The following is a 71009-nucleotide window of genomic DNA, read 5'->3' as shown; positions in this document are numbered from 1 at the left end:
GAAGGCTGAGTTGACCTGAGCCGGCTGCCTGAGAACCAGCTTCCGCTGGGATCGAACTCAGGTCGTGGGGAGAGTTTCAGCTGCAGTAACTGACGCTTACCCCTGTGCGCCACACGAGGACTACTAGCTGTATCTAAGGAGATGCAATTAACAGTTTGGAAGGAGACCTAGAATGGCAGAAGCCTGGAAACCACCGAAGGAGGGAAAGGGGGGGGGAGGGAAAAGGGCGTGGCCAGCTGGGGGGCGGGGCAGAATGCCAGGTTGAAACCTCAGCTGGACCCTTGGGTTCCACTCAGGTTCACCATCCCACACTTAGGCACTGCTGTTTTGGTGTACCTGTAAGTGTGTGTGTGTGTGTGTGTGTGTATGTATGTATAAAGTATTTAACAGATTTATATACCACAGACCATATTTAAAAATATTTTAAGCAGTTTACAAGAAAATTAAATAATAAATGGATAAGTTCCTGGAGGCGAAGGCTATCAAGGGCTACTAGCCCTGATGGTTGTGTGCTGTCTCCAGTATTTGAGGCAGTAAGCCTGTGTGCACCAGTTGCTGGGGAACATGGGTGGGAGGGTGCTGTTGCACCATGTCCTGCTTTGTGGGTCCCTGGCCGATGGGTGGTTGGCCACTGTGTGAACAGAGTGCTGGACTAGATGGACCCTGGGCCAGCATCAGGGCTCTTCTTAAGTTCTTAAATACATTAAAATACATTCTGGTAGACAGTTAAAACGGAATTAAAATGCAATAAAATGCAATAAAATGCTAAGACGTTTATATAAAATCATTTTTTAAAAAATTGATTTTTTTTTAATGTTTACTGTTTTTAACTGTTGTAAACCGCCCAGAGAGCTTCAGCTGTGGGGCAGTATATAAATGTAAATAAATAATTTTTAAACCAATAATTACACATTGTGTGTGCGCGGGCACGCTTTAAACAGCTCTATAGCACCCTCGGGACTTATTCTGAAGGGTGCTGCCCCCGGGTCTGGGCGGCAGCCCCCAGGAGAGAGGCAGGACTCCTGGGAGCAGGAAGGGAACCGGTCCTCCCCTCCCCCTCCCCTCCCCTCCCCTCCCGGACGCCTGGCACCCCTGCCTGCCCCTCCGGGGGCTTTGCTCGCCTCTCTCGCGCCGGCGAGGATGGGCCCTCATTGGGCTGCGCCTAATCACCGCGCCGGCTCAGCCCATCGCTGCTTCTGGGCGGCGGGGTGTGTGTGTGTGGCGGGGAGGGCGCTCTTCCACCGCCTTCCTTCTGCGCTGGGGGGGGGGGAAGGCGCTGGGGGGGAGTGGCGGAGGCGACCCCGCCTTTGCCTGCAGCTTGGAGCAACCACCACCCTGGTAGAGGTAAGCAGGTGTGCCCCCCCCTCCGCTCCCCTCCCAGCTGGCTCCACGGGAGGCTGCGAGCTGGGGACTCCTCAACAGGCAGTTCCGCCCCCTCCTCCTCCTCCCCCCCCCCGCGTGGCTCCTGCAAGGGGGGGCGGCGGGAGGGGCTCCTCGCGGAGCAGCAGCAGGTGCATTAGCCGCTCGGGCCCGCGGGTGAGCTTGGCCTGCCTCCCCGCCTCCCCTTTCCTTGGGGAGGGGTCCTAGGGGGAGAAAGAGATAGAGACGCCCCCCCTCCCCTCCCCTCCTTTCGGGGAGGTTGCATTGCAAAGGGGCGGGCTGGAAAGATCTGTTGGTTGGGAAGGGGGGAGCGAGAGGAGAGGGGACGGGGGGGAGTTGTCCTGCCCCCCCGCGCTCACGCCCCCACCCCCACCCCCACCCCCACCCCGACCTCCTCGGTGCTGGCAAGGACGAGCCCCGAAGGGCGGCGCGCCCGTGGTGCTGAAAGGACAGCGCCCGCCGTGCCCGCAGCTGTCGCCAGGGGGCGCCGCGGCGGGGAGTTTAGCGCCGGGTCTCCCCCCCTTTAAAGCGCTCCAGCCAGCCAGCGGCCTCGCTCTCTCCCCCACCCCACCCCACCCCCGGCCCCCCACCCTCCCTCCACTCCAGGCTGGCCGAGCTGCGACCCTCGCAGGAGGAGGAGCCCCGCGAGCGAGCAGCATCCAGCAACAGCAGCAGCAGCCACGACCTGGAGCTACTAGGACCAGCTACATGTCTCCAGCCGGGCAGGATGCGCCCCGAGGCCGCCAGGCAGGCAGGCGGGCCGGGCAAGGACAGGTAGGGGGACGGGGGTGGGGAGCAGGGAGGCAAGGAGGGAGAACGCCCGTCGGCTCGGCCTCTGGGCTCCCGTGGTGGGAGAAGAGAGGGCATCCCCGAATTAGAAGCAGTTCTTCCCCCGGGGGCGGGGGCGGGGGGGAGAGAAAAGCAGCTATGAGGTCATCCTGCGATGCATGGAGGCACCATGGGTGCGTGGAAGGCAGGCGACAATCCAGCATGGCACAGAACAGCTAGGCGGGGTGGTGGATGGTGGAGGAAAACAGGTTTCTGCATCAGAGAGCCGCCTCCTCCAACCTGGCTCCCTCCAGATGTGTTGGAATGCAACCCCCATCATCCCCAGCCAAGCAGGTTGGGGACGATGAGAGTTGCAGTCCATCACATCTGGAGGGAGCCAGGTTGGAGGCGGCGGCAATATTCCTTCATTGCCTACCTGGAAGGTGGGTAAGACAGCCGTACCACCCGCCGGTCACATGGGTGGGTGGGCGTGAAAGCGCCACTCCTGCCGTTTGATGTATTTGAAAACGGGGAGGTCCTGCTTTCCCTTCGGCGAGCTCTTCTGGGGCTCAGTGGCCTCTCAGCCCGGCACAGCTGAGCGCCAAACACAGGGCCACAGCGCCAGGGGTTCCCAGACCATTTCCTGCACTGTTGGGCAAGGGAGTGGATCGTGGTGGTGAAGGTGGACGGAAGAAAAGGAGTCTTTGCATGATGCGTAGCCATGGCGTTGTCACGCTGAGTAGCTGGACAGCCATCTGTCAGGGATGCTTTAGGGCGGATTCCTGCAATGAGCAGGGGGTTGGACTCGATGGCCTTGTAGGCCCCTTCCAACTCTGCTATTCTATGGTTCTATGATAGTAAGGGGTGTGTTTGTATGTGTGAACGAGAGAGAAGGGTGGAATGGAGGGAGGAATCAATGACATGCACAGTAGTCCCAGTCCAGCAAAAGGTAGTCGAAACTCAGTTCCTTTCCATTTCTTTCAGTGAGACTGACCGCTCAGTCCGAGGCTTATTTATTCAGAAGTAAGTCCAACTGTGTGTGCCTGTGTGTGTACTCCTAAGTAAGGGTGTGTAGGGTTACAGCTTTAGAAGTTGTTGATCTTTGCAGGATTGTGCCCCGTAAGGATTGGTGCAGTTGGGTGAACAAGGGGCAGCAATTATTTCTCTTCTCCCACCCCTCCGCCCATCTTCTTTTGTGAGTAGCTGTGTATCGATTCTACCGCACCCCCAGCCATGATGTTTGCTTGCCTATAACTTCTATGGACTATGATTTCTTATGATGGTGTGTGTGTGTGTGTGTGTGTGTGTGTGTGTGTATAAGAGAGTGAATGACTGACTCCAGCCCCTCCCTTTCTGGTGACCTTTACATTGCAGATCGATTTGCAAGAGGTGTTTACTCAGCTGCTTTCTTCATAACATTTTACTTTAACCTTTCCTCCATCACCCCCCCCCCCTTTGCAGGAGGTGATATTTCAGGCAGATGCTCTGTCCTCCTAACATCCCAGAGCGATGGCAGGATAACAACAATGGCAGGGCAACCAAAGCTAGGGTGACCATATGGAAAGGAGGACAAGGCTCCTGCAGCTTTAACTGTTGTGATGGAGCGGGGATTTCATCAGGTGCTGCATGCATGCAAATGACACCTGCTGAAATTCCCTTTTCTATACAACTGTTAAAGATACAGGAGCCCTGTCCTCCTTTCCGTATGGTCACCCTACCAAAGCATGAGTGCATAGGATAGAGTGACCATATGAAAAGGCGGACTGGGATCCTGTGTCTTTTAACAGCTGTATAGAAAAGGGAATTTCAGCAGGTGTCATTTGGGGCACCTTTGGGTAAATCCTACAAGAATCCTACATTTTTCTCCCTCTCTTCCATAATACTAGAACCCGGAGTCATCCGTGAATCTGATTGGTAGGAGATCCAGGTCAAATCATAGGAAGTACTTCTTCAAACAGCGCATAGTTAAATTATGGAACTCACTACCACAAGATGTAGTGATGGCCACCAATCTGGATGGCTTCAAAAGGGGGTTGGATAAATTCCTGGAGGCAAAGGCTATCAATGGCTCCTAGCCCTGATGGTTGTGTGCCATCTCCAGTATCAGAGGCAGTAAGCCTGTGTGCACCAGTTGCTGGGGAACATGGGTGGGAGGGTGCTGTTGCTTGGGGATTTCCCATGGGCAGCTCTTTGGCCACTGATTGAACGGAGCGCTGGACTAGATGGACCTCTGGACTGATCCATCAGGGCTCTTCTTATGTTCTCCAATCAAACAAGTCATTTTTGTGTAGTACACATTAATGTGTGATGACCCCAAATTCCCGTGACAAATTAGGAACTGGTGCTCCGCAGTGCACTATAGGCTTTGGGCCATCCAAAATGATACATGCTATTTTTATTTATTTATTTATTACATTTATATACCGTCCCATAGCCGAAGCTCTCTGGGTGGTTTACAAACGTTTAAAACAGTGAACATTAAAAAGAAATATACAAAACTAAAAACCATAAAAAGCATAAAATACAAATCAAAACAGACAATATCCATTTTTTTAAAAAAAAACTATTCTGGGGTCAGTTTAAAAACTCAGCATATGCTGTTAAATGCCTGGGAGAAGAGAAAAGTCTTGACCTGGTGCCAAAAAGATAACAATCTTGGTGCCAGGCAAGCCCTGTCAGGGAGATCATTCCACAATTGAGGGGCCACCACTGAAAAGGCCCTCTTGGAACTGTGGAAGTTTAGACTGGAGAAGAGAAGACTGGAAGGGGAGGGAGACATGAAAACACTCTTGAAATACCTGAATGACCATCACCTGGCAGGGGGCAGAGACTATGACTTAATGGGATTCAGTTATAGGAGGGTACATGTTGATTGGACATTAGGAGAAATGTTTTGATGGTTAGAGGAGAAGGACAATGCAACCACTTCCCAATAGGGGTGGTGGGTTTTCCCTTGATGGACATCCCCAACTGTGCAATTCCAAGAAACCAACATGCCCCGTGATGTTCAACAGGCAACACCAAACTTTCAATGAGCAAAGCACTGAAAAAGTGGTTTCTGGAGGGTTGTTGGTCTTCATCTGAGAATGGGTTGGTTGGGGATTTAAAGGAGTTGAGAATGTGCAGGATTTGAGAGGTGATGGAACTTGAGTGATGACATCCCTCTCTGCTGTAGGTCTGATGGGCACGGGAACAGTCTGAAAACTGGAGACGCCTCGGTGGAGGAACAGAAGCACCTCTTGAAGAACTGGGTTCATCGCAGGGATGCCTCTCGCCAATGAACAGGGAGGCTTGCGAGGTGTGGTAGGTCAGGCCAGGATCCAGGGGATGAAGGCCAGGGTGTGCAGTTCGATTCCGGTCTTGTTTGTTGTTCTGTCCCAGCAGATGAAGTGCTGACAGGGATGACCCAGGGGACTGCACCCCAATGGCGTCCTCGCAGCCCCTGGAACTGACAGTCTTGGGGAATGGCACAGGGCCTAGCTGGAGAGCCCCACAAGGGGGATCTTCAGCACCATGGACAGCCCCCAGCTCCGGAATCGAGAACGTCTCTTACCAAGGTGGGGAGGAAGAGGAAGAAGAGGAGGCAGAAACCTCCTTCCGGAGCGCTCAAGGCACAAGAAGCAGCCCCAGGGAGCACACAGCGCCCTCTAGGGGAGACCTTTCCCCAAGGTCAGAGGACGCCCCTCTGTCGGACGCAACTGGAAACTCTGCGGACTACGGCTTCATTTTGGCCTTAGTGTTCTTGGTCAGTGGCATTTTGCTAGTGATTGTGGCCTACAGCATCCCCCGGGAGGCCCGGGTCAACCCCGACACAGTGTCTGCCAGGGAGATGGAAAGGCTGGAGATGTATTACGCCCGCCTGGGTTCCCATTTGGACAAGTGCATCATTGCAGGCTTGGGCCTGTTGACTTTAGGGGGGATGCTGCTCTCCGTTCTCCTGATGGTGTCCATCTACAAAGGAGAGCTCTACAGGAGAAGAACATTCCCGGCTTCCAGAGCTCCCCGGAAGACTTATGGATCTATAAACCTAAGGATGAGGCAGCTGAATGGAGAAGGGGGTCAAACCTTGGTTGAGAACGAGGTCATTCAGATGACAGAAGCTACAGCCAGCAGCCAGAGCTGCTGATATTCCTTCGTAGGTGCAAAATTCACTTGAAAGGACAGGGGTTAAGGAAGGCTTTTTTCCGGGGGTTGAAAAAAACATTCGTATTTAAGGATCACTTTGTACCTCAAAGAACATGAGAGAGAGAGAAAATTGCTGTGATTTCACCTCCTAAAGGGAAGACACACTCAGAAGCCGTTTAATTCTAATCTCAGGCACACCTGGACCAAGCCTCCATTGCTCTCTCACACAAAACAAGTCCGCAGTGATGGCTTCATATTTTACGGGGAACAGGAAAATCTCCCCGAAGCACTGAGACTAGATTTCAAAGAAAACTTACAAGCCCACGTCACACCTGAACATTTTCTGTGCTATGTACAGTACTTGAATATACTGCCTCCCCACCCTTGTAGCTTTGTGACTGTGGAACAATCCAATAGCCTAGGCAGAAGAAACAGAGCCAAAGGAACGACTAAGAGGTCCTCTTTGAACTTGTTTCTCTACGACCAAGCACAGATGAAGGCCCGTACCTTTGAGCTAGGCTACTGTATTTTTTTCTGCAGCAAACCACTAGCAATAGTCCCGCCGAGTAGGCGTGCAGTGCTGAAACTCACTACATGCCTCGCTCCTCCCTGGACAACATCAGAATTCCCTGGGCTGCGCGGCCTCGTTACGTTCTTCATGGCATTTGCACGCCAATTGTGACAGCATCACATTGATGGAAAGCCTGCAGGTTTAAAGCACACCAGCGACACCAGCAAAATCAACTCCCTCGTCTCAACGGCCAAAAACGCTGCTTGCCCTCAACATTTCTGCCCCTGCGGCGGAGAGAGGCGATGCACACAGCCATTTCAAAGGATCCTCCAGTACTCCGGCTTCCTCGTCGATGAGCAGCTCCTTTACCCGCCAGGCTGAAGTTGAAATCGCCCGCTGCAGTTTGGGGATAAAATTACATCTTCGATGCAAAGCATGAAACATTAATGAAGGCCAGCATGTGGCCGACGTAAAGGAAAATGTGTCAGCAGGAAGTTTAAAAATGGAAATCACTCAGCCAAAAGGTGACCTCTAAAAGGTACGGCTGCCAGCTTAAAAAATAAATAAATTTGAAAAATGCTGCGATCAGCCAAATATAAAAATGTGCAGCCCCGTACCAAGGAATATGTATCAGTCAGTATTCAAGGCACTAAGGAAAGATGTCATTTTGAATACTGTGTGCCCATTTGTTTTTCCTTTGCATTTTGCCCCCAGATTTTCCAGTTCCCCCTGGAATCTCTATAATTTTATAATTGGGAGTGGGAGAAGGAAGCATCATTTGTTTAAAAAGAAGAAAAATGTGAGAGCCTAAGAAAAACCCTTTGAGCAACAATTAATCTAACGAAGGGTTGGAATTGCATGTGCAGCAAAACAAGGTGATGAAATGGCTTGCACCATTTCAGACCGCTGGTGTGAGCAGTTCATATCTGAGAAAGGTTTAGCCTTCTCTTCTTCATGCCTCTCTCTTTCTTTTTTTCTTTTTAAAATGAGATTCCCCCCCCCCACTGCAGTGTGAAGTGACCACTCCATTCCATCTTCTCAGGATCCTACCAAACTTTTCTCCTGTATGCATACAGTCCCTGGGGATGCAAATATTTTGTTTTAGAGGATTATTATTTTTAGGAAGAAAATTTGGCTAACTTGCATTTGCTTGGTTCTCCTCATTCATACTCTGACTCTCATCTTATTCTCCTAATAGTCTCCTAATCTGAATTTCTTCACAACACCCCCTGTTAGCTGCTTAAGGGTACGATCCTGTGCAAGTTTAGGCAGAAAAAAAACTGTTCCACAACTCCCAGCCAGCAAAGGGCTGTGTCCTAAATGTCTCTTGGCAAACTGAATTTTAAAATCAAAAATTGAATGTTTAAAATTCAATGATTTCTTATAAATGCAATGACCCCTCAAAACTGGTACAGAATTATGTTTCAGTGACCATTTCTAGATATTTTTGTCTCCATTGTTAACAAGGGGCTCATCTACACCAAGCAGGATATTCCACTATGAAAGCGGTATATAAAAGGCAGGAGCCACACGACTGCTTTATAGCGGTATTGAAATGCACTGCAGGATCTACACTACTGCTTTATGATGGTACTGAAAGGCAAATGCTATTTTGGGCTGCATTAATAGAAGTATAGCTTCCAAATCACATGAGGTACTGGTTCTTCTCTATTCGGCCCTGGTTAGGCCTCATCTAGAGTATTGCGTCCAGTTCTGGGCTCCACAATTCAAGAAGGACGCAGACAAGCTGGAGCGTGTTCAGAGGAGGGCAACCAAGATGATGAGGGGTCTGGAAACAAAGCCCTCTGAAGAGAGACTGAAAGAACTGGGCATGTTTAGCCTGGAGAAGAGAAGAGAAGATTGAGGGGAGACAAGATAGCACTCTTCAAATACTTAAAAGGTTGTCACACAGAGGAGGGCCAGGATCTCTTCTCGATCCTCCCAGAGTGCAGGACACGGAATAACGGGCTCAAGTTAAAGGAAGCCAGATTCCAGCTGGACATCAGGAAAAACCTCCTGACTGTTAGAGCAGTATGACAATGGAATCAGTTACCTAGGGAGGTGGTGGGCTCTCCCACACGAGAGGCCTTCAAGAGGCAGCTGGACAACCACCTGTCAGGGATGCTTTAGGGTGGATTCCTGCATTGAGCAGGGGGTTGGACTCTATGGCCCTGTAGGCCCCTTCCAACTCTGCTATTCTGTGATTCTATGATCTACACCAAGCAGGATATAACATTATGAAAGTGGTATGAAAGCGGTATATAAAAGGCAGGCGCCACACCAAGCAAGATATAGCAGTATGAAAGCGGTCTATGCTATGTGTCAATGGCCCCCAACACTTGTCAGTGCACTTCAATGTTGCTATAAAGCAGTCGTGTGGCTCCTGCCTTTTATATACTGCTTTCATACCGCTTTCATAGTGGAATATCCTGCTTGGTGTAGATGTGCCCAGGTTCTGGATGCTCTGAGGAAGGATAAAGCAGCTTTCGCATAAAAAGAGGGTGGTATCCACAGGGTTACTTTCCTACCCTCTAGATTCTGAAATGCAGGATGTAGAGGTCAAAGCAAGCATCTTGAAAATGAATGGCACAATGCACAGATAGATTCAGACTCCTGCTCTTCAGCTATAGCATAGGATCATAGAATAGTAGAGTTGGAAGGGGCCTACAAGGCCATCGAGTCCAATTGTGGAACCAGCTCTTATGGCATAAGCTGGTTCCACAATGGCTTCCCATCAGTGGCACAGATAGACAAGGACAGGTATGAGGGACACACACTGAAACCACCAATGTGTTTGGATCGGTTGGGGTGAAGGGTGTGTGCAAGCACACTTGAACGTAATAACTCCGTGACTTGGCTCGCACAATCTTACTTAACCATCTTATTTAAATAGGGGGCACATGCTGGTGTGTGCCAGGTGCCATTAGCTTAATTCTCCACTTGGCCATAGCTTGTTGTGTTGTCCGAACCTGGGCGGCATGGCTTGCTTGAGGGGGAAACAACCCTCAAACAACCCATGGCCTCAAATAACCCTACACCACTGTCAGCCACCCACTTTATTTCCCTCGGGCTCAGCACCCATATATAGACATCGGATCTCCTAGTTCTCCCGATATGAAAGCCAGCAGCATGGATTGGTAGGTGTGGCTAATGACACTGACCGGCTGGACCTCAGGAAAAGCTTCCTGACTGTTAGAGCAGTACAGCAATGGAACCAATGAGCTAGGGAGGACGTGGGCTCTCTAATGCTAAAGGCCTTCAAGAGGCAGCTGGACAACCATCTGTCAGGAATGCTTTAGAATCATAGAATCATAGAATAGCAGAGTTGGAAGGGGCCTACAAGGCCGTCGAGTCCAACCCCCTGCTCAATGCAGGAATCCACCCTAAAGCATCCCTGACAGATGGTTGTCCAGCTGCCTCTTGAAGGTCTCTAGTGTGGGAGAGGCCACAACCTCACCAGGCAACTGATTCCATTGTCGTACTGCTCTAACAGTCAGGAAGTTTTTCCTGATGTCCAGCTGGAATCTGGCTTCCTTTAACTTGAGCCCGTTATTCCATGTCCTGCACTCTGGGAGGATCGAGAAGAGATCCTGGCCCTCCTCTGTGTGACAACCTTTTAAGTATTTGAAGAGTGCTATCATGTCTCCCCTCAATCTACTCTTCTATAGGCTCAACATGCCTAGTTCTTTCAGTCTCTCTTCATAGGGCTTTGATTCCAGACCCCTGATCATCCTGGTTGCCCTCCTCTGAACACGCTCCAGCTTGTCTGCATCCTGCTTGTCTGCAGCCCAGAACTGGACGCAATACTCTAGATGAGGCCTAACCAGGGCCGAATAGAGAGGAACCAGTACCTCACGTGATTTGGAAGCTATACTTCTATTAATGCAGCCCAAAATAGCATTTAAGGTGGAGTCCTGCATTGTAGGCCCCTTCTAATGCTACTATTCTATGATTCTATGTTTCTATGATTTTGCTGGCCATGGATGGGGTTGCAAAGTGTGTGCACGGTATTTCAGCTCGGTCTATTCATGGCACAAGCAGAAGTCCAGAAACTCTGGACTGCCAATAGATCACTCTCTGCAGCTCCTGCATCAATGGCTCTTATATGCTCTGGCCGGGCATCATTATTTATTATTATTTATTTATTGCACTTATATGCCGCCCCCATAGCCAGAGCTCTCTGGACGGTTTACAGAAATTCTAAACCAGTATACAAAATTTAAAATGTTAAAACACAGAACATAAAACATTAAAAACCATTAAAAAAACTAAACAAGTGGGTGATTAAGATGTGCTGCCATATGCCTGGGCAAAGAGGAAAGTCTTAACCTGGCACCGGAAAGATAGCAGCGTTGGTGCCAGGCGAGCCTCGTCAGGGAGATCATTCCACAGTCTGGGGGCCACCACCGAAAAGGCCCTGTCCCTCGTTGCCACACTTCGAGCCTCTGTCGGAGTAGGCACCCGGAGGAGGACCTTAGACGTTGAACGTAGCGACCGGGAATATTCACGTCGGGAGAGGCGTTCCATCAGGTATTGTGGTCCCAAGCCATGTAAGGCTTTATAGGTCAAAACCAGCACCTTGAATTGGGCTCGGAAACATACAGGCAGGCTCAGAAACTAATCATGGGATTAGTTGTAAGATGCGATGGCCGAGCCATGCTGTGGCTGTGGGATATGGCATTCCTTGAGCAGAGCAGTGGAGTTTTTGAGCTTCCTGGCTCAACAGATGTGAGGTTAGTGATAAAGTAGAGCGTAGGAGACTCTCTGGCTTCCACTTCAGCACTGGCCTCACATCTGTTGAACCAGAAAGCTCCAGGACACCCAGGCCCGCAAGCTACTGTCCTGCTAAGGACCCCTTTTACTGGGAAATTTCTAGCGGAGAATGAGTAGACTGCACCAGTGCCGTATTGTGAATCTCCCAGGCTCTAGGCCTGGTGGCCTTGTTAACCTGTTTGGTAATCTGAGCCTGGTCAAAACAGCCCCAGTCTCCTTTATCAGAAAATAACATCTATCAAATACAAAGCCGAGAATAGAGATTCTAGACAGTTCTGCAGCCTTTCCATGGACCACCTGAATGGAATGTAGTCCATGGACCACAGTTTGAGCTTCTCTATAATCCAGATCAGCATCCAGTGAAATCCAGTGTTGCGTGTGTGGACGTCTGCATGAGCAAAGGGACTCCTCCCTTTGTACGCCCCCTAAATCTGTTCCTGAGAGTCCCCCAACCCTCCAGAGAAGATTTGGGCTGCAGGGTGGAAGGGAAGTCTACCCCACTGGTGGAAGCCATTCTGTCAGTGGACAGAAAGACTGGATTTCACCTGTAATCACCTGCAAGTGAGTAGGGTGACCGTATGGAAAGGAGGACTGGGCTCCTGTATATTTAACAGTTGTAGAGAAAAGGGAATTTCAGCAGGTGTCCTTTGTATGCATACGAGACCTGGCTGGCCACTGTGTGAACAGAATGCTGGACTGGATGGACCCTTGGTCTGATCCACCATCAGGGCTCTTCTGACGTTCGTATGTTACATGTGGGTTTACCCCAATCACCTGTAAATTTGGCAGTGGGGAATGAGATTAAAAGTGCAAAATGGAGATGCAGGAAAAGCACGAACTCCCTCACCTCCCCAGAACTGCTTTTCACTCCTCCTTCTGTCTGTTAAGGTGATTCACCCCTCATTGCCTTCAGGTGTAAAAACGAAGCTGTGAGTGGGGCCACAGCTAGACCAAAGGTTTATCCTGGGATCATCCGGGGTTCGCCCCTGCCTGAGCACTGGATCCCCTGTGTGTCACCTAGATGAACAGGTTTGACCCCTGGACGATCCAGGGATAAACCTTAGGTCTAGCTATGGCCCGATTGTCACATTTGTAGTGGAAGGGATTGACTCCCTTTCTGATGCATGCCAATACTGCTGGGATGTCCTAGGACAGATTTTCCCAACCTGGTGCCCTCCAGATGTGTTAGACTATGGCCATAGCTAGACCTAAGGTTTACCCCTGGATCGTCCAGGGGTCAAACCTGTTCATCTAGGTGACACACAGGGGATCCAGTGCTCAGGCAGGGGCGAACCCTGGATGATCCCAGGATAAATCTTCGGTCTAGCTGTGGCCTGGGTCAGCCCCATGTGAAAGAAACTGATGTGGTTGGGCGAGTCCGTCCTGATAGGAAAGACAGTGTATAATCTTGTTGCCTTGATGTAATATTCCAGGATAAATTAAAAGACACCCCCTACACACACACACACACACACATGCGCGCACACACGCGGCCCTTGGCCTGTCTGACAGGCAGCCATCTATCAGGTCACTGCAAAACCTGCCGAGTGAACATCAAATGGTTTCACTCTCAGTAAGATTAAATGGCCTTTAAAAGAACTCAGCCTGTTAAAGAGATTAGATCTGCGGAAGGCTCGGCGTTGTTTTATAATGCAAAAGGCTCATTCTCATGAGACTTTAATGGAATCAATTGGGCATTATGTTGACACTGTCTTGTCATATCATTCCTAAGGGAAGGCCTTGACAATTGTACTGGGGTGGGAGGTCTATTCCTAACCTAGGGTGACCATATGAAAAGGAGGACCGGGCTCCTGTATCTTTAACAGTAATATAGAAAAGGGAATGTCAGCAGGTGTCAATTGAAGAGGGTGAAATTCCCTCTTCATCACAACAGTTAAAGCTACAGAAGCCCTGCCCTCTTTTGTATCTGGCCACTCTACTATAGCTAGTGTAGCTTTAGCTGTTGTGATGAAGAGGGAAGTTCACCCTCTTCAATTGACACCTGCTGCAATTCCCTTTTCTACAGTCCTGTTAAAGATACAGGAGCCCTGTCCTCCTTTTCATAGGGTCACCCTACCTAACCCTTCCCCAACCTGGTGCTCCCCAGATGTGTCAGACTACTACTCCCAGCATCCCCAGCCAACATGACCATTGCTGGCTGGGGGATGCTGGGAGTTGTAGTGCAGAACATCTGGAGGGCACTAGATTGGGGAAGCCTGAACTACTCTATAGCCAACATAGTGATGATTAGGTCCAATGCCAGTTGGGCATTCTGTTCAATGTAGATTGGGACCCGATCCATTGGTAAGCTCTCCTGCACAAGTCCCATTGAAACAAAAGGCAGCGCAGGAGAATTTCCCAGTTGATCATGCCCATGATTGCAGGGTGGACAGTTTAGGGTTGGTATAGCACCAGATCTCCCATCCATGGATTGGCTAACGGAAGATGACCCTCGACCCAATGTGTGATCTGCCTCCAGTGGTGCTGGAAAGGTTTTACCTGTGCCAATTAATATAGGGTGACCATATTTGGGAAACCAAAAAAGAGGACACCTAGTGTGTGTGTGGGGAAGCAGCTTTCTGAGTCCTGCAGAAAGTACGTTATTCCCCCGCCACCTTAAAGAACCCGATTGGAGTGGAGGAGGGGAAAGGATTTCATTCTGCACCACCACCATCCACTCCAATTGGGGCCTTTTCTATAATGTCCACGAATGACCCACTTTCCTCTTTAAGACCTCAATTGGAGCTCGGGGTGGGGGAATGCTGTGCCTCAAGAAAGCATGTCATTCCCTCCTGCCATGCTAATGGCAGCCTTAAAGGGGAAGGTGTGTCATTCCAGGACATTATTGAAAATTATAGAAAATCCCCCCCGACACCATGGAAAGAACAAAAACCAGGACAAATCCGGGGAAATCCTGACAGTTGGTCACCCTAAATTAATATGCGATGCGTTGTTGCCACATTGCACTTCATTACAGTCAAAAAGTATGTGTGAACCAGGCCATAGTCCGGGTTAAAACAAGTTGGTAACATTTGTAGGAAGCTGAACTCTCTAGCTCTTAACATTTGCAAAATGTCAAGTCACAAAAGAGCAGCTTGAAAGAGTAGCTTAACCCTTTATTCTTTTTTTTTAATGTCCACTGATGTGCAGGGCCACCTGTGTGCACTGACAAAATCCCCCCTCCCCAATGAAAGCAATCTAAATGCAGGGAATGTGGTCTTTCAATTGGTGACAATGACCGTGGCAATTCTGTTGTTTAACTGGAGGACGGTGTTTTCCCAAATATTCTGGACATATTTTACTTGGTGGGTCTGATCCTAGGGAGGACAGAACTTAAAAGTTTGTAGAGTTAGAAAAAGGTAGTTAAGTAGATAGATGATACGATTTGATAGCATGAAAAAAATAGGGGGAGAATGAATGGCACAATGCAAAAATTGGGAACACCAGACAGTATAGGAATGTGACTACCTAATGGAGAAGAGAAGGCTGAGGGGAGACATGAGAGCACTCTTCAAATACTTAAAAGGTTGTCACACAGAGGAGGGCCAGGATCTCTTCTCGATCCTCCCAGGTCAAGAGAGCAAGATGGATGGATATAGGAGGAGCAAAGCGAACAGCAAAAGCTTTCACGTCAACGGAACATAAACTGCTCCCTAGATTCTGGCTTGCCCTGAGCATTCACTCCTTCCTACTTAAAAGGTTGTCACACAGAGGAGGGCCAGGATCTCTTCTCGATCTTCCCAGAGTGCAGGACACAGAATAACGGGCTCAAGTTAAAGGAAGCTAGATTCCAGCTGGACATCAGGAAAAACTTCCTGACTGTTAGAGCAGTACGACAATGGAACCAGTTCCCTAGGGAGGTTGTGGGCTCTCCCACACTAGAGGCCTTCAAGAGGCAGCTGGACAACCCTCTGTCAGGGATGCTTTAGGGTAGATTCCTGCATTGAGCAGGGGTTGGACTCGGTCGCCTTATAGGCCCCTTCCAACTCTACTATTCTATGATTCTATTACCTCTACAGCTCCCGATGCCCCCTGAACAGTGGGTATTCTGCTGTAGATGGTGGGAGTTGCACTCTTAACAATGTTAGTAGAACCACATGTTCCTCACCCCTGGATTAGATGTTAGCAAAAGAGGTGATAAATCTCGTCTGCCTTACAACCCCCCTAACCCCCTCCCCCCAAAAAGGGAGGGGAGGGAAACCGCTTCTGTAGCCCTATTTCAAGGGTCAGAGGGTCTCACCAGTTCTCCATTCTGTTTGTAAAATATTCACTCTTATCTTACACACCCTCTGGATATGAAAAGAGCCACATGTTCCTGTGGTCTCCCACACCGAGAAACACATCTGCATCCTTCGGACGTACAGTTAGCCGGATAGCAACCAACCAGTTGTGGGGAGGGGTGTTTTTTTTAGCAAATGTTTCCCAAAACTGTGTTATTTGTCAATAATTCCCCCCCTCTCTGTGTTTCCCCATGGAATTAAAAGTTGATCCTGTGATCACATGTCTGTGTGCAATGCACGCTCTGTTGCTTTTGTGAAAAGTTCTTTTGCTTTTCTGCACATGCTGCTCATTCCAGGTTTGGAACTGAGCAAAGCAAAAATGAAACCAGATTATTCAGGGGGGTGGGGGTGGAACGGCTGACCACAGTGAACCAGGATGCTCCACCACACCCGCTGTGCTGCCCGTGGCAAGTTCTACAGCCAACGGCGTCAATGTATAAATGTACGAACAGTAGCTGGGACAAGAAGGGATCAACTTGGCCTTGTCTAGATGCCCTATAGACACCGCCATGGCTGCGCAATTGCACCCTGCTGTTGAAATGACACAGCTGCGAACTCGTGGCCATATTGATCTTTCCCCCGTGAAACTGCGCTTTTTTGAAGTGTCGTTTTTTTCAATTGCATCGACGTCACCATGTTGTTTCTTCGTCTGTCAGCAGTGGCTTCAATTCAGGTTCACAAAGTGGGCAGAGCTAGGTGTGGATCCCAGTGCAGGGTAAGCACTGACAGGGGACAGGCATGACAAGCCTAGGAATGGGCGCTATTGCAATGTGAAACTCCAGGGAGTGGAATTAAGAGCAATTCTGATATATAATGCAGACATTGAATGAACTGCATCTGCGCATCTGCGCCTAGGAATGGGCGCTATTGCAATGTGAAACTCCAGGGTGTGGAATTAAGGGCAATTCTGATATATAATGCAGACATTGAATGAACTGCATCTGCGCATCTGCGCTGCTATAGGATTGCGGAGTTGCCAGGGAAAAAAAAGTGTTTTGTTTTTTTTGCAGTTTTCTGGTCCCTCCATATTTCCTCCCAGTTCCCAACAGCTGTCAACAGTTCTGCAGTTCTTCTTCCTGGCCGGACAGCCCACGCTCCCTCCTGCCATGCAACTCTATTGATTCCACCTTGCCGCAGCGAGGCTGTGAGGTTCGAGGTGAATCAGCCAGCGAAAGGTCATTGTATGGACGCTGCCCTTGCCTGCTCCATCAGGCCAACCAACGTTTCCCCATCTAAACGCGCTGAGCAGAGGCTGCTTGCGTTCGCTTGTGGCCAACCTGGGGCCTGATCTGGCTGGGGACGATGGGAATTGCAGTCCAACACATCTGGAGGGCACCAGGCTGAGCAACCCCTATCTCCACCTTCAATACTAACATAATTCTGATTTAGAAGGGCTGCAGGCTTTTGAACCTAGGGAGAATCCAGTTGGATCAGAGCAATGTCGTGTTTCCCACACCGGCCAACCAGGTGGCTCTGGCTGGCATGCCCGCGAGCAGCAAATAAAAGCAATGATTTCCTCTGTCCTTTGCCAGCCAGCAACTGGCCTCCAGAAGCACACAGCTTCGAAAGCCAGAGGCTCCTGACAGCCCTGTTTCCCCTGGGGTGTCTGATGCCCCCTAAGCCAGTGCCCAGCACTTTTTCTCCTGGCTGCAAAGGCCGTACATTAATTGCACTCTGTGCAAAGAAGCGCTTCTTCTGTCTCTGTGCAATTTTATAAAATGCGACAGCGTCCATTAGGGTATAATCCATCCTATGCATGTTTAGGCAGGAAAAAGTCCTACAAAAACTCCCAGCAGGATTGGGCATACTGGGAGCGGTAGGATCCCCCCCCCTCTAAACATGCCTAGAATTGCACCTTCAGTGATTTCCCCCCTAAATTACCCCCCGTCACTTAGACAAGGTGCAATTTGTCTGGCCTTTTTCCAGATCTGTATCTATTTTGGGATGGGACACACAGGCCCCGTTCAGAAGACACCATAAACCACGGCTTTAACCACGGTGGTTAAGCCAGCAAGCCGGCCCGTGTTCAGAAGACACCTTAAACCATGGCTTTAACCATGGTGGTTAAGCCAGAAAGCCGGCCCGTGTTCAGAAGACACCTTAAACCATGGCTTTAACCATGGTGGTTAAGCCAGAAAGCCAGGTCGTGTTCAGAAGACACCTTAAACCATGGCTTTAACCACGGTGGTTAAGCCAGAAAGCCAGGTCGTGTTCAGAAGACACCTTAAACCATGGCTTTAACCACGGTGGTTAAGCCAGAAAGCCTTATTCACCGTGGTTAAAGTCATGGTTTAAGGTGTTTTCCGAACACGGCCTGGCTTTCTGGCTTAACCACCATGGTTAAAGCCGTGGTGTAAGGTGTCTTCTGAACGGGGCCTTTCTAAGGGAGGTAGCATCATAGATTTGTATAAGGATATTATGCTAGAGGCAGCTTTATTTTCATTCAGACTGGATTCACTATTTTATTCATTATTACATTTATATCCCACCTTCCCCTCTCTTGCAAGGAAGCCATGGTGGGTTGCATGGTCCCCTTCCCCTCCATTTTATCCTCACAACAACCCTGTAAGGTAGGTTAGATTGAGAGTCAGTGACTGGTCCAGACACCCAGGGAGCTTCATGGCTGAATGGGGATTAGAACCCAGATCTCTTGAGACCCAGTACAACACTCTTACCACTACACCTCACAAGAAATCTTGTTGATTTTAATCAATCAGTAACGGGAGGGGCTCTCGCTCATGTTCCCCAGAAACTGGTATTGAGAGTAGGGCTGTGCTCCGCTCCTCCTCGGACTGGAGAAGCAGAAGCGGATCGGGGTGCTTCGCTTCCCCTTAAGGCGGAGGTGAAGAGGATCAGGGGAGCAGCGGAGCGTCGCAGATCGAGGTGAAGGTGGATCCCTTGCCTTGATCCGGAGCTCTGCAAAAAAGGTAAGGGGGGTTTACTTGGCCCTGCTGCTGCCGCCCGTGCAGCGACAGCGGCAGAGCCAAGTAAGGGGGCAAGGGGGGTCTTACCTGCGTCCGTCTGCGGCCGCTTCAACTGAGCCTGAGGACTCAAACAGGAAGTGTAGTCCACAAGCAGGGCCTACAGTTCCTGGTTGAGCCACAGGCTCTAGTGAAGCTGGCGGCGGGCTGGGATGAAAGCAGGTAAGGGGGAGGGGGGCCTTACCTGGCGCTGCCCCCCGCCGCTGCGGAGCTCCGATCTGGAACCGGAGCTCCACAGCAGAGCGGAGCCTAGGCGGATCAAGGCGGGGCGGTCCGTGCACAGCCCTAATTGAGAGACATGCTGTTGCTAATCCTGGTAGCAGCCTGCAGCCCTCATGACTAGTAACCATTGTTTGAGGCTATGTTGGTTCTGGATTGTTACCATAACATGTAGGGGAAGAAATGAGTGAAGGCAAGCTTCCCTTCCATTGAGAACACCTGCTTTATTTTTTAAAAGTAAATTTCACATTTTGTTCCGTTTCTCGTAAGACAACCTGTATTGAGTTTTTGAGTCATCTGTTAATTTATTTTAATTGATTAACCAATTAGACGGCTCAGTTGGCAATTAAAGTTCTGTCAGTTGATAGCCCTAGTTAGTAATAATAAATAGGGCTGTGCTCCGCTCCGCTTCTTAGAACCGATAGCGGAGCGGCCTGATTCACCTCTGACAAAGGCGGAGCCGGATCAGGTTGGGGGAGCTGCGGATCGAGACGAAGCGGATCCTTCGCCTCAATCCGGAGCTCCGAATAAAAGGTGTGGCGGGAGGGGGGCTTACCTGGCACTACCGCGGTCTGTGTGGCAATGATGGCAGAGCCAGGTAAGGGGGCAGGAGGGGAAGGGGGCTTACCTGCCTCTGCCCCGGTCCAGTGGCAGCTTCAACTGAGGCCCAGGCTTCAAACTGGAAGACCAGGCCGCAGCTTGGTCTTCCTGTTTGAGGCCTGGGCCTCAGTTGAAGCCACCGCCAGACCATGATGGAGGCAGGTAAATGGTGAGGGGGGCCTTACCTGGCGCCGCAGTCCATGCAGTGATGGAGCTAGGTAAGGGGGCAGAGGGGCTATGGGGGGGGGAACACGGAGCCCCGCAGCAGATCGGAGCACAGGTGGATCAACGCGGGGCGGAGTGGACACGATCCAGAAGTTGCGGATTGGGATCCAGAGCAGATCGGGGCGGGGTGTGTGTGTCTGTGCACAGCCCTAATAATAAAGATAAGTATTTCACAGGAGGCTTCTTAATTCAGATTCACAGATACTGAATTGGCATACATCTATTGGCAAAATGGTTTGGAAAGACAACTCCAGAGAGGTCCCGATTCTGAATGTATGTGGTTTTTTTTTTGCAACAGCCTGCCTTTGTTTTACACAATCCAGTTGTCAGGTAGCTAAAGGGTCATACATTGTCTTCACTCTTGAGCCAGCTTTTACAGGTTTTTGATTAACTGAACGCCTCCTGCATGGCTCGCTCAAAGTCACAGAAGCACCCTTCAATGTTTATTAGCACACACTCTCCCACACAAGGACCTGTATTAAGCCCGACTTACACTTCTGGCATTTTATTTTTCACAGATCTTTTTAAGAGCTTGATGTGGTTCCGCAGGGCTCCTCCATGCAGTCCTTGTGAGGGAGACATGGAGAACAGCCGCCTCGTATCTCAGAACTATGAGATACTCCGTTTAGTAAAAAATAAGGCAACTAATTCAAGCAGAAAAGGAAGCAGGGAGGGTTAAAGCGGTTTTAATTAACTCGCCTTTTGCGTTCACAGCAAAACAATCAACAGCTACCATTTGAGAATAACTTGACCTTTATTGAAAAAAACCAAACATCACACCCAGGGGATGAACTTGAAATAGGTTGTGCCGATGGCCACACTCCCAATTTACTTCCTTTATTTGTTACCATGGCTTCTGAAAGCCCGGACAGCGGATTCACACAACTTGCTCTCTCTCACCACGTTGGCTGATTTTGTGAACGCCTCCACACAACTCTTGGGACACGTTCGGCCGCAACGGACGTCTGACATTTTCCAGGGACGTGCTGGCGAGTCCCAGCGTTGACATGAGCCTCTGAACCCAAGAAACCTCGGGTCGCACAAAAAATATCTTGGCCATCTTCTGGTGGCTACAAGCCTTGCAGGATTTTAAATAAACAAAATTTGCGAATGTCCCCCCCCCCCCAAAGGCTTTTAACTAGCTCCTTATTTCCCTCCGTGGTGATGGCTGGCTGGAACAGTGGGAACAAACCAACTATGCTGGATGGGAGGATACCTTCTTTGTGTCCGTGATCGTGGCTAACAGGAAGCCAAACTTGCCCAGTGTGTTAGAAATTATTGTGGAAACAGGTCCTGAGGCTGCATACGCAAGCCATGGCTTCCGAAGCAGCTGTAGTCCAACATGCTTGCAGGGCATTAGGCTGGGGTAAGCTGACGCAGTGTGCCACACTGCTCCACCGTGAAGGCCGGCTTGCTCTTAGGAGTCAAGTGGAGCTGTTGTCTCAGCAACCAGCGGCCAAAGGGCCCCCTCCCCTTCTAGCCGCTCTGCCAGCCGTTTCATGGATCCGACAGAGAGAGAAAGCCTTTGCAGCTGGCTAACTACGCATCTTCAGACAGGCCTATTAACGTCCCGATTAACGAGGAAGTGGCTGGCAACTCTTCTTGCCGCTGCCTAGCAACTGTGGTGGAGTGAAGCCTTCCCCAGAGAAGCCCAAAGGGTTGCCAGGAAGGAGGAAGAAAAAAGGCCACCTGCAATTAAGGGGACGGAGGTTGGGGCAGGAAGAGGGAGGGAGGCGTTTCGCTTCAGGAGCGGGAGGCCGCGAAGGGCAAACTGACCTTGCATATGAAACACATGCAGAGTATTTTGTCTGTTCGTTTTCGGCACCTGTTAACAGCAGCCTGGCATGCAGACGTTTAGAAGGCATAAGTGGAGGGGAAAGCTTCACCTGTTGGGTTTCTCCCCCACCCCACCCCCAATGCCAAGCTGTAGTTCAAAAGGCACAGGGGCAGGGCGGCAGGAAGGTGGCAAGCTTGCTAAGAACAAAAGTCAACCCATCTGGATCAGGTTCGCAGGGGATGTAACCACCACACTTGGAAAACAAGAAATCAGGCTGTTTTCCTTTCCAGAACGGATCCATTCAGCCAACATGCGATGCAAACCCTCAAAAGCGAAACACCGCAGCGTCACACGATAGGGGTGCAGAAAACAGTCGGCAACAAGTAGCCCCGGGAGCAAAATTCCATTTCTGAAACAGGGGCTGGGATCTGGGTTAAGTCCAGGGGCCATTTTTGCCCATGTTAATGGACCTCCATGGGCCGTATCGGGTAGTGGAAAATGATTTTTAAAAGCACTGGTCTGGCACTGAAATTAAGCCGAAAATCCACTGCATGGTCAAATTTGGCTTGCAAAGAAGATGAACTTAGATCTTTGTAGCCGCTAAAGAACCTAATGGGCTGACTGTCGTCTTCCATAGCTGCTACAGAACACCATTTTGTTTGTAGTTTTTTTAAAAAATGTGGGACATGGTGGCGGTTGAACTTGGGGGTGATGGGTGGGTAATGGCTTGCCCACCCCCGCTCTAAATGGTCCCCAGCGCCCATATTCCTCCCAATTCTTGTCTGTCTGTCCGTCCCCTGGGTTGCTATCTCAGCTTCCTCACAGCCAGCTCCATGCTTTCATGAGTGTGTCGTCGGGCAAAAGAAGAAACTGAAAGCGGCAGGATGCGAGGTAGCCATGAATTCAAGGGCAGCAGCCATGAAATGGAAAGAGACGAGTCCTCAGAATAATGGGTTGATGGGGCAATGATCTGAGTGACAAACTGGGGAAGGCAGAGGCCTTTTGAGGGCGGGGCTTCTGATGGGGTCCACACCCCCTCCCCATGTTTTGGCTTCCGGATGGATCAAGGAGCCCCCGGCCATTGCTGCTCAAACACAATTCGAGAAAGGGACGCTTCCGTTTTCACGCTGCCACATTGCAAACCACACACCCTCAAACCACGCCAGCGGATCTCAGAGCGCGGCGGCCTCGTTTAACGGGCACGCGCGTGCAGCTTCACAGTGCCTGGGAGGCCAAAATGATGCGTGGCGGACAGACTCGGGGCGCAGGGGGAAGAGAATGACGATGACGACGGAGAAAAACGTGTCTGCACATTGCTTCCTCTTCTGGTTTATATGCTGAGAAATCAAAGCCAGTTGGCAGAGCCTGGAAGGAACCTCGCTGAGCCGAGAAGATTGAAGCCCACCAAAGCCTGGCCCCCAAACGTTTTGGGGTTGAGAGATGAATGCAGGTTACCCAAGAGCAGAGGAGGGGAACTCCAGAAGCTCACATAAACATATCATCGTAGTTGGGTGGGGGAAGATGGTCAGGGTTGGGTCTGAAAAGTGAATGGAGAACATTTAAGTAAAATTCCCTATTTTTTAAGGTTTAACGGATCCTAAAACATATACCACAGAAATAATTTGATTTAAAACAAATCAATCCTGCTGCTGAGAGTTGTAATTTGTCACATCTGGAGGGCACCAGGTTGGGGAAGGCTGTCCTTCGAGCCATAGACCTAAGCACATGCAACTGAAACAGCGAATTCCTTCCTTGCTTAACCCTGCCTCCAATTCTCTCCCCCGTGTTAAACTTTAGGTTGTAAGGTCCTTGGGGCAGGGACTTGTCCTCTTAGCTCCCAAATCGTGTGAGGTCCTGGTTCCTCTCTATTCGGTCCTGGTTAGGCCTCATCTAGAGTATTGCGTCCAGTTCTGGGCTCCACAATTCAAGAAGGACGCAGACAAGCTGGAGCGTGTTCAGAAGAGGGCAACCAGGATGATCAGGGGTCTGGAAACAAAGCCCTATGAAGAGAGACTGAAAGAACTGGGCAGGTTTAGCCTGGAGAAGAGAAGATTGAAGGGAGACATGATAGCACTCTTTAAACACCTAAAAGGTTGTCACACAGAGGAGGGCCAGGATCTCTTCTCGATCCTCCCAGGGTGCAGGACACGGAATAACGGGCTCAAGTTAAAGGAAGCCAGATTCCGTCTGGACATCAGGAAAAACTTCCTGACTGTTAGAGCAGTACGACAATGGAACCAGTGACCTAGGGAGGTTGTGGGCTCTCCCACACTAGAGGCCTTCAAGAGGCAGCTGGACAACCATCTTTCAGGGATGCTTTAGGGTGGATTCCTGCATTGAGTGGGGGGTTGGACCTGATGGCCTTGTAGGCCCCTTCCAACTCTACTATTCTATGATTCTATGATTCTTGAGCTCTGCAAAGCATCAGGCGACACCACTGGTGCTATAGAAATCGATTGCAGCAGCTGCACAGCAGCGCACATGTGCAACTCCCTTTCATTCCGATGACTCATTCCACAGCCTCCCTTCATTCTACTGACACAGAACACTGACCCTTGGTGGATTGTGTCCCTTTGTGCCCCAATCAGTGAAAATGGGTGCGCAGGGGTGTGTTTGTACTTCTTTGATTTTTCATTCCTAGGCGGTAAAATGTTTTGACAACAATTCGAAACCCCAACTACTAACCACGGGTCCCCAATACTCACCCACTGCGGTTGGCCCCAGGGGGTCCAAAAGGGTCAAATCTGGCACCTGGCGGAACAGATCCAGGAGGAAGCCTACTAGGAAGTCCTGAAGAGGGGTCAATGGCGGGGTTCCGAAATCCCGAACGAAGTGGATCCAAGATCATCCCCCCTCTTCGGCCCCTGAGAGCAATAACAAAGCAGTGTGAATGCCAAGCAGATCTGGACCAGTTACTGGGTGCACGTTTGTACTTGACCTTTGCCTCTGTGTTACAGGATTTGGGCGCTCCCCAGCAAAAAAGTCCAATTTAAGGCCAATTTTCATTTTAGCACAACGGGCCTCTTCCAACCCTTAAGATCTGCTGATGAGACGTTGCTGCAGATTCCATCAGGGTCAAGAAGGAGCCATTAGCCTTGACCAAGAGTGAGCTTTTTCCTATAGAAGCCCAAGACCTATGGAATCTCCTCCCGAGGGAAGGTCAAGCAACCTCCTCGCTGCTTTCTGCAGACAAGTAAAAACTTCATTGCTTTCAGTTCGCCTTTGGGAAATCACCAGGGATAAAAACCCTGGCCATCGCTAGACCTAAGGTTTATCCCTGGATCGTCCAGGGGTCACACCTGTTCATCTAGGTGACACACAGGGGATCCAGTGCTCAGGCAAGGGCGAACCCTGGATGATCCCAGGATAAACCTTCGGTCTAGCTGTGGCCCCTGTTCCCCCCCCCCAGCCCAGCTTGCATTATCATTGCAAATCACTAGGGAACTTTGGTGAGCAAAGGCATAGGGACAGTTCAGACAACACGTTTCTTAACAGTGGTTTTAGAAACCTACGGTGGAGTTTTTACACATTGAGAAATGTGTCATCCAGTGGGAAAACTCCACGCAACAGTGGAGGTTTCTTTGGAAAACACTCCACGCAGAACATCCACGCTGTGCAGAGGGGAGTTCCTGCACAACCGTTGTGTTGCGTGTTGTGTGATGGGCTCCGTGGCGTTTTCCGTTCAGCTGACTTTTCCCATTGGCTACAGAGTTCCCTGGCAAGAGCGGCGAAAGGAGCAAGTGCCGCTCTAGGAGAGCCACCGGGATTGGTTTATTTATTTACTTATTACATTTTTATACCGCCCAATAGCCGAAGCTCTCTGGGCAGTTCGCAAAAATTAAAACCATAATAAAACAACCAACAGTCTAGAAACACAAATACAAAATACAGTATAAAAAGCACAACCAGGATAAAACCACGCAGCAGAAATTGATACAATTAAAATACAGAATTAGAACAGTAAAATTTAAATTTAAGTTAAAATTAAGTGTTAAAATACTGAGAGAATAAAAAGGTCTTCAGCTGGCGACGAAAAGAGTACAGTGTAGATGCCAGGCGGACCTCTCTGGGGAGCTCGTTCCACAGCCGGGGTGCCACAGCAGAGAAGGCCCTGCTCCTAGTAGCCACCTGCCTCACTTCCTTTGGCAGGGGCTCACGGAGAAGGGCCGCTGTGGATGATCTTAAGGTCCGGGCAGGTACATATGGGAGGAGGCGTTCCTTCAAATAACCTGGCCCCAAACCGTTTAGGGCTTTGAATGTTAATACCAGCACTTTGAATCGGGCCTGGACCTGGACTGCAATGGCTGATGGGATACCATTAGGAGGACCAGGGAAGGAGAGGGGGTGGAGGAACTGTCAATCAAACGTCGTGATGGGTTTTACTCAACTCCACGGTAGCCTGCAGTGACACAACGGTGGAGTTAGAGCATGCTGTGTGGGGCGCACCCCCTAGGACCTCAACCGCTGAGTGTTTTCACACTGCGTTGAAGTAACGTGTTGTCTGAACTGAGCCATAGGAACAGTTTAAAGAAAGAAAAAAATGTGCCTCCTGTAAACGTTCAACGTTCCGCTTCAGCTCGTCAATGTCAAAGGCTTCACCATCGCAAGCGCAAGGAAACAGAGGTGCCCAACTCTTCTTCTAGAGCAGCCTTCCTCAACCTGGGGCGCTCCAGATGTGTTGGACTACAACTCCCAGAATGCCCCAGCCAGCTGGCTGGGGCATTCTGGGAGTTGTAGTCCAACACATCTGGAGCGCCCCAGGTTGAGGAAGGCTGCTCTAGAGCTTGCTTTGGGCATGTTTACACCGGCACATGCTGCCCTTTCTGAATTAGGGCTTCAGCACACATCTGCATGGGCAGAAGCAGCATGATGGCATGGGAAGAAGCTTCAACTTCCATCTATGACCTTCTGCGTGCAAAGCAGCAATCCTGTTGCACTGCCCCACCAACATCGCAGGAAGCCCTTTCAGGCTCCGCCCTGCTCCTGTTCAGCCTCCCTCCGGCAGCCCCAAAGTAAATCAGAGAGAATAAGGACATAAGGATAACACCAGAAATTGAAGCTGGCCGGCTACTCTGGCATTCCTTGCCAACATAGCTAATACGACCTGCATGTTCAGAAGCAACCTCAGAATGGCCCCGTTCAGAAGACACCTTAAACCAGGGCTTTAACCATGGTGGTTAAGCCAGAAAACCTTATTCACCGTGGTTAAAGCCCTGGTTTAAGGTGTCTTCTGAACGGAGCCTGACTTTCTGGCTTAATCACTGTGGTGAAAGGTGTCTTCTGAACGGGGCCAACATGAGGTTGAAAACAACAGAATGAAATTTAATAGGGATAAATGCCAAGTTCTACATTTAAGAAATAGAAACCAAAGGCACAGTTACAAGATGGGGGATACTTGGCTCAGCAATACTACAAACGAGAAGGATCTTGGAATTGTTGTAGATCACAAGCTGAATAGGAGCCAACAGTACGATATGGCTGCAAGAAAGGCAAATGCTATTTTGGGCTGCATTAACAGAAGTATAGCTTCCAAATCACATGAGGTACTGGTTCCTCTATATTCGGTTCTGGTTAGGCCTAATCTAGAATATTGCGTCCAGTTCTGGGCTCCACAATGCAAGAAGGACGCAGACAAGCTGGAGCGTGTGCAGAGGAGGGCAACCAGGATGATCAGGGGCCTGGAAACAAAACCCTATGAAGAGAGACTGAAAGAACTGGGCATGTTTAGCCTGGAGAAGAGAAGATTGAGGGGAGACAAGATAGCACTCTTCAAATACTTAAAAGTTTGTCACACAGAGGAGGGCCAGGATCTCTTCTCGATTCTCCCAGAGTGCAGGACACGGAATAACGGGCTGAAGTTACAGGAAGCCAGATTCCAGCTGGACATCAGGAAAAACTTCCTGACTATTAGAGCAGTACGACAATGGAATCAGTTGCCTGGTGAGGTTGTGGGCTCTCCCACACTAGAGACCTTCAAGAGGCAGCTGGACAACCCTCTGTCAGGGATGCTTTAGGGTGGATTCCTGCAATGAGCAGGGGGTTGGACTCGATGGCCTTGTAGGCCCCTTCCAACTCTGCTATTCTATGATTCTATGAGGTTTTGGGGACGTGCAGGGAAAGACTGACCCCCTGCCTTTTTTACCTACTTTGCTTCTAGAGGCATCTGGTTGGCTGCCTTTGGAAATGCGAGGCTGGTTCAGAGAAACTTTGGCCTGATCCAGCCGTGCCCTTCTTAAACAGCCTTAAAGCCCCACCGGGCAATGCTCTTATTAGGGCTGTCAAAAGGTTCAAGTTCTCCAGATCTCTTCATCAGGGTATTTCAGCCTTCCGCAACCTGGTGCCCTCCAGATGCACGCCCCCACCAAAATAAAGCCCTTTCAGGACTGGACAAAAGGGCAGGCCCCAGGGGGATGTGAGTAAGTATAGGAACTGTATTTTTTCAGTGCCCTTTGGGAAAGAACCTGCCTTACCCAAAGGGATCCAGATCGTCGCCACCAACTGCAAAGGGCCCCATGGGATCCGGCCTGAAAGAGAAGGCATTTTCATTCGGATGCATTTTTTTTAATTTCAATACTTAAACATACTCATACAATAAAAGAAAACAACATAATACATAAATGTTAGATAACCTTAATAACATATATTCTAGCTTAATCTGTTAACATAATCATACTTAACATAAAAGTACACACCTCCCCCCCCCACGGGATCTTATTCCTCTTTCCAAAATCTCATTGTTTCTTCTGGAGGTGGTTTCTCACTCCCCTTAGATAAAACAAATTCTAGGAACTGTTTCCATATTCCCTCAAAATCATTCGTTTTTATCATTCCTCGTCTCACTTTTATATTACATGTTAATTTATCATTAATAGCAATATCCCAAATCTCTTTATACCAATCTTCTATATGGTAATCCATTTGAACCTTCCAGTTCAGCCTTCCTCAACCTGGGGCGCTCCAGATGTGTTGGACTACAACTCCCAGAATGCCCCAGCCAGCTGGCTGGGGCATTCTGGGAGATGCAGTCCAACACATCTGGAGCGCCCCAGGTTGAGGAAGGCTGTTCCAGTTCCTAGATATCATTAACCTTGCTGCTGTTAGCAAATTCGTTATCAATTCTTTTGTCTCTTTATTACAATTTAATTCTCCATATAATGGTGTCTCTCCAATCTCCATTCCTAAAATTTCTTTTATCTCATTAAACACCATTTCCCACAATTTTTGTACAAATTCACATCCCCACCACACATGTAAATACGTTCCTTTTTTTTTACAACCTCTCCAACAATTTGCTGAGTTCAGCTTATTTATTTTATTTAATCTCACCGGGGTTAAGTACCACCTCCATACAATCTTAAAATAATTTTCTTTTATCCTCACAGACATGTTTCTCAACACTCGTTGTTTCCATATCCCTTCCCAGCTCTGTTGCCCTATTTGTTCCTTCAAGTCAGTTTCCCAAACCACCTTACCCAAGCTTTCTGTCACCCCCTCCTTGACTAATATTCTATATATTTCACTCGTTAACCCTTTTGATTTATTTTCCCTTTTCTCAATTTCTTTTTTTAAGATCAGCTCCTCAAATTTCGTAATCGCTCTACACTCTCCGTTATCTTTTAACCATTTCTTTGTCCATTGTTCTAATTCAGCCTTCCTCAACTTGGGGCGCTCCAGATGTGTTGGACTACAACTCCCAGAATGCCCCAGCCAGCTGGCTGGGGCATTCTGGGAGATGCAGTCCAACACATCTGGAGCGCCCCAGGTTGAGGAAAGCTGTTCTAATTGAAAATAATTTAACCGCGTTAAATTTTTCTCTTGTAATCTCTCCAGTACTTCTTCTCGAGTTCTCATCTTTCCTCGCCAATCTTTTAACTTCATTACATTCCTCTCTATTAAAATTTTCGCCAACTTATCTTCGAAGTTTTCTGGAAAATTCTGATGCATTTTCATGTGCCTTCTGGTGATGCCAGGGCCTGCCCTTGGCCCAGGCGAGGCCATGACAATGCCCAAGGAGAACCTCTGATCGCCTTCGCACCACTCTAGGCCCCATCGAGGACGGCCCCCGAGATTCCGTGCCGCGCGATGCCAGAGTTGGGCCCCAGAACCCTCGGGCTGCGTCGCAAGGGACTCACCAGTTGGGCTGCCGGCTGCCGTGGGGCTGCCGAGGTGGGATCCACAGGGGGTCGTGGTCAGGAGGGTTGGGCGGGGAGGGGTTCCTCTCACGCTTGGGCTCCTCCTTGGCGCTGACCCGCTCTTTGGTTGCCTCGAAGGGAGAGATGATGTGGTGGACCACTTGCGCCTGCAGCTCCTCTGCATTCTGGTACACCCTGTCAGGGGGAAGCCAGAAGAGCCTCCACTGAGAGACAGAAGGGACTCTGGCCCCCCACGGCCATCGCCAACATGAAGGGGCTGTTACGCGGCATCCGGGTCTTCCCGCCAACCGGATGCCCTCCGTGTTTCAAATTACAACTCCCATTGGCCATATTGGCTGGGGCTGATGGGACTTGTCATCTGTAACATCTGGAGGGCACCAGGCTGGGTGAGGCGGATAGAAGCTGCATTTATTTATTATATTTATATACCGCCCCACAGCCGAAGCTCTCTGGGCGGTTTACAACAGTTAAAAAGTATACAAAATTTTAAAAACCATCAGAAATATAAAAACAACAATATCCATTTAAAAACAACAATTCTGGGGGTCCATTAAAAACAAACTTAACGTTGTTAAATGCTGTTAAAATACCGGGGAGAAAAGTCTTGACCTGACGCCGAAAAGATAACAATGTTGGCACCAGGCGAGCCTCATCGGGGAGATCATGCCACAGTCGGGGGGCAACCACTGAGAAGGCCCTCTCCCTTGTGGCCATCCTCCGAGCTTCCCTCGGAGTAGGCACTTGGAGGAGGACCTTAGATGTTGAGCGCAGTGTATGCATAGGTTCATGTCAGGAGAGGCGTTCTGTCAGGTATTGCGGTCCCAAGCCATGTAGGGCTTTATAGGTTAAAACCAGCACCTTGAATTGGGCTCGGAAACATACAGGCAGCCAACGCAAGCGGGCCAGAATCGGTGTTATATGCTCAGACCTCCCTGCACCAGCTATCAATCTGTCCGCCACATTTTGCACAAGCTGCAGCTTCCGAACCATCTTCAAAGGCTGCCCCACGTAGAAGGCATTGCAGTAATCTAATTTGGAGGTTACCAGAGTATGGACAACTGAAGCCAGGTTATCCCTGTCCAGATAGGGGCATAGCTGGGCCACTCCACTCCGCCTAGGGAGGACAATCGTCTCAAATTTTAAATAGGAGCTGGTCCCCCTCTATTATTATCTCCTAAAAAGCCATCAAGGTGGTGTACAACAATTTAAATCGATAAAACCTTAAAAGGATAAAAAGAAGGGCATTAGAAACAATAAAACTACACATGATTTAAAGGCCTTAGCAGCCTTCCTCAACCTGGGGCGCTCCAGATGTGTTGGACTACAACTCCCAGAATGCCCCAGCCAGGTCTCAGCAGTCGCACGGCCCTGCTTCTAGTACCCTGGGGTGGTTTTTGTTAGAAATATTGATGTTTTATGCTTAGTCTGATTCTATATAGAGCAACATTCTACCAGTACGAAGTGGGAGGGGGAATTGCTGCTCTATTCCATTGCGGTTGTAAAAAGGCAGTTAATAGCTCTTCTCTGATCATCTGTATTAAGAAAAGGACAGACTGTTTTTTTGTCGTCTCTCTCGTTATTTGATGATGTATTCTTTACTACTTTCTTCAAGCTCTTCATAAAGAAACAGTTTAATATACAATATCTGGTCAAGTATTGTGTTGCTGCTATCTTTCTCCCTACTAAATAAAAGTGATAAATCTCCCACAAAACGTGAAGAGCTTTGTCACATAGAACTAAAGAAGCAGGTAGAGGCCTTCAGGAGGCAGCTGGACAGCCATCTGCCAGGGATGCTTTAGGGTGGATTCCTGCATTGAGCAGGGGGTTGGACTCATTGGCCTTGTAGGCCCCTTCCAACTCTGCTATTCTATGATTCTATCAGGAAAAACTTCCTGACTGTTAGAGCAGTACGACAATGGAACCAGTTCCCTAGGGAGGTGATGGGCTCTCCCACACTGGAGGCCTTCAAGAGGCAGCTGGACAACCCTCTGTCAGGGATGCTTTAGGGTGGATTCCTGCATTGAGCAGGGGGTTGGACTCGATGGCCTTGTAGGCCCCTTCCAACTCTGCTATTCTTTGATTCTATGATTTAGGCCCTGAAGACTGATGGGCTCTCGCCTGGGAGGCTGGGAAGCTACAATTCTAGGTCCAAAAGAGCCAAGCTCAAAGCCCAAACTATGGGTCCAAATATGCAGTGAAAGCGCACACGCTTTAACCTCAGTGCCACCCATTAAAATGGGTCCCCAGCGATTATTCCTTGCACGTCGTCATGTCTAACCCTACTGCCCCTGTTTTGGGAGAAGATGTTTCAGGCAATCAATCAGAATCAGATTCAGAACTAGAAGATGCAGCGCCAGACACCAGCCAGCCTGTACCCGTGGGGGAGGAAGCTCTCAGGAGCAATTCCCCAGCTGGGAGTCAGCCCTCTCCAGAGCTTATCTCCTCAAGGCCAAATCCTACGCACCCAGTGGGAAGTGAGCCTTCTTCCGGAGGAGAGCGTCCCGACAAGCTAGCTGATGCTAGGGTCTGCCGGAAGCTCAAACGCACAGGGCGGAAGGAAGGTGTGAGAAAGTCGGTGAGATTGCACCAGAACCTGCCTCCGCACCAGGCTCTCTGAAGTTATGGGCGTTTGGGAAGGGGTTTCCTGTTCTTCTTGAGCGGACAATTGTCTTGCTTAGTTTGCATAGTTTTGCCTAGGGGGACGTTTCCAAGAAGTTAGGCTCTCTTCAGGCAGAAGAGACGTTTGTTGCTTAATAAAAGCTTTGTGGATTACTTAGCCTTGTCATTTGCCTCCCATCGAAAGCAGGAGTTTTCTGAGAAACACGACACACACGTCGTCACTTCGGCCTGCACCTTAGCAAGGCCTTCCCACTGTGTTGAGAGGGACCCACATTGCCTTAGGGAGTGTATTTAGGTTGCACCCAAAAACTTTCAATGGTCAACCGACCCACTGGAAGTGCTGAGGGTTAAGGGCATCCTAGGGGGGTTCTGTTCTTGAGGGTGTTATACTATATACTGGGTTACTGAAATAAGGAATGAAGGAGAAACACATGTACAAAAGCTAGAAAGAACGTTGCAAGGCTGTGCATTTCTACAAGGTGAAATCCCCCCCTCCATCCACCTTCAAGGCTGTTCCTCCCACCGCCGTGCCCAGGTATGCCTCAGGTTGACGTGCTGCATGCTCAACACCCACATTATTAATAAATAAAATGGCCACTCTTCCGCCACAAAACCCATGACGGAAAGTCCAGCAACTCTTGAGTTGCAAACATTCTCAGGCAACGGAGACCTTGGTTTTGGTTCTAGTAGATTTATTAGTGGGCCAGCGTGTAAATCACAGCGTTGATTAAAAACCAAAGGAAATGTTTCTAGTCCCTAGGGTTACCACAGATGTTGTGCTTGGCAGTGTGCAATTAATGCGTGGCAAAATCTCCAGAGTTGGAAGAATGGCAGAGCATGCTGTCGACTGGTGGGGTGGGGGTGGGGCCCTCAGCGTAACTCCTTGCTCCTCCCCAAGATAAGCAAAACAGAATAAATAATGCAATATAAATAGTGCAAGTTTGCTTTATCTAACTTATATAGTCAGAAGAACTTTTGATGCATGACTTGGGTTATCTTGATGCAGTTATCCCATAACCACAACCCTGGTTATAGTGCAGAATACAGTGCTCAAAACGAAGAAGCAAAATGTATTGGCTTTCTCCGCTGTGGCACGAGCTCCCCAGAGAGGTCTGCCTGGCGCCTATACTGTATTATTTTCGTCGCTAGCTGAAGACCTTTTTATTTTCTCAGTATTTTAACAACTAAATTTAAACTTTGCTGTTCTAATTCTGTATTTTAATCCTATATCAATTTCTGCTGTGTGGTTTTATTCTGGTTGTGCTTTTTATATTGTATTTTGTATTTGGGTTTTTAGCTTGTTGGGTGTTTTATTATGTTCCTAATGGTTTTAATTTTTGTGAACCGCACAGAGAGCTTCGGCTATTGGGCGGTATAAAAATGTAATAAATAAATATTATGCTCAACACGTTTCCGAGATGTAGCTATTAAGTTTCTTGATTCCAAAACCAGCAAAAATTCCTTCTTTTAGGTGCTTGTAGACGCTGTTTTTTAGAGCATCTAACTCTCATACCAGTGTGTACGAGCACCTAAAAGAAAGTAAGTTTGCTGGTTTTGGAATCAAGAAATTGAACAGCTACGTGCAGCTCCTGAAGACGGAGACATCTCTGAAACGCGTTGAGCACAATAAATTTTTCTCCTTTGTTTTGAACACCGGACTTTGCCTCCTCTTTCGTTGCCAGTTTTCGTTGCCTTTCCCTCTTCGTCCCTGCCCCTAGTCCAGAATAAATAAATGAGCAGGGGGCAAAAGACGGAAGAGTAACTCATCTATGAACCGGGAGGCCAAATTAAGGCAGGTCCGGAGGAGCAGGTAAGGAGAGGTTCTGTTTGAAGGCGAGGCACTCGGATGAGGAAAGGTTGCGGGTTAAGTGTGGGATCAACAGGCTCTTGTTTATACAGAAACTGGGCCCATAGCACAGCCTGGACGCACAGCCTGAAGGCACCAAATCCACAGCCATCTCTGAAGCTACATGGACCTGCCTAGAAAGGAAAGGAACCTCTCGTGCAAGCACTGAGTCATTACTCAGGGGACAGGAGCAGGCAGAAGTAACATCGGGGCCTGCTCCTGTTGGACTCTTCCCCCACCCCCACAGGTCAAACTGCCATCTTGGCCCTGTGGGGAAGAAGAAGGACCAAGGGGACAGGAGCAGGCAGAAGTAACATCGGGGCCTGCTCCTGCTGGACTCTTCCCCCCCCCCCCACAGGGCAAACTGCCATCTTGGCCCTGTGGGGAAGAAGAAGGACCGAGGGGACAGGAGCAGGCAGAAGTAACATCGGGGCCTGCTCCTGCTGGACTCTTCCCCCCCCCCCACAGGGCAAACTGCCATCTTGGCCCTGTGGGGAAGAAGAAGGACCGAGGGGACAGGAGCAGGCAGAAGTAACATCGGGGCCTGCTCCTGCTGGACTCTTCCCCCCCCTCACAGGGCAAACTGCCATCTTGGCCCTGTGGGGAAGAAGAAGGACCGAGGGGACAGGAGCAGGCAGAAGTAACATCGGGGCCTGCTCCTGTTGGACTCTTCCCCCACCCCCACAGGGCAAACTGCCATCTTGGCCCTGTGGGGAAGAAGAAGGACCAAGGGGACAGGAGCAGGCAGAAGTAACATCGGGGCCTGCTCCTGCTGGACTCTTCCCCCCCCCCCCCCACAGGGCAAACTGCCATCTTGGCCCTGTGGGGAAGAAGAAGGACCGAGGGGACAGGAGCAGGCAGAAGTAACATCGGGGCCTGCTCCTGCTGGACTCTTCCCCCCCCCCCCACAGGGCAAACTGCCATCTTGGCCCTGTGGGGAAGAAGAAGGACCGAGGGGACAGGAGCAGGCAGAAGTAACATCGGGGCCTGCTCCTGCTGGACTCTTCCCCCCCCCCCCCACAGGGCAAACTGCCATCTTGGCCCTGTGGGGAAGAAGAAGGACCGAGGGGACAGGAGCAGGCAGAAGTAACATCGGGGCCTGCTCCTGCTGGACTCTTCCCCCCCCCCCCCCACAGGGCAAACTGCCATCTTGGCCCTGTGGGGAAGAAGGACCGAGGAGACAGGAGCAGGCAGAAGTAACATCGGGGCCTGCTCCTGCTGGACTCTCCCCCCCCCCCACAGGGCAAACTGCCATCTTGGCCCTGTGGGAAAGAAGAAGGACCGAGGGGACAGGAGCAGGCAGAAGTAACATCGGGGCCTGCTCCTGCTGGACTCTTCCCCCCCCTCACAGGGCAAACTGCCATCTTGGCCCTGTGGGGAAGAAGAAGGACCGAGGGGACAGGAGCAGGCAGAAGTAACATCGGGGCCTGCTCCTGCTGGACTCTTCCCCCCCCCCCCCACAGGGCAAACTGCCATCTTGGCCCTGTGGGGAAGAAGAAGGACCGAGGGGACAGGAGCAGGCAGAAGTAACATCGGGGCCTGCTCCTGCTGGACTCTTCCCCCCCCCCCCCACAGGGCAAACTGCCATCTTGGCCCTGTGGGGAAGAAGAAGGACCGAGGGGACAGGAGCAGGCAGAAGTAACATCGGGGCCTGCTCCTGCTGGACTCTTCCCCCCCCCCCCCACAGGGCAAACTGCCATCTTGGCCCTGTGGGGAAGAAGAAGGACCGAGGGGACAGGAGCAGGCAGAAGTAACATCGGGGCCTGCTCCTGCTGGACTCTTCCCCCCCCCCCCCCACAGGGCAAACTGCCATCTTGGCCCTGTGGGGAAGAAGGACCGAGGAGACAGGAGCAGGCAGAAGTAACATCGGGGCCTGCTCCTGCTGGACTCTCCCCCCCCCCCCACAGGGCAAACTGCCATCTTGGCCCTGTGGGAAAGAAGAAGGACCGAGGGGACAGGAGCAGGCAGAAGTAACATCGGGGCCTGCTCCTGCTGGACTCTTCCCCCCCCCCCCACAGGGCAAACTGCCATCTTGGCCCTGTGGGGAAGAAGAAGGACCGAGGGGACAGGAGCAGGCAGAAGTAACATCGGGGCCTGCTCCTGCTGGACTCTCTCTCTCTCTCTCTTTCTCTCTCCTCCCTCCCTCCCTCCTTGACTCCTTTTCCTTGTGTGTCATGTCTTTATTAGATTGTAAGCCTGAGGGCAGGGACTGTCTTTTTTGCTAATGTAAGCCGCTCCGAGAGCCTTTTTTGGCTGAGGAGCGGGGTATAAGTATGATAAATAAATAAATAAATAAATTACTGACTCTTGGAGGGACGCCAGCTTTCGCTGATGTTTTCTTGGCAGGCCTTATAGCGGGGTGGTTTGCCATTGCCTTCCCTGGCCGTTATTCCCTTTCCCCCAGCTCGCTGGGTACTCATTTTACTGACCTCGGGAGGATGGAAGGCTCAGTTGACCCGAGCCGGCTGCCTGAAACCAGCTTCTGCTGGGATCGAACTCAGGCCGTAGGGAGTTTCAGCTGCAGAAACTGCTGTTTTACTGCTCTGCACCACACGAGGCCTGACTAGCACACTGGAAAGGGACCATAGCTCAGTGGTAGAACGCAGGTGGTTCCATGCAGGTCTCCGGTTCAACCCCTGCATTCCCCTGTTAAAAGGGACCTCCACTGGCAGGTGTCTCCTAGAAACATCTGGCTGGCTGCAACTGAAAATAAAGCGTGTCTGCGCCTATAGGTATCTCAGCCTTTCTCAACCTGATGCACTCCAAATGTGTCAGGCTGCCCCATCCATCGTTCCCCACCAGTAGCGCCACTGGGAAGGATGGGAGTTGTAGTCCAAAACATCTGGCGGGTACCAGGTTGGGGAAGGCCAGCATATATCCTGGGTCTCGTCTGGAAGGCTTGTCTTGGCTTAAGTTGCACCACTGAAGATGCCGTTCACCCAGTGACATGACACTGTTTGAGAAAGGGACTGCAGTTACTTGTCAAAATCAGCCAGGTGTTCCGGGTCGATGTAGTCGGTCACTTTCAAAGTCAAATCTGCCACTTTCTGTGACTTGGGATCCTGAAGGGGGGGGGAAGGAAAGAGAAAGTGGTGAGTTGGGGGACCCATCGAGATCATAAAATCATAGAATAGCAGAGTTGGAAGGGGCCTACAAGGCCATTGAGTCCAACCCCCTGCTCAATGCAGGAATCCACCCTAAAGCATCCCTGACAGATGGTTGTCCAGCTGCCTCTTGAAGGCCTCTCGTGTGGGAGAGCCCACAACCTCTCTAGGGAACTGATTCCATTGTCGTACTGCTCTAACAGTCAGGAAGTTTTTCCTGATGTCCAGCTGGAATCTGGCTTCCTTTAACTTGAGCCCGTTATTCCGTGTCCTGCACTCTGGGAGGATCGAGAAGAGATCCTGGCCCTCCTCTGCGTGACAACCTTTTAAGTATTTGAAGAGTGCTCTCATGTCTCCCCTCCATCTTCTCTTCTCCAGGCTAAACAGGCCCAGTTCTTTCAGTCTCTCTTCATAGGGCTTTGTTTCCAGACCCCTGATCATCCTGGTTGCCCTCCTCTGAATACACTCCAGCTTGTCTGCGTCCTTCTTGAATTGTGGAGCCCAGAACTGGACGCAATACTCTAGATGAGGACTAACCATCACCATCATCTGGGATAGCTGACCGGATGCCTTGCAGAGCTTTCGGATGAGAACTCCCATAGTTCTTGGCCATGTTGACTGGAGCTGATGGGAGTTATTGTTCCTACACCTAGAAGGTTAACAGGCCAATGGTCTGACTTGGGCCACAGCTAGACCTAAGGTTTTTGCTGGGATCATCCAGGGTTCGCCCCTGCCTGAGCACTGGATCCCCCGTGTGTCACCTAGATGAACAGGTTTGACCCCTGGACGATCCAGGGATAAACCTTAGGTCTAGCTATGGCCTTGGTGGCAGCTGCTTTCACACATCCAGAGCTGTCTGGTTTCTCCTCCCCGCACCCCTTCAGTTCCAGTTCTACGCTGCGGCAAAGCGGAGGGCCGTGGCAGCCAGGGCCCGGCCGTGGCTCAAGGCCAGCAGACTCACCATCACGTTGAGGATGATGCTGCCGTCCATCATGATGCCCTTCAGCAGCAGGTCATGGGAGTCGTCCTTCAGCCTGTAGCGCAGAGTGTAGAGGTCTTTGTCTGCGTTCCACCCGGCGGGCAGCAATTCCGACTTCCTCTCTCCGGAGCCTGGCTGTGCAACGGAAGACACCCCAAATGAGACAGGTCAGGCTTTGGCTGGACAGAACCATTTCCAGCTGTGGGGGTGCTGGTGATTGGGGGGGGGGGAGACTTCATAAATAGATCCTCCCCCAGGGCACAGGATGGTGGGGAAAAGGACCCAGGACTTATCTACTTCACATATATTACATTGGCCCTGTTTAGACGACACGTAAAGCCACGGTGGTTAAGCTTTTTGAGCTAAACATGATGGCTTAGCGTGTTGTGTGAACCTTGACTTACTGTGTCATGTGAACCATTCCTAATCGTGGTGGCTACATAACCACGGTTTAAACACGATCACTAACCATTTGCTGCAAAAGGCTTAGCAGCCTAACCATGGCTTAGCGTGTCGTCTGAACGGGGCCTTTATTTATTTGCTGCATTTGCAAACAAGTGACAGTTACAACCGAACGCATCTCCAGCAGTTAGCCTGCATCCTGGCATTTTAAAAACTGCTTAGAACAACAGGTTTGTTAATTTTGGATATAGGAAATGGCTGCTTCAGGTGGGAAGGCATTACACATTTTGGATTGTAGGAGAGAAAATTCTTTTCCCGCTTTCCTTGTCCGCTGTTACCAGTCGCATGGTGAGAACCCCGGATTTCGTACATATAACAGTTACTGGTTCCACGTAGGAATTCGAACACATCACGTCAATTTTGTTTTAGGAAGAGCTGCAATTATTGTTTACATTTTCTCCCACTGAAGAAGACCAGGTTGGTCGAAACACATTTGGGATATTGGTATTGTCTACTCGTACGGCCACGGATTTGGAAATTAGCATTGTGAATATGTAGTGACCAGCCTACGTATGTGATGTATTGATGGGCATTTTTGACTGCTAAATTGTTTTAATCTTGTGTGAGATATTAGTATTTATATTCAAAGTTGGTTAAATTTTTGGATATACGTAACTTTCCTTCAACCTATTCTGTTTTTGTGATTTTAAGTGGTTAAGGACAGAACCGGTTTATTGGTGTTTGTCAAAACTGTTTAAACCACTCGCATGGCTGCTCCAACTTAGCACAAGGCCTCCCTCCCTGACTAGCTCAATCAAAACTAATTTATTTAGAGCTGCAAAATCCCACAGCTATTGTACCACTCTCTAATCCTCAGCATTTGATTAATTTCTAGTACTTCACATGTACTACTCTAGAAGTGACAATCATGTGATAATGGAGCGTTGCCTTATTTTCCCCCTTCTAATTTTAACTTCATGGAATCATAGAATAGCAGAGTTGGAAGGGGCCTAAAAGGCCATTGAGTCCAACCCCCTGCTCAATGCAGGAATCCATCGTAAAGCATCCCTGACAGATGGTTGTCCAGCTTCCTCTTGAAGGCCTCTAGTGTGGGAGAGCCCACAACCTCCCTAGGTAACTAATTCCATTGTCGTACTGCTTTAACAGTCAGGAAGTTTTTCCTGATGTCCAGCCGGAATCTGGCTTCCTTTAACTTGAGCCCGTTATTCCGTGTCCTGCACTCTGGGAGGATTGAGAAGAGATCCTGGCCCTCCTCTGTGTGACAAACTTTTAAGCCTTTGAAGAGTGCTCTCATGTCTCCCCTCAATCTTCTCTTCGCCAGGCTAAACATGCCCAGTTCTTTCAGTCTCTCTTCATAGGGCTTTGTTTCCAGACCCCCGATCATCCTGGTTGCCCTCCTCTGAACATGCTCCAGCTTGTCTGCGTCCTTCTTGAATTGTGGAGCCCAGAACCGGACGCAATACTCTAGATGAGGCTTAACCAGGGCTGAATAAAGAGGAACCAGTACCTCACGCGATTTGGAAGCTATACTTCTATTAAACCGCCCAGAGAGCTCTAGCTATGGGGGCGGTATATAAGTGTAATAAATAAATAAATATTAATGCAGCCCAAAATAGCATTTGCCTTTCTCGCAGCCATGTCGCACTGTTGGCTCATGCTCAGGTTGTGATCTACAACAATTCCAAGATCCTTCTCGTTTGTAGTATTGCTGAGTATTGCTTATTTGGAACCTGAAATCCTTTAAAATGTTCTAACCTCTTTTCTATTTAAAAATAATAACATTCCAGTGAACAGTGTTATAAAAATAACAACAATACTAATGAATAGACAGCTTGGCTTTTTCGATAACCACCTCAGGGCTTGTATTTACAGTCGGCACAATCAAGTGGTACGGCTTTTGCTGGACTGTACCACTTCAGGCTGATGGCGAGAGCTGCATGTTTGAACGGGAAACGCTCCTAACTCAAAGAAACCTTGTTGTGAGGAGAACCCAACCAGTGTGGCGTAGTGGCTAAAAGTGTTCTAGATCTTTATAACGGGCTCAAGTTAAAGGAAGCCAGATTCCAGCTGGACATCAGGAAAAACTTCCTGACTGTTAGAGCAGTATGACAATGGAACCAGTTCCCTAGGGAGGTGGTGGTCTCCGCCACACTAGAGGCCTTCAAGAGGCAGCTGGACAACCACCTGTCAGGGATGCTTTAGAGTGGATTCCTGCGTTGAGCAGGGGGTTGGACTTGATGGCCTTGTAGACCCCTTCCAACTCTGCTATTGTATGATTCTATGATCTGGTTTCTAGTCCCCACTCGGCCATGGAAACCCACTGGGTGACTTTGGGCCAGTCACAGACTCTCAGCCCAGCCTCCCTCACAGGGTTGTTGTTGTCAAGATAAAACAGGAAGGAGGAGGGTTATGTATGCCGTCTTGGGTTCCTTGGAAGAAAAAAGGCGGGATATAAATGTAGTAATAATAATAATAATAATAATAATAATAATAATAATAATAATAATAATAATTTAATGAATAAAACTTTTCTGCCCAATATGCTTTGTTGTTCACTATGGGGAACCATTGAAAAACAATTTTATTTATTATTTATTTATTAATTACATTTATATACTGCCCCATAGCCGAAGCTCTCTGGGCAATTTACAAAAGTTATTTTTTTTAAAAAAATCCCCTCTCTGTAGAACTTGCCTCCAAAACTGGCCAGAACCACACTCTCTTGTGTCAGGAGTAGAAGAGTGAACAAGTTCGGAACAGAGAAGGCGGCGGAACAAAAAGTTGCCCCCTTCTAGTTGCTAGCCTTGCCTCAACCTGGCGCCCTCCAGCTGGGTTGGGGATGATGGGAGTTGCAGTCCAACCCAGCCGGAGGGTGCCAGGTTGAGGCAAGGCTAGCACAGCTAAAACGGGTTAAAGCACCTTAAAGGCAAAGGCCCCGTTCAGACAGCACTGCAACACTGATATATTTAGCAGGTGAACGTATTTCTCTGGGCACAAGAGATGCGCTGACCGGTAAAGGGCAGGGGCTGGCAGAACTTGCCCTCAGGACCGGTGTGACAAGGTTAGGCCTGGTGGGGCACTTGCTGAGGCCCCACAGCCCCGGAGGGCCGGCCCTCCCCCCCACGGACGTGCCCCTCCTCTTCACCACTGCAACCTGCTTGTTCACCTGCCTCTTTCTCTGGCCCAGACCACAGTGGACGTGGTGAGGAAGAGCAGCTGCCTGTCAAGCAGAAAGGAGGGGGAGGGGCTGCGTAGCTCATGCAGAAGGTCCCAGGTTCGATTCCTGGCAGCATCTCCAGGTAGAGCAGGAAAAAATCCGGCCTAAAATCCAGGAGAGCCACGGCTGCCAGTCAGTGTTGACAATACTGTGCTAGATGGAGCCAGGGTCTGACTCAATAGAAGGCGGCTTCCTGTGCTCCAATCTTGGGTGGGAAGCGACAGCAGCTGGTGACAATGGTGGTGACAATGGTAGTGAGATGGTAGATTCACCGAAGGAGGAGGCTTATTGAAGCGGATCTTGGCCCTCAGAAACCAGAGGCCTACTATGGCCATAGCTAGACCTAAGGTTTATCCCTGGATCATCTAGGGGTCAAACCTGTTCGTTTTGTGAACCGCCCAGAGAGCTCCAGCTATTGGGCGGTATAGAAATGTAATAAATAAATAAATAAATAAATAGGTGACACACAGGGGATCCAGTGCTCAGGCAGGGGCGAACCCTGGATGATCCCAGGATAAACCTTCGGTCTAGCTGTGGCCACAGGGGATCCAGTGCTCAGGCAGGGGCGAACCCCGGATGATCCCAGGATAAACCTTCGGTCTAGCTGTGGCCACACGGGATCCAGTGCTCAGGCATGGGTGAACCTCAGATGATCCCAGGATAAACCTTCGGTCTAGCTGTGGCCACAGGGGATCCAGTGCTCAGGCAGGGGCGAACGCCGGATGATCCCAGGATAAACCTTCGGTCTAGCTGTGGCCACAGGGGATCCAGTGCTCAGGCAGGGGTGAACCCCGGATGATCCCAGGATAAACCTTCGGTCTAGCTGTGGCCACAGGGGATCCAGTGCTCAGGCAAGGGCGAACCCTGGATGATCCCAGGATAAACCTTCGGCCTAGCTGTGGCCACAGGGGATCCAGTGCTCAGGCATGGGTGAACCTCAGATGATCCCAGGATAAACCTTCGGTCTAGCTGTGGCCACAGGGGATCCAGTGCTCAGGCAGGGGCGAACCCTGGATGATCCCAGGATAAACCTTCGGTCTAGCTGTGGCCACAGGGGATCCAGTGCTCAGGCAGGGGCGAACCCTGGATGATCCCAGGATAAACCTTCGGCCTAGCTGTGGCCACAGGGGATCTAGTGCTCAGGCAGGGGCGAACCCCAGATGATCCCAGGATAAACCTTCGGTCTAGCTGTGGCCTAACGTCTCTAGGAGCCCTGCTGGGTCAGACCAGAGGCCTATCTCCTCCAGCACTCTGTGGCCAACCAGCTTGCCCGTGGGAATCCCCCAAGTAGGACTTGCAGCAACAGCACCCTCCCACCCATGTGCCCCAGCAACTACTGTACGCCAGCGTAAGACCGCCTCCGAAACTGGAGGTAGCCCTTGCCAGCCCCATCTCCGCCCGTGACGCAGCTGTCGGGAGGCAGAAGCGCCCGGGCAGGCAGGAGACGTTGGCCAGGCGCGCGGGCAGAAGCGCCCGGGCGGGCAGGAGGCGTTGGCAACCCTCTCACCTCGTCTCCGGCGCCCAGGCAGCGGTAGTCGTGCGTGATGAGCTTCCAGTGCAGGTAGCAGAGGAGCGCGTCCTGCGGGCACGAGATGTCCGGGGCCACCGAGTTGTAGAGCAGCTCCAAGCCGGCCATGGCGCCGCCGCCGCCTGCAGAGCGCACGAGGGGACAGAGAAGCGTGTGTGTGTTTGGGGGAGAGGCTCAGAATGGGGGGGCTTTGCGGGGAGGTGGGTGTGGCGGAGAGCAGGGCGCTTCCTGGGCGCGGATCTTGCTCCAAAGCGAAAGTGACGCGGGCCCAGGAGGAGGAGGAGGAGGAGGAGGGAGAGGGGAAGCGAAAGCCGCTGCGCCGAAGGGGGCCGGCGGCCGCACGGACCTCCTCCTTTGACGCGCAGCCGCTGCAAACACCCAGCGCGGCGCCCCGGCTCCTGTCTGGGCAAGCAGGCGAGCTCGCCAAGCTGCAAGCCCGCAGGCTGCGGGGAGGGGCGCGCGCGCAACGGAGAGACGGAGCCTTGCGTTGCGCACCACCGGAGCGGGGCGCGCAGGGAGAGGAGAAGCGCGAGCGGAGGGGCGCAGCCTGCGCGCGCGCTCTCTCTCTCTCCCCCTCTCCCCCCACCGACCCACCCCCAGGCGGCTTGCGCTAACCTTGCCTCAACCCGCCCCCCCCTCCCTCCGTCTGGGTTGGGGATTTTATTTTATTTATTTATTTATTTCATTTCTATCCCCCCCCCCCCCACACACACACACAATAGCTGAAGCTCTCTGGGCGGTTCGCAAAATTTAAAAACCCACGAAGAGCATAATAAAACAACCCACAGTCTAAAAACCCAAATACAAAATACAATATAAAAAGCATGGCCGGGATAAAACCACGCAGCAAGAATCGATATAGGTTAAAATATGAGATTAAAACAGCAGAGTTTAAATTTAAGTTAAATTAAGTGTTAAAATCAGTGACCTAGGGAGGTTGTGGGCTCTCCCACACTAGAGGCCTTCAAGAGGCAGCTGGACAACCCTCTGTCAGGGATGCTTTAGGGTGGATTCCTGCACTGAGCAGGGGGTTGGACTCGATGGCCTTGTAGGCCCCTTCCAACTCTGCTATTCTATGATTCTATGAAATACTGAGGAAATAAAAAGGTCTTCAGCTGTCGACAGAAGGAAAACAATGTAGGTGAGTTGTAGGGACTTGCAGCCCAACCCAGGTTGGGTTGGGCTGCGAACAATGTAGGGAGTTGCAGCCCAACCCAGGTTGAGGCAAGGCTAGCGCAGCTAAAACGGGTTGAAGCACCTTGAAAGACAAAGGTGTCAGATACCATGCTAAACCACGCTGCTTAACCACAAAATGGTGAACGGAATGCGTAATGCATCCCCGTTAACCATTTTGTGGTGAAGCAGCATGGTTTAGTGTGTTGTCTGAACGGGGACAAACAGAGTTCGGGGCAGAAGCATCGGTTCTACAAGCTGCAGTTTAATGCGCAGCGGAGATTAAAAACAACCCGCCCTGCCAAGCGAAGGGTATTGTAGAATCATAGAATAGTAGAGTTGGAAGGGACCTACAAGGCCATCGAGTCCAACCCCCTGCTCCATGCAGGAATCCACCCTAAAGCATCCCTGACAGAGGGTTGTCCAGCTGCCTCTTGAAGGCCTCTAGGGTGGGAGAGCCCACCACCTCCCTAGGTAACTGGTTCCATTGTCGTACTGCTCTAACAGCCAGCCAGTATATTTATTTATTTATTATATTTATATACCGCCCCATAGCCGAAGCTCTCTGGGCGGTTTACAACAGTTAAAAATGGTAAACATTAAAAAGTTCTCTCCTCTTTCATCTCACACTATTGCCCCGCTCGTGCTCTTCGCTCCTCTGATGCCATGTTTCTCACCTGCCCAAGGGTCTCTACTTCCCATGCTCAGCTTCATCCATTTTCTTCTGCTGCCCCTTATGCCTGGAACGCCCTTCCAGAACATTTGAGAACTACAAGTTCAACCGCAGCTTTTAAAGCTCAGCTAAAAACTTTTCTCTTTCCTAAAGCTTTTAAAACTTGATTTTGTTCTGACTTTATACTGTTAGTTTTACCCTACCCAGTGCCTGTTTACCCTACCCTGTGCCTGTTTGCATTCTCTTCCCCTCCTTATTGTTTTATTATGATTTTATTAGAATGTAAGCCTATGCGGCAGGGTCTTGCTATTTACTGTTTTACTCTGTACAGCACCATGTACATTGATGGTGCTATATAAATAAATAATAATAATAATAATAATAATAATAATAATAATAATAATAATAATAATAATAATATTTTTAAAAAAACCATCAGAAGCATATAAACAACAGTATAAAAAACACTGAAAGACAATTCAGTCTTTCTATACATGTTTAGGGAGAAAAAACGGCCTACAACTCCCAGCATGACTCAGCCAGCCATGCTGCTTAAGGCATGCTGGGAGTTGTAGGACTTTCCCCCCCACTGAGGCATGCTGGGGGTTGTAGGACTTCCCCCCTCCCCCCTGACTGAGGCATGCTGGGGGTTGTAGGACTTTTTCTGTCTACGCATGCATAAGTTTGCGCCTTACATCTCGCATCAAGCAATACTTTTTTATTTATTTTAGCGCTCTTTACAGATTTAAAGTCACTTTGTTGCTTTAAGACAGCTTTCCTAACCTGGTGCCTTACAGGTATTTTGGATTTCAGGTCCCATCAGCCTCAGGCAGCATGGAATGCTGGGCACTGTAGTCCAAAACACCCAGAGAGAACCAGGTTGGGAAAGGCTGCTTTAGGAACAAAAAGCAGCCTTTCTCTTCCTAAAGTTATTTTATGCATAACTTCATTTGCTCAAAGAATGATCATTATATGTTAAAACTTTTAATAGTAAACTGAGCGAGTAAATTTGTCATTATTGTCGGAATAGATTAGAACTACATTAAATGTCTGCTACAGCATCAGAAACTCAGGACGGACAAAACCCAAACGGTCAAGAATGCACAGTTATGATGCATAGAGGGAAACAGAGCATAAACATCTATCAGTGAAATAGACTTTAGATCAATTATTTTAATAAGGAATAAAAGAACTAACTAGGCTGGGAATCTTACAGAGAGCATTAAAAATCCCCCACCCCCCGGGATTCATTATTTCCAGACATTTTATATCTCTAGTCTTTCTATAAAAGTGTTCTTATTACATAGGTTTTAGAAATCTTTTTTGGGGAAGTAAAGGCTGGGTAACAATATATAAATGCTATTTTTCTAAAATTCTAAAATAAAATATTTCATAATCTAAAACTGTTCTATTTTTCAGAAAAAAACAAAAACACTCCTCGGGGGGGGGGGAAGGGGGAAAACAGTTCCATCCCTCCCCTGAATGTTTCTATTTTTTTTTAACAGCCCTTCACATCTCTGCTTGTGTAAATGTGAATCGTTTGACCAGCTTAGCCGTGATCTACACTCCTTGCTTCCACCTTGACAGAAGTGAAACCAAAAAGCAAAGCAGGCAGTTCAATATTGTCATTTCTTGAGATTCTGTTCAGAAAGGGATTTTTGTGAACCGCCCAGAGAGCTCTGGCTATTGGGTGGTATAGAAATGTAGAAGGAAAGGAAAGGAACCTCTCGTGCAAGCACTGAGTCATTACTGACTCTTGGAGGGACACCAGGTTTGCTGACGTTTTCTTGGCAGGCTTTATAGCGGGGTGGTTTGCCGTTGCCTTCCCTGGCCGTTATTACCTTTCCCCCAGCTAACTGGATACTCATTTTACGGACCTCGGGAGGATGGAAGGCTGAGTCGACCCGAGCCGGCTGCCTGAAACCAGCTTCTGCTGGGATCGAACTCAGGCCGTGGGGAGAGTTTCAGCTGCAGAAACAGCTGCTTTACCGCTCTGCGCCACACGAGGCTCATAGAAATGTAATAAATACATAACAAATAAATAAATAATAAAATAAAATAAGAACATAAGAAGAGCCATGCTGGATCAGGCCAAGGGTCCATCTAGTACAGCTGTCAACCAGGGGCCAACAAAGCAGGACATGGGGCAACAGCACCCTCCTGCCCATGTTCCCCAGCAACTGGTGCACACAGGCTTACTGCCTTGAATACTGGAGATAGCACACAACCATCAGAGCTAGTAGCCATTCTTACCCTTCTCCTATATCATGTGGGCATGGTTTATGACTGAACATTTATTTATTATTATTTGTTATTTTATTATTACATTTATATCCCACATTTTTTCCTCTTGCGAGGAACCCAAAATGGCTTCCATGGATCCTCAGAGTCAACCTGTTATTATCAGAGCACAGGTCCGTCCTAAATGTAGTAGGCGTGGACTGAGTAAGCCAGCACGGGCTCAATCCTGGCTCACAAATTTATTTATTTATTTATTTATTTATTACACTTATATACCGCCCCCATAGCCAGAGCTCTCTGGGCAGTTTACAGAAATTCTAAAATTGAGTATCTAAAATTTGTATCAACAAGTATACAAAATTTAAAATTCTAAAACGCAGAACATACACACATAAAGCATTAAAAACGTTAAAAAACTAAACATGTGGGTGATTAAGATGTGCCGCCATATGCCTGGGCAAAGAGGAAAGTCTTAACCTGGCGCCAGAAAGATAGCATTGGCGCCAGGCGAGCCTCGTCAGGGAGATAGTTCCAGAGTCTGGGGGCCACCACCGAAAAGGCCCTGTCCCTCGTTGCCACACTCCGAGCCGCTCTCGGAGTAGGCACCCGGAGGAGGACCTTAGATGTTGAATGTAGTGACCGGGTATATTCACGTTGGGAGAGGCGTTCCGTCAGGTATTGTGGTCCCAAGCCGTGTAAGGCTTTATAGGTCAAAAACAGCACCTTGAATTGGGCTCGGAAACCTACAGGCAGCCAGTGCAAGCGGACCAGAGCAGGTGTTATATGGTCAAACCCAAAATCAGTCTGCCCGCTGCATTTTGCACGAGCTGCAGCTTCCGAACTGTCTTCAAAGGCAGCCCTACGTAGAGTGCATTGCAGTAATCTAACTTGGAGGTTACCAGAGCATGGACAACTGAAGCCAGGTTATCCCTGTCCAGATAGGGGCGTAGCTGGGCCACCAACCGGAGTTTGTAAAAGGCACTCCGTGCCACCAAGGTCACCTGAGCCTCCAGTGACAATGATGGATCTAAAAGAACTCCCAAGCTACGAACCTGCTCCTTCAGGATGAGTGCAATTTGGCAGCTCTGCTGCTGCTAAATATTAATATTATTATACCGCTCCTTTTCTTTTTTTCTTTTTTCTCTTGCAAGGCAGCTTCCAAGGTCCTCCTGCCCTCGATTTCATCCTCAGAACAACAACTCTGAGGTAGGCTGGGCTGAGAGTCTGTGACTGGCCCAAATTCACCCATCGAGCTTCATGGCTGAGTGGTAAGACTTGAACCCAGAACTCCTGAGTTCCAGTCCAACACTTTAACCATGACACCACACTGGGTTGTATTTTATTTATCCACTTATTTAGATGCACTGTATACTCTACCTTTTGCGTCAGCCAGTGGCTTACAGATCATTTGCAAAGAATGCTGCATCATGCACTGAAATCCTGTGTAGGTTTCCTTGGACATAAATCCCCCTTGGATAGTATCCATTGTTAGTCCTTACATACAGCTCCATCACACCTGAACATTTGCTCTCCGTTTACATAGGCCACAGCTAGACCTAAGGTTTATCCTGCGATCATCCTCCGGGGTCCTTCTCCGTGAGCCCCTGCCAAAGGAAGTGAGGCAGGTGGCTACTAGGAGGAGGGCCTTCTCTGCTGTGGCACCCCGGCTGTGGAATGAGCTCCCTAAGGAGGTTCGCTTGGCACCTACATTATATGCTTTTAGACGCCAGGTGAAGACCTTTTTATTCTCCCAGCATTTTAACAGTCTATAAATAAATTTTAACTTGGTGTTTTAAATTTGTAATTTTGCATTGCTGCTGTTTTGATCTGGTTGAGCTTTTATATTGTATTTTATATGATGGTTTTATACTGTTGTTTTATACTTTGAATGTTTTTAATTTTTGTGAACCGCCTGAGAGCTCTGGCTATTGGGCAGTATAGAGATGCAATAAGTAAATAAAATAAATAAATAAATTCATTTCAAGGAGCCTCCTCTATGTAGGACTAACATTGGACAGTACTCCTTGTGTCGAATGGGACTTCCTCCCTGGTGCCCCCCAGATGAGTTAGACTACAACTTCCATAATCCCCCAGCCAGCTATGGGAGTTGTAGTCCAGCCCATCCGGAGGGCACCTGGTTGGGGAAGGCTCTTTTAGAAAGCGTGTTTAGGATTGCAGCTGAAAAGAGCTCATGGAAGAAGGCTCCGCGCATTTCCCCAGGGAGGGAATCCCGTAGTCTCAGTGTCGCCACAGGAAGTCCACATCTCTGATCCGCACCAAACGCTTCTGGTGGGAAGGGAGCCTGAGATGGTGGTCTTAAAACCCCGGCAGGCTCAGAAGGGTTTTCAAGTCTGGAATTATTATAGGACCCTGTGTTGAGCGACACCTGGCCTTTCTGCTGCTCCTTTTCCAATTGGTAAGTTCTCTCCCTGCACTGGACAATCCACCCGCCCTCCCATGTGCCAGGACCGTGGCTCAGGGGTAGAGCCTCTGCTTTGGACCCAGAAGGTCCCAGGTTCGATTCCTGGCATCTCCAGGGAGGGCTTGAAAAACTCCTGCCTGAAACCCTGGCGAGCTGCGGCTGCCGGTCAGTGTCGACAATACTGGGCTTGCTTGAGCAAGGGAGGCTAAGGCGGCTTCCTAGGTACTGACCGTGTGCTTTACGGGGCCGCTCCGCCATGGCTACCCTGGACCGGCCTCACATGGTGCAGGGTAGAGGAGCAGATGCCCGGATGACAGCCGCAGACGCCTCCGCTTCGTTGCGCTGGTGTTTCCAGTTGCCAAGCAACAAAGCCCCGCCCACAGCATTCCATGTTCCATGGTCAAGGCTTCAAGCACGACTCCAAAGATGGTGAGGAGGGTGAGGAAATGAAGGCTGAACCAAGTGCAGGTGGAGTCACTGCTGCTAAATTAAATGGCGAGGTTTGACGGTGTTACACCCTGGCAGTGGAAGGCTGGTGCTCCATAGAATCATAGAATAATAGAGTTGGAAGGGCCCTATGAGGCCATCGTGTCCAACCCCCTGCTCAATGCAGGAATCCACCCTAAAGCATCCCCGACAGATGCTTGTCCAGCTGCCTCTTGAAGGCCTCTAGTGTGGGAGAGCCCACAACCTCCCAAGGTAACTGGTTTCATTGTCATACTGCTCTAACAGTCAGGAAGTTTTTCCTGCTGTCCAGCCGGAATCTGGCTTCCTGTAACTTGAGCCCATTATTCCGTGTCCTGCACTCTGGGAGGATCGAGAAGAGATCCTGGCCCTCCTCTGTGTGACAACCTTTCAAGTATTTGAAGAGTGCGATCATGTCTCCCCTCCATCTTCTCTTCTCCAGGCTAAACCTGCCCAGTTCTTTCAGTCTCTCTTCATAGGGCTTTGTTTCCAGACCCCTGATCATCCTGGTTGCCCTCCTCTGAACACGCTCCAGTTTGTCTGCGTCCTTCTTGAATTGTGGAGCCCAGAACTGGATGCAATACTCTAGATGAGGCCTAACCAGGGCTGAATAGAGAGGAACCAGTACCTCATGCGATTTGGGAGCTATACTTCTATTAATGCAGCCCAAAATAACATTTTCCTTTCTTGCAGCCACATCACACTGTTGGCTCATATTCAGCTTGTGATCTACAACAATTCCAAGATCCTTCTCGTTTGTAGTATTGCTGAGCCAAGTATCCCCCATCTTGTAACTGTGCATTTGGTTTCTATTTCCTAGATAGAAACCACACCTTGGATAGCTCCATTCGAGTTCTGATTGTTTCTGACTGAAACCCAGAGCGGATTCACTGCCCTTCTTGCATCGGAGGCGCTAGGTTCCACTGCCCCCCTGGTCTAACACCCTGGAATCTGTCCTTGGTCCCATTAAAGTGGTGCATTACCTATCATCCCCAAAGAGGAAATGCATCATCAACAACAACAACAACAAAAAAGGGGGATAATTTGCATAAATTTTTCATATTCGAATTTATATATGGATAGCTGCACGTTTAGGAAGCTTTATTATAATTTGGTACGGGTATACTGTTTTTTTAAATAACAACTTTTTAATATGGTGCTTATTCTTTAAACTTTGTATCTTTTATTGTTCACTGCTCTGGAATATGTGGAGCGGTATATAAAATGTTGTGAATGAAGAAATAAATAAATCATTTAAATAAAATGCATCTCGCCCTAGTGCCAAAGACCGGATGAGCTGTGTCACATAGGGTGACCCTATGAAAAGGAGGACTGGTCTCCTGCGTCTTTAACAGTCGTATAGAAAAGGGAATTTCATGCAGCACCTGGTGAAATTTCCTCTTCATCTAAGCAGTTAAAGCTGCAGGAGCTATACTCCAAGTGACAACATACAAAAGAGGGCAGGGCTCCTGCAGCTCTAACTGCTGTGATGAAGAGGGAATTTCACCAGGTTCTCCATATATACAAATGACACCTGCTGAAATTTCCTTTTCATTACAACTTTTAAAGATGCAGGAGCCTGGTCCTCCTTTTCAAAGGGTCACTCTAGCATTATTCCAGGAAGCCCTTCCTTAAAGACTAGCCACGGTTCACTGTACATTTTGCATCTTTTAAAATCTATTTTTAAGTGTTCTATTACGTTTTTATTTTATTTTATCTTGTACACTGCTCTGAAATTTTCAATGGGGAGCGGTACATAAATATTGTAAATAAATAAATATGTATACCGTATTATTATTATAATTATTATTTATTTACATAGCGCCATCAATGTACATGGTGCTGTACAGAGTAAAACAATAAATAGCAGGACCCTGCCGCATAGGCTTACATTCTAATAAAACCATGATAAAACAATAAGGAGGGGAAGAGAATGCACCAAACAGGCAGTATAAAAGTCAGAACAAAATCAAGTTTTAAAAGCTTTAGGAAAAAGCTTTTACCGTATTTCTTCGATTCTAAGACGCCATCGATTCTAAGACGCACCCCATTTTTAGAGATGTTTATTTGAGAAAAAAGGGCATCTTAGAATCGAAGAAATACTTCCCTCACCGCCCAGCCAACCTCCTCCCCCGCCCTCCGCGCTTTCTTCTAACGGTTGTGTCCTTTTCTTTTTTCCCTCTGTGAGAGAAGAAACCGCCGTTTGCGCGGGAAGAAGGGGGGGGCGTTGAAACAAAGAGTAAACTTAACTCTCCAGTCCCGCTCTTTACTTGTCTGTGCACCAGGGGACGACGACACGCGAGTGAGTCCCATGGAAATCGATGGGACTTACGAATAAATTTGCCTAACAAAAAACCAGGCGCTTACCCAGCCAGCTCCTCCTCACTCGCATGGCTCAAGGCTGCTGCAGGAGCGTCCTCTTTTCCTCTTACCGTATTGCTTCGATTCTTTTTTTTTTTAATTTTTTTTTATTAAACAATATATAACAACAACAAAACATCAAATAAAAAATCACTTGTTACATAAACATAAAATTACCTTAATATCATATATTCAAATTTTGCCTATTAAACATATTTATACTAAACATAACAGTGCTCCCCCCACCTCGGGATCTCATTCCTGTTTCCAAAAACTCATAGTTTCTTCTGTTGGTGGTTTTCCACTTCCTTTAGAAAATACAAACTCCAGGAACTTTTCCCATATACCCTCAAAATCATTTGTTTTTACTATACCTTTTTTCATTTTAATATTACATGTCAGTTTATCATTTATAGCAATGTCCCACACTTCTTTATACCATTCTTCAATACAATAGTCTCCTTGCATCTTCCAGTTCCTGGCTACAATCAGCCTCACAGCCGTCAACAGATTCGTTATTAGCTCTTTCGTTTCTTTATTACATTTAAGTTCTTCTTGCGGTGAAAGTAGTGCCGTCCTTGGTGTGACTTCTACTTTAAATCCCACTATCTGCTCAATCTCATAAAAAACCATCTTCCACAACTTTTGCACATGTTTACAGTCCCACCACATATGTAAATACGTTCCTTTTTCACCACAACCCCTCCAACAGTCTGCTGAAAGCTGATTATTAATCTTATTTAATCTGACCAGAGTTAAATACCACCTCCATACCAGTTTGTAGTAATTCTCCTTTATTCTTACTGACATATTTCTCAACACTCTCTGTCTCCATAGTCCATCCCACCTCTGTTGTCCTATTTGTATCTTCAAATCAGTCTCCCAAACCATTTTCCCAGCACTATCCAGCCCTCCTTTCTCAACTAATATATTATATATTTGACTCATTAACCCTTTTATCCCTATATTTTGTCCCTTATCAATTTCTTTTTTTTCAATTAATTCCTCAAATTTCGTCCTCTCTCCACACTCTCCATTTTCTTTTACCCAATTTTTAGTCCATTGTTCCAATTGCCCATAGTTTAACCATGATAATTTCAAATCTTTTAAAACATCTTCCAACCTCTCTCTTGTATTCATCCTTTAACCATTCACTTAATCTCATTTTATTTTTTTCCTTTAAAACTTTACCTAATCTATTCTTTAAATTTTCAGGAAATTTCTTTAGCATTATCACCGGTGTTAAAGGGGAATTAATTGAAAGCAATTCCTTTTTATATTTATTCCAAAGTTCCCAATGGAACTTCAAAAAGTAGTTATCTATTTCGTTAAGCCAATTACCCTTCCATGGAAATCGATGGGACTTACGAATAAATTTGCCTAACAAAAAACCAGGCGCTTACCCTCCCAGCTCCTCCTCACTCGCATGGCTCGAGGCTGCTGCAGGAGCGTCCTCTTTTCCTCTTACCATATTGCTTCGATTCTAAGACGCCATCGATTCTAAGGCGCACCCCATTTTTAGAGCTGTTAATTTAGGGGGAAAAGTGCGTCTTAGAATCGAAGAAATACGGTATATATTATTTATTTGAATTATACCACAACAGCACTTCTGGTTCTTACTTCATTAATACTTTTATTTATTTATTTATTTATTTATTTATTACATTTCTATACCGCCTAATAGCCGGAGCTCTCTGGGCGGTTCACAAAAATTAAAAACATTCAAAGTATAAAACAACAGTATAAAACCATACTATAAAATACAATATAAAAGCTCAACCAGATCAAAACAGCAGCAATGCAAAATGACAAATTTAAAACACCGAGTTCAAATTTATTTATAGACTGTTAAAATGCTGGGAGAATAAAAAGGTCTTCACCTGGCGACAAAGGAGTACACTGTAGGCACCAGGTGGACCTCTCTGGGGAGCTCATTCCACAGCTGGGGTGCCACAGCAGAGAAGGCCCTGCTCCTGGTAGCCACCTGCCTCACTTCCTTTGGCAGGGGCTCGCGGAGAAGGACCCCGGAGGATGACCTTAGGGTCTGGGCAGGTACATACGGGAGGAGGCGTTCCTTCAGATAGCCTGGCCCCAAGCCGCTTAGGGCTTTAAATGTTAATAAATAAATGTATTTATTTTCCACAAAAAACAGACACATAAGGAAGGTACAAAAAACAAACACTACAAACTATACAAACTACTACACCACACATACATCTAGTAAAATAAACACAATACATAAGGCTATATTTAATTTAAAGCGATCTTCATGTCAGATGGCAAACATCCGTTGTTTCTATATTGCCAGGTACGAATTTCATAACAACAAGCTAATGTATATATATCAAAGGCAAAGGTACAGGTTATATATAAGACCCACAAACAAATAAATCATCCTTTTGCTGTTCCTGTATATACTCAATAAAAGGTTTCCAGTCCAATACATATGAGGCTATTGTTCTTTCATGTAGTAGCATGTACTTTCATGTACTCTTCTGGTTCTTTATCTCTGCAAGGAGGTGATGCCTCCGAGCAGAGGACTGTCCTCAATAAAAGAGGACACATGGGCACCCTTTGCCCCATGCGGTTGTTGTTCGCAGTGTCTGCCAATGCTCGTGGCCCAAGCCCATGTTTCTGGATGCGCAATATCGCCAAGGAGCATGGTGATGGGGCACTGCTGCTGGCAGCTCCTGAAAAGTCAGCCCAGTTTGGGCAAGGAACCCAGGACACTGGGAGGGGCATGGTCCTTCCAAACAGTTTGCCCCCCCCCCCCCGGTAAAAGGCAGCTTTTTTAATGCATTCCTATGTCATTGTATATGACCAACTCACCAACTTTAAGTAAAAGGTTTCCTTTTTATTTGCGTTGTATCTTTTTTTATTTCCTTTGTGTAGACAACACCCAACACCACCTTATTGAACTACCTTAGGGCCTTGCTAGACCTACTTTTATTTTCCGGTGAGGAGAAGGAGTGAGGCCGCGCTGCAGCTAGCCCGGGCCGTTGCCCCTTTCTACACGTGAGACGTGATGGGGTAAGGGAAAGCCCCGTCGCGTTGGCCATTTTAAATAAATACTAAAGGGGCCATGTGTGCAGGAGCGCACCAATGATAGGGTAACTCTTTTTTTTTTTTTAAAAAAAGGGTTCTCCACTCCCCCCTGCCCCTGATTTCCTCCCCAATGTCTGATGCCCCTCCGCTCGCCCCCCACCTCATCCGTCTGCTCGCTTTGCCGTCTCCGCTCACCCGCTCAATTGCTCGCCCCCCTCGCTCGCCTATCTGCTCGCCCCCTCGCTCGCCCGCCTTGCCCGTCCACCCGTCTGCTCACCTGTCCTCCACCTCCCCCCGCTCACCATGTCCAACCCCGCTCACTTGATCACCCCCCCGCCTGCTCACCATGTCCGATGCCCCCTCCACCCCCCTGTCCGTGATCTCACCCCCCCAGCCCGATGGGCACAGCGCGGCTTCGCCTGGCTACTCGCAAGTAAGCGAGCAGCCGGGAAAAGCCACAGAACTAGCTAGACCTTTAAGTAAAAGGTATGCCTTTTATTTGCTTTGTATCTCTTTTTATTTCCTTTGTGTAGACAACACCCAACACCACCTTATTGAACTACCTTAGGGCCGGAAAAACCGGGCCAAAAGCAGATCCGGTTATCCTGGGTCAAGGGAGGGTTTAGCCCGGCCTGACCCCGGGATCCCCTGTGCATCGTCTGCATGCACAGCAGGGAGCCCGGACCTCGCACGGGGCTAAACCCTCGTCTAGGAAGGCCCTTACAGTCAATGGCTTAAATGTTATCAAATTGTCGGGGGATCTCAGAACTTCCACCAGAGGGAGCTCTGCCCTTTCTAAATGTCTTTTCTTTGAACTTTCTCCAGCAGAATCTTTTCTATTACCGTATTTTTTCGATTGTAAGACGCCATCGATTGTAAGACGCACACTAATTTCAGTACCACCAACAGAAAAAAAGCTTTGATTCTAAGAATAATAATCGCACCCGCGATTCTAAGACGCACCCCGTTTTTAGAGATGTTTATATGGGGGGAAAAGTGCGTCTTAGAATCAAAGAAATGCAGTATCTCTCTTGTATTGAGGATGAGATCAATGAGAGGGTTGCGTTGCTTGACGAATGGGGAAGGCGGTGGAGTCAAACCAAGTTTTGCAAACCCAACGAATTCATAACGGTCGAATACAGTAAAAGTTGTAAAGTACTCGACTTTTGCGAGTTCCCGTACTACGCACCACACTAGTGAACAAAAGTGTTGGGCTATAGCATGGCTGTGGATGATGTGATCTGTAGTTCAACACATCTGGAGGACAACAGCTTGGGGGAGGCTGAATGAATGGTATTATGCAGCATTATACTTATTAAGTGATGCTGTTTTAAGTGTTTCCAAGACCACCGGGTGGCATCCATTTCACAATGAGCACAGTTTAGACAGCAGCAGCATGTCATGGAGGCATTTGAGAGTCTGTGTGGTGTAGTGGTTAGAGCGTTGGACTCGGACTTGGGAGACCCGGGTTCTAGTCACCATTTGGCCATGACTTGGTGACTTTGGGTCAGTCACTGGCCCTTTCTACACCTAAGGATTGTCCCAGGAAAATGGATGGATCATCCCTGCCTGCTCCTGGGTTCCCCTGTGTGTCATTTGGGTGCAAAGGGATGAATCCAGGATGATCCTGGCAAAAAAGGCAGGTGTAGAAGTGGCCACTGTCTCTCGGCCTAACCTACCTCACAGGGTTGTTGTGATGATAAAATGGAGAGGACACGGACCATGTAAGCTGCCTTGAGTTCCTTGCGAGAGGAGAAAAGGTGGGATATAAATGCAATCATCCTCATCGACCAGACATAGAATCATAGAATCATAGAATAGCAGAGCTGGAAGGGGCCTACAAGGCCATCGAGTCCAACCCCCTGCTCAATGCAAGAATCCACCCTAAAGCATCCCTGACAGATGGTTGTCCAGCTGCCTCTTGAAGGCCTCCAGTGTGGAAGAGCCCACAACCTCCCTAGGGAACTGATTCCATTGTCGTACTGCTCTAACAGTCAGGAAGTTTTTCCTGATGTCCAGCCGGAATCTGGCTTCCTTTAACTTGAGCCCGTTATTCCGTGTCCTGCACTCTGGGAGGGTCGAGAAGAAATCCTGGCCTTCCTTGGTGTGACAACCTTTTAAGTATTTGAAGAGTGCTATCCTGTCTCCCCTCAATCTTCTCTTCTCCAGGCTAAACATGCCTAGTTGTTTCAGTCTCTCTTCATAGGGCTTTGTTTCCAGACCCCTGATCATCCCGGTTGCCCTCCTCTGAACACGCTCCAGCTTGTCTGCGTCCTTCTTGAATTGTGGAGCCCAGAACTGGACGCAATACTCTAGATGAGGCCTAACCAGGGCCGAATAGAGTGGAACCAGTACCTCGTGTGATTTGGAAGCTATACTTCTATTAATGCAGCCCAAAATAGCATTTGCCTTTCTTGCAGGCATATCACATTGTTATGATCCTTCTCGTTTGTAATATTGCTGAGCCAAGTTATAGACCAATAACTGTTACCTCATTGACATAGCAATACCTAATGACAAAAACGTTGTAGACAAGGAAGAGGAAAAGAGGAAAATATACATCACTGGCTATGGAAGTTAAAGAATGATGGCAACAGGAAAAGGTCACAATTATCCTGTTAGTCACATCAGTCACTGGCATCATATAAAAAAAAAACTGTGCAGAAACCCTTCAAAACTGGGACTATCAAAATGCATCCACACCAACATCCAGAAAGCAGTCATACTTAAAATATGCTTAGTTGTCAGGAAATTCTTGAATCAGTAAAAGACAGCTTGACTTTGCAAAGTTTGTCGTGTCCATCTAGAAAAACCACCAGGAGTGAGAAAAGAGATGATGATGATGATGATGATGATGATGATAATAATAATAATAATAATAATAATAATAATAATAATATCCAGCTGCTGCCCTGCAACCATGGGAATCCCCAACTATAGCAATTGGCCACAAGCAGAACCTCTTTGGGAAGCAAGTGCTTCATTCCATCTGAGCTGCCATCTATCAGCCAAGATTAAGCCAGTACTGGTTTATTCAGTCCATTCGACTATGTTTAGGTTGGACCCGTGCCCTGATAAAATCTAGCAGACGAGAATTGACTTGGGTGGGTCCAGGGGGCGGTGAATGCTTTGTTATATCAGGGGTTGGTGGCTGCCACCTTAAAAGAGGTGCTGGTGTAGTCTCTCTTGAAGAGGACCTCCCTGGACCTCTCAGAGGTAGATGAGAACAGCTGCCCCGGAGCTAGCATCTCCTTTCTGGGCAAGGTGCTCAAATCTGTAATGGCTGGTCAGCTTCAGACGTTCTTGGAGCAAACAGATTAGTGCAATGTAGTTGCGCAAATCCACTCTTTCCCACTACAGCCACCTAAAAACCCAAGAACAACATAGGATCCAAGAGCACTCCCAAGCTACAAACCTGATCTTTCAGGGGATAAATGGCTGGAGGAGAAGGTTCTCCATGGATACTTGTCCTGATGGCGATGTGCTACCTCTGTTATCAGAGGCAGTAAGCCTGTGTGCACCAGTTGCTGGGGAACATGGGTGGGAGGGTGCTGTTGCACCGTGTCCTGCTTGTGGTTCCCTGGACAACAGATGGTTGGCCACTGTATGAACAGAGTGCTGGGGGGGGGGGATTCTCCACGTCGTACTGAGAGCGCTTCCATGCGCCCCCAGTGCGGTCCCAAAGCGATTGTGTAGCTTGCCTGGAGAAGAGACGAGGAAGAGGTGTCCTTGCCGCCACTGCCGCCGCCACCCACCTACCTCCTCGCCGGCGGGGTTGGAGAGCTCGGCGGAAGAAGGCGGGGCCTTCTTCCGCCGAGCTCTCCAACCCCGCCGGCGAGGAGGTAGGTGGGTGGCGGCGGCAAGGACACCTCTTCCTTGTCTCTTCTCCAGGCAAGCTACACGATCGCTTTGGGGCCGCACTGGGGGCGCATGGAAGCGCCCTCAGTACGACGTGTGGAATCCCCCCTGGACTAGATGGACCCTTGGTCTGATCCAGCAGGGCTCTTCTGATGTTCTTATGCAGATTTCATAGAATCATAGAATAACAGAATTGGAAGGGGCCTACAAGGCCATCGAGTCCAACCCCCTGCTCCATGCAGGAATCCACCTTAAAGCATCCCTGACAGAGGGTTGTCCAGCTGCCTCTTGAAGGCCTCTAGTGTGGGAGAGCCCATATGATTTATGTCATACGGGCCTGGGTCCTGAATCATTTAAGTGCCTAGCGACACTTCTGGTCCTTGGGCTGCATCATGGAGCTACCTTTCCATTGCACCAATGGTCACTTCTGCTAGCGCAATGGGATTGGTGTTGGCGGATGGCCAGTCTTAGATAATGCCCCTCATATCCTGTTGGACGCCTTGAGGAAATTAACCAAAAGAAAGTGGGAAGATGAACGCTGAAAACCAGAGAGCAGGAGGATCAGCTGTAAAATGGGGTGTGTGCCTGGATGCTCGAGGGTAGCATTGCTTTGGGTAGCATTATTGCAAATATTCACCTGGGCCTGCAAGGACAGAGGATGCTCCCTTGTCCGGCCCTCACGGACCCAGGTGGACCTGCCTGACGCTAGGAGGGGCCCGTGCCCAAGTGCTTCTGAGCCTTCGAGAGTGCTCGGGCACAGGTCCGCTCTGACTTCCGGGTCATGGCAGCCCTTTGCCTGTTTTCTCCCGCTGCATTAATGGCAGCCACCATTAATCTTATGTAAACTGCCCAGAGAGCTTTGGCTTTGGGGTCTGGAAACAAAGCCCTATGAAGAGAGACTGAAAGAACTGGGCAGGTTTAGCCTGGAGAAAAGAAGATTGAGGGGAGACATGAGAGCACTCTTCAAAGACTTGAAAGGTTGTCTCACAGAGGAGGGCCAGGATCTCTTCTCGATCCTCCCAGAGTGCAGGACACGGAATAACAGGCTCAAGTTAAAGGATGCCAGATTCCAGCTGGACATCAGGAAAAACTTCCTGACTGTTAGAGCAGTACGACAATGGAACCAGTGACCTAGGGAGGTTGTGGGCTCTCCCACACTGGAGGCCTTCAAGAGGCAGCTGGACAACCCTCTGTCAGGGATGCTTTAGGGTGGATTCCTGCATTGAGCAGGGGGTTGGACTCGATGGCCTTGTAGGCCCCTTCCAACTCTGCTATTCTATGATACTATGATTTATGGTGTAGTAGTAATAATAATAATAATAATAATAATAATAATAATAATAATAATAATAATAATTGCAGCAGGGGAAAATACACAATTTCTCCAAGGCTGGGGAAATTGTGTATTTAACAGGGCCTTTAAGGCCTCCATATGCAGCGCCCCCTCCTAAGTAACACACAAGTTCCCCAAGGCTGGGGAAATTGTGTATTTCCCCACTCCAGTTACCGTTGAGTTAAGAAGGCCTTTAACTCAAGGCATGGGGGGGGGGGGTATGGGAAAGTGAAAGGGACCTCTGAGAATTGCACACTTCTGGAGCCCCGGAAAGTGATATTTGCCGAGGGCCCGTGTGGCCCATGCTTGCCCCCGAGCGCTCAGCAAAGCCTCAGGCAGCCCGGCAGAGCTCTCAAAATCCTAGCGTCACTACATAGTCCCTGGGTGTCAGTAGAGGCTGGTGGCTCTGATGTCCCTGGGGTAGTGAATCTGCTGCAGGTTTCAGGCAGAACTAGCCAGAACTCTAAAAGCGTCCTCCAAGGTGCAAAGTAACGTCAGGGGTGGGAATGTCCCGAACCCGAAAGCATCAGAGTCTTGCCAGCAGGATGATTTATGTCCAAAGACCTGCGGCTAGATTTGGGGTCATTTCTCGCATGTAACAGTAGCAGTCCGCTGACATTTATGGTTGTCCCAGAATCGCTCTGTTTCTTTTCATCTCCTAGACATTTATGGGAAATGTTTCACTTTATTCAGCCTCTGGGCCCGTGGGTCTTGGAGACACTTTTAACCCTTACTGGATGTGGAGTAAACCGAAGGGCTTTTAAAGAAAAACTTAGATGAGGATCTCAGTCCCCAGAGACAGAAGAAGGGCGTGATGTGCAAAGACCCAAATGCAAAGACACTACAGGTTTCCAGTGAGAATCCTGAATGCTTTTCACCTAGCAAACACCATTTTCTGTAGGGCTGTGCTCCGCTTCACTTCGGAGCGTAGAAGCAATAGCGAGGTGGCCTGATTTGCCTCTGACAAAGGCGGAGACGAAGCGGGTCAGGGGGGCTGTGGATCGAGGCGAAGAGGATCGAGACCAAGCAGATCCTTCGCCTCGATCTGGAGCTCTGAAAAAAAGGTAAGTGGGGGCTTAACTGGCATGCGGCGATGGCGGCAGAGCCAGGTAAGGGGGCAGAGGGGAGGGGGGCTTACCTGCCTCTGTCGTGTTTCAGCGGCAGTTTCAACTGAGGCTGAGGCTCAAACTGGAAGACCAGGCCGCAACCGCGGCCTGCCCTTCCGCTTTGAGCCTCGGCCTCAGGTGAAGCCGCTGCCGGAACGCAACGGACACAGGTAAGGGGGGAGGAGAGAGGGGGCCTTACCTGGCACCACCGCCGCCACCGCAGTCCATACGGCGACGGAGCCAGGTAAGGGGGCAGGGCGGAAAGGTCTTACTTGACTCCGTCGCGTTCCAGCAGCGGCTTCAACTGAACCTGAGGACTCAAACTGGAAGACCAGGCTGTGGCCTGGTCTTCCTGTTTGAGTCCTCGGGTTCAGTTGAAGAAGCCGCCAGACCGCGAAGGAGCCAGGTAACGGGGGAGGAGGGAGGGGGGCCTTACTTGGTGCCGCTGCTGCGCAGCTCTGATTCGGATCCGGAGCTCCGCAGCGGAACGGAGCGGACCATAGGTGGATCGACGCGGGGCGGAGCAGACCTGATCCGAAAGTTGCGGCTCGGGTGCGGAGCGGATTGGGGGTGGGTGGGTCCATGCATGGCCCTAATTTTCTGTAAGGAAAACCATAGGCATTGGCTTGGGACAGAAGGGACTTCTCTCTAGGCTTTGTGCTTTAAGGGAAGCAATGTGGGGGTCCTGTCGGATTTCTGGGGAGCAGGCAGAGACAGGAGCAGCAGAAAGAGACAGCCTCAACTCCAGCAAGAGAAAAAGAGAGCCTTGCGCTTTGTGGCAGGCTAGCAAGATGGAGCCTTGGTGGGTTCCAAGAACAGGGGAGTCGATTTTGGGGAACAGGCACTGCTTTACGAGCTGGCATTGCACGGGGCAGAGCAGCAAGCACGTTGGAGGACAGGTCAGGATGACCCCCACCCCCACCCCGCTGCCCTCCATGGGCTGAACGACATCAGGGGGCATTGTCACGCCATGATGATGCGAGGAGGTGGGGGCACGCCCCTGACCTCATTTCTTCGCTCTCCATCCCTGGAGCTGTGTATTTTCGCCTGGGCGTTCCTGCTACCCAGACTGGATAGTTGTAAATGAACAGATGTTCTTAAAAATGCCTTAAGCCAGCAGTATTCTTTCCTTGAAACACACCTGGCCTGTAGTGGCTTCTCTGGAAATTTCCCACAGCCTGGGAGAAAATGGCTGGTGCAAAAGGAGCGTGTGCAGAGGAGGGCCACCAGGATGGTCATGGAAACAAAGCCCTATGAAGAGAGACGGAAAGAACTGGGCATGTTTAGCCTGGAGAAGAGAAGATGGAGGGGAGACATGATAGCACTCTTCAAAGACTTGAAAGGTTGTCCCACAGAGGAGGGCCAGGAACTCTTCTCGATCCTTCCAGAGTGCAGGACACGGAATAAAGGGCTCAAGTTACAGGAAGCCAGATTCCGGCTGGACATCAGGAAAACTTCCTGACTGTTAGAGCAGTACGACAATGGAACCAGTTACCTAGGGAGGTTGTGGGCTCTCCCACACTGGAGGCCTTCAAGAGGCAGCTGGACAACCAACCATCTGTCAGGGATGCTTTAGGGTGGATTCCTGCCTTGAGCAGGTGGTTGGACTCGATGGCCTTGTAGGCCCCTTCCAACTCTGCTATCCTATGAAAGGCAAGGAACACAAATGGAAAGGAGAAACTGGCCATGTTAAGAGTTCTGACGTGACGGGTCTAAGAGCTCCATCACAACGCGAGTTTCCCCCCACTGGGTTGTCCCCGCACTATCCGCCTCCGTTTGGACAGTGCTTCAAGCGCTGATCACTTACGTGTGTGCGTTGCTGCGCGATTTCAGCGCGATTTCAGTGCTTGCAATTTTTTAACCTGTGTGGGCTTCCATCGCTAACACACTGCCCTGTCTCCTCCCTTCTCCTTCGTCTTGCAGTTCATTGGTTGTTGTGGCTGGGAGGGACTTAGGCCTCAGCTAGACCTACGGGTGTAGCACGACGGAGGGGTGAGGATCTCGCGTTATTGTTATCACGAGCTCTCCCCCTCTGTTTACGTGCGGCGCGCGACAACGCAGGAGGAACAGGATGTTGGCCCCACCATTTTGGTTTTTTGTTCTTAAAGAAGAAGAACGCACGAGGGCTCATGCGCAGAAGTTTAGTTTTTTTAAAAAATTTAAAACAAATTTTCCCACATAGAACGGCGATGTTAAAAGAACTGGACTTTCCCTGCACAAAAATAAAATGGAAGAGGAGGGGGAAACAGTGAGATAACAGCAGGATGGGTATGACGTCATGTGAGTGCCGCACTGCAAAACCGGACACCAGGCGTGTCAAGAGTGTGTAAAAGCACTGGTGTGATGGAGCTCTAAATTTTAACGAGGCTCACAATCTGGACAGTGGTGTGGGTGGCTGTGTGTGCCTTTATAAGATGGTTGTATGTTTAGTTTGAGAGAGAATAACGTACCGGCTCGTTTCTTCAAATAAGGTCCTGAAACGCAATACCATATTTTCTTTCTGCTCCTGCATCTCCTGCTTAGCTTGCTGACAGAGCAGTCGAAATCTTCAAGGCCCCGTTGGGACGTCTGCGGCATGTTTTCTTGTCATGTAGACAAGGATTCCGACTTCCCACCCAAACCTTCAGGGCGGGTTGCACGAGACATCTGAATGCATAGAGGCCTTTTAGACTGAAAAAGCAAAAGCCAACTTTAAAATTAAAAAAAAAAAAAGTGCGAGATGATATTAAGAACCCAACAGCTCATATTGCTTTCTTTAAATGTATAGCCCAACCAGTCCCCAAGGGTCAGGGTGGGTAACAGGATTGTAAAAAGAGACAGAACAGATCACACTACAAATATGCAGGAATCCAGCAAATATTCAAGAATCCAATCTTTCCAGGATTTAAGGCTGGACTGTAGAGAATCGGGGTGGATTAACATGTCTTACCCCCCTGAGTTTGATAATTATTATAACTTTTGCTGTTACTTCACATCACTTCACCACAAACTTCTGCACGCAAGTGGTCCTTGGGAGCGATTCAGCAATGAGAGCCCCTAATTTTGTGAACATAAGAGAAGCTCAGCTGAATTAAACCAAAGGCCCATCTTATTTATTTATTTATTTATTTATTTATTACATTTTTTTGGAGCCTCGTGTGGCGCAGAGCAGTAAAGCAGCAGTTTCTGCAGCTGAAACTCTCCCCATGGCCTGAGTTCAATCCCAGCAGAAGCTGGTTTCAGGCAGCTGGCTCGGGTCGACTCAGCCTTCCATCCTCCCGAGGTCGGTAAAATGAGTACCCAGTTAGCTGGGGGAAAGGTAATAACGGCCAGGGGAAGGCAACCGGGGAAGGCAACTGGGCATGTTTAGCCTGGAGAAGAGAAGATTGAGGGGAGACATGGTAGCACTCTTCAAAGACTTGAAAGGTTGTCACACAGAGGAGGGCCAGGATCTCTTCTCGATCCTCCCAGAGCGCAGGACACGGAATAACGGGCTCAAGTTAAAGGAAGCCAGATTCCAGCTGGACATCAGGAAAAACTTCCTCACTGTTAGAGCAGTGCGACGGTGGAACCAGTGACCTAGGGAGGTGGTGGGCTCTCCCACACTAGAGGCCTTCAAGAGGCAGCTGGACAACCCTCTGTCAGGGATGCTTTAGGGTGGATTCCTGCATTGAGCAGGGGGTTGGACTCGATGGCCTTGTAGGCCCCTTCCAACTCTGCTATTCTATGATTCTATGATTCTATGATTCTATGATTCCTTGCCAAGGCTCTCTGGTGAGCGGCACATGTTTTTTTCATTTGTATGCTATGCGTATTGGGGTTCAGTTAAAACAAAAGTTTAGGAGTGCAACCCAAACCTAACTTGGGAAACGGCCATGGGTTCAAAACAATTTCTTTGCTAGCGTGCGAAGCAAGAGGTACCAAAATTGGAACCAGCGCCGGAAAGCTACTCTTTCCTTCAAAAAGCTGTAACGTGCAAAATCTATTTCACTTTACATTTAAGGTTGGCGTGAATGAAAATACGGATTGCATGCTTATGTGTTAGGGTGCAAGAACCAAGATTAAAACCCCCCAGCAGCAATACAAAGAACTTAAACACACTAAGGGAGCAATCCTGTGCATGTTTAGACTGGGAAAAGTCCTACAACTCCCAGCATTCCCAGGCTGGGGGATGCTGGGAGTTGTAGGACTTTTCCCCGTCTAAACATGCACAGGATTGCTCCCTTAGTGTGTTGAAGTTCTTTGTATTGCTGCTGGGTTTTTAAATCTTGGTTCTTACTCTGGTTTCATCCTGTTTTTAACTTAGGCCTTAGCTAGACCAGCCTTTATCCCGGGGTGAACCCTGGGATTGTTCCTGTGCATCCAGATGATGCACAGGGGATCCCAGGATCAGGGACGGATCATCCCTCCCTGGCCCCCGGGATACAGCCCTACACTTTGGGCTCGCTTTTTCCACGGTCCCGGGCTGAGCCCAGGACCGCGGAAGGTGTGGCCTGTTGTTGCGTCTTGAGCTGGCTCTGCGCGAATACTCGCACGGAGCTGGGCCCATCAGGGCTAGGGTGGGGGGAACGGGGAAATCATTTTTTTAATAAAAAACACCCACCACCCCCTCACCTTTCCGCTCGAACGCTCGTGCGCAGCCGGCCCTTTAAGAAAATAAAAAAATGGCGGGCGCGAGGCCTCTCTTCTTGAGGTCGTCGCGCCTTGCGTGTTAACGAGGGAGAGATCTCACGTTATTCACAACGCGAGGTCTCTCCTCCTCTCCCCCGGACTTTACGGTAGGTCTAGCAAAGGCCTTACTTTTTTATTTATTTTTTTAAAAAGATCATTTACTATGTTTTGTATGTTGTGGTTTTTATTTGGTTTATTTATTTGTTTATTTATTTATTACATTTCTATACCGCCCAATAGCCGAAGCTCTCTGGACGGTTCACAAAAATTAAAATCATAGTGGCAACCAACAGGTTAAAAGCACAAATACATAATACAATATAAAAAGCACAACCAGAATAAAAACCACGCAGCAAAATTGATATAAAATTAAAATACAGAGTTAAAACAGTATAATTTAAATTTAAGTTAAAATTAAGTGTTAAAATACTGGGAGAATAAAAAGGTCTTCAGCTGGCGACGAAAGGAGTACAGTGTAGGCGCCAGGCGGACCTCTCTGGGGAGCTCATTCCACAGCCGGGGTGCCACAGCGGAGAAAGCCCTGCTCCTAGTAGCCACCTGCCTCACTTCCTTTGGCAGGGGCTCACGGAGAAGGGCCCCTGTAGATGATCTTAAGGTCTGGGCAGGTACATAAGGGAGGAGGCGTTCCTTCAAATAACCTGGCCCCAAACCATTTAGGGCTTTAAATGTTAATACCAGCACTTTGAATCGGGCCCACACCTGGACTGGCAGCCAATGAAGTTGTAAAAGGACTGGCGTAATGTGATCTCGCCAACCAGTCCCTGTTAGTAACCGTGCTGCCCTGTTTTGTACCAGCTGAAGCTTCCGGACCGTTTTCAAAGGCAGCCCCACGTATAACGCCTTGCAGTAATCCAAACGAGAGGTTATCGGAGCATGGATCACTGTAGCTAGGCTATCTCTGTCCAGAACCATCCAAAGAACTTCAGCTAATGGACAGTATAGAAAGGTAATTAAAGAAATAAAATAAACATTCTTCTACTGAGGGCTCATCGACACCAAGCAGGATATTCCACTATGAAAGCGGTATATAAGAGGCAAGAGCCACACTGCTGCTTCATAGCGGTACTGAAGTGCACAGACAACTGTTGGGGCCCATTGACACAGACCATACACAGGCTTTCATACCACTCTATCCTGCTTGGTGTGGCGCCTGCCTTTTATATACCGCTTTCATAGTGGAACATCCTGCTTGGTGTAGACGAGCCCTGCCATGATCTAGAACAGTATCGTTTGCTCCAGCCTTCTCCGACCCCAGTGCCCTCCAGAGGGGTTGGACTACAACCCCCACCATCCCCAGCCAGCAAGGCAGGCACTGGGGATGATGGGAGTTGTAGTCCAACCCCCTCTGGAAGGTGTCGGCTTGGGTGATTTACAGAGAGCAGCGGGTTTCCCTCCCTTTTATGCACTAAATTGTGTATATCCAGGGCCTTGTGTGGTGCAGAGTGGTAAGCGGCAGTTACTGCAGCCGAAACTCTCCCCACGGCCTGAGTTCGATCCCAGCGGAAGCTGGTTTCAGGCAGCCGGCTCGGGTCAACTCAGCCTTCCATCCTCCCGAGGTCGGTAAAATGAGTACCCAGTTAGCTGGGGGAAAGGTAATAATGGCCGGGGAAGGCAACGGCAAACCACCCCGCTTTAAGGCCTGCCAAGAAAATGTCAGCGGAAGCAGGTGTGCCTCCAGGAGTCAGCAACGACTCAAGCGCTTGCACAAGAGGTTCCTTTCCCTTTCCTTAGGGTGACCAACTGTCAGGATTTCCCTGGATTTGTCCTGGTTTTTGTTCTTTCCATGGTGTCAGGGGGGATTTTCTATAATTTTCAATTATGTCCTGGAATGACACACCTTCCCCTTTAAGGCTGCCATTAGCATGGCAGGAGGGAATGACATGCTTTCTTGAGGCACATCATTCCCCCACCCCAAGCTCCAATTGAGGTCTTAAAGGGGAAAGTGGGTCATTCGTGGACATTATAGAAAAGGCCCCAATTGGAGTGGATGGTGGTGGTGCAGAATGAAATCCTTTCCCCTCCTCCACTCCAATCGGGTTCTTTAAGGTGGCGGGGGAATAATGTACTTTCTGCAGGACTCAGAAAGCTGCTTCCCCACACACACACTAGGTGTCCTCTTTTTTGGTTTCCCAAATATGGTCACCCTAGTATAGCCATCGATCAAAACCAGCACGTGGAGCGACCGTGAGATAGGCCAACCTTTGTGTCCACACACACACATCAAACACACAAGCAATAAAAACAGTAAGCATACATTTACTTATGGAACATATCAGCAGGTGGAATAACTAGTCATCTAATAAATTAGAGTAAATAATGGTTCTAGTAACCTAACCAACCATTTGGAAGGCACTAGCCTGGGGATTGTATTATTATTTATTTAAATTTATATCCCAACATTCTTCCATCCATCATGAAAGTCAAGGTGGCGGCCTGTGGCTCCTGGGTGGTCTCCCTTCCAAGCACTGACCAGTCCCAAACCTGCTTAGCTTCAGCAAAGTGGCTGTCTCGTGTGCCTTCAGACCATGCCCTGGGAAGGCTGCTCTGTTCTCTGACCAACAGTGGCTCTTGACTGCTGCTAACTGGAGACGTAGCAGAGAAAGACTGAGATCTCCTGCGTGCAAAGTACATCCTTTGCCAGTGGAGGCTGGTGGCTCCGCCGTCAGTGGGGTATGGATCCATTCCTGGTTTCAGACACGACCAGTTGAAACACTAAAGGAGCTCTCCAACGTGCAGAGCATCCCTTGTTCAACATGCAGAGCCCCTTGGATAGATCCCGTAAAGCTCTGACTGAAGCCCAGGGTGCACTCACCACCCCACTGACATCGAAGCTGCCAGCATCTGCGGAGAAGAGTGCACGTGCTCCCTAAAGATAGTAGCCTGGAATGCCATGGAGTTGAAGAAAGGAATTCCTCTGACCCCAGTGGTGAACAGAGGCCACCACCGCAGGAGACATGCTCTCTCCCCTTGTAGCCTGTGACTCAGGGGTTGCGGCTTCTTTATGGGCTGGAAGCTGTCGGCCACATGAAAGGGCCTTGCTCCGTTCACGTCCGTGTGGTTGGCAAAACGTTGTGGGAGGTAATAGACAATTCAGGCCACAGTGGGCAGCTTGAACAAAGTCATGAATTAGCCTATGAGCGCCGCACGGGGTGTTTATCGCAGCGCTAAATGCATCTGCTTTGTCATGACTAAATTGTCACCCAGATATCAGGGCCCGCTAAGAGGGTCTACGGAAAAGGTTAAAAATCAGAGAGACGCTGATCCACAGGGTTAGGATGAGCAAGGAAAAGGCGTTTCCAACGATCACCGCTGAACAACTTCACTAGCCACAACTTGGCGCCTTTTTTATCATTTAAAAAATCATAGAATCATAGAATAGCAGAGCCGGAAGGGGCCTACAAGGCCATCGAGTCCAACCCCCTGCTCAATGCAGGAATCCACCCTAAAGCATCCCCGACAGATGCTTGTCCAGCTGCCTCTTGAAGGCCTCTAGTGTGGGAGAGCCCACAACCTCCCTAGGTAACTGATTCCATTGTCGCAATGCTCTAACAGTCAGGACGTTTTTCTTGATGTCCAGCTGGAATCTGGCTTCCTTTAACTTGAGCCCGTTATTCCGTGTCCTGCACTCTGGGAGGATCGGCTAACCGACAGGACAATGTCGGCTAACCGACAGGACAATACCCTCTGTAGGCGGCTAACAAAATTAAAATGGAACATCAGCTGAAACACAAATTGGATCTACTTTGCTGGTTGTAACTTCGGGAAACTCTCCATTTTCCTTTATTTATTTTGAAGGTTTGGGGGCCACCCTCCAGGAAAATGTACCATGGTTTGTTAGCACAGTTGGATTCATACAACGCAACAAGCCACATTCCAACAACAACCCACGGTTGTCAACCCATATTCAAGCTTGAGTGTGGGTTGTCCTGTCGTGTGAACCCAGCCAGTGTCAACAATACCAGACTAGACGGACCAACGGTCTGACTCAAAAGAAGGTGGCTTCCTATGACCTTTATTTATTTATTTATTTATTTATTTATTTATTTATTTATTTATTGCATTTGTATATCGCCCCATAGCCGAAGCTCTCAGGGCAGTTCACATAAGATAAAAACACTTAAAAACTATATACAAAAATTAAAAACCACAAAAA

At 49.1% G+C, this 71009-nt stretch overlaps 2 protein-coding genes across 2 annotated transcripts; one reads left to right on the top strand and one right to left on the bottom strand.

Moving 5' to 3' along the window:
• The first annotated feature begins 2070 nt into the window (after positions 1-2070).
• On the top strand, positions 2071-6370 carry TMEM74B (transmembrane protein 74B). Its single transcript, XM_063147431.1, has 2 exons — positions 2071-2154; positions 5324-6370. Exon 2 carries the CDS (start codon positions 5573-5575, stop codon positions 6272-6274), a length of 702 nt encoding a protein of 233 aa, XP_063003501.1. The 5' UTR covers positions 2071-2154; positions 5324-5572; the 3' UTR covers positions 6275-6370.
• Positions 6371-22952: 16582 nt separating this feature from the next.
• Positions 22953-43675, bottom strand: PSMF1 (proteasome inhibitor subunit 1). The gene is made up of 7 exons (XM_063147428.1): positions 43488-43675; positions 38323-38475; positions 37237-37319; positions 29772-29966; positions 28110-28163; positions 24345-24503; positions 22953-23176 (listed from the first exon to the last, which is right to left on the bottom strand). The coding sequence occupies exons 1-7, from the start codon at positions 43614-43616 to the stop codon at positions 23125-23127; spliced, it is 825 nt and encodes a 274-aa protein (XP_063003498.1). The 5' UTR covers positions 43617-43675; the 3' UTR covers positions 22953-23124.
• Positions 43676-71009: the final 27334 nt, after the last annotated feature.

This window comes from Elgaria multicarinata, chromosome 1 (genome assembly GCF_023053635.1).
Source record: "Elgaria multicarinata webbii isolate HBS135686 ecotype San Diego chromosome 1, rElgMul1.1.pri, whole genome shotgun sequence".
In the NCBI taxonomy this organism is placed as follows: domain Eukaryota; kingdom Metazoa; phylum Chordata; class Lepidosauria; order Squamata; family Anguidae; genus Elgaria; species Elgaria multicarinata.
This window is presented reverse-complemented; position numbering and strand designations above follow the sequence as displayed.

Coding starts and splice junctions, on each gene's coding strand:
- TMEM74B (XM_063147431.1), top strand. CDS start 5,573: ATGGCGTCCTCGCAGCCCCTGGAACTGACAGTCTTGGGGAATGGCACA.
- PSMF1 (XM_063147428.1), bottom strand. CDS start 43,616: ATGGCCGGCTTGGAGCTGCTCTACAACTCGGTGGCCCCGGACATCTCG. Junction 29,967..37,236: donor CACCTGGCTGATTTTGACAA/GTAACTGCAGTC, acceptor TCCCCCTGACAG/GGTGTACCAGAATGCAGAGG. Junction 23,177..24,344: donor CCTGGGGCCAACCGCAGTGG/GTGAGTATTGGG, acceptor TTCACTTTTCAG/ACCCAACCCTGACCATCTTC.